At 44.1% G+C, this 72,089-nt stretch overlaps 1 protein-coding gene across 2 annotated transcripts; it reads right to left on the reverse strand.

The window, feature by feature from the left end:
• Positions 1–5,449: 5,449 nt before the first annotated feature.
• LOC111969750 (CTTNBP2 N-terminal-like protein) lies at positions 5,450–30,975 on the reverse strand. Of its 2 annotated transcripts, none has more exons than XM_023995995.2 (5): positions 30,832–30,975; positions 16,711–16,818; positions 8,953–9,186; positions 8,648–8,755; positions 5,450–8,561 (listed from the first exon to the last, which is right to left on the reverse strand). In XM_023995995.2, the coding sequence occupies exons 1-5, from the start codon at positions 30,868–30,870 to the stop codon at positions 7,281–7,283; spliced, it is 1,770 nt and encodes a 589-aa protein (XP_023851763.1). In that variant the 5' UTR covers positions 30,871–30,975; the 3' UTR covers positions 5,450–7,280. The 2 variants fall into 2 exon arrangements, with proteins under 2 accessions (XP_023851763.1, XP_023851764.1); XM_023995996.2 differs by having other exon boundaries at positions 16,711–16,838.
• Between the last annotated feature and the right edge of the window lie 41,114 nt (positions 30,976–72,089).

The following is a 72,089-nucleotide window of genomic DNA, read 5'->3' on the forward strand; positions in this document are numbered from 1 at the left end:
TGTCTGGGGTTTCATTGTGTCAGCCCAGCAAGCGCTGGAGAAAGTTTTGCTTGGGGCACCTTCAACTATGAGAGGTCAAGCGTTCATGCTTTGACACATCATTAACCAGGAACTTGGTATCTCCATAGTGATAGACTCAAAGACCTCATAATCTGTCCCAGAGGTTGGTTGACTGTTTCAGCACATGCTTGGTCTGGCCTGCCATTGGGTCTCAGCTGGATGCCTTTGAGAACAAATGGTTGCCACTATCTGGCCACACTGCAAAGGAGGGAAGTACAAGGTCTTTCAAATATATGATTTTAAACGCATTTATCTCTTACCCTAAACCTTAAATGAACCTCACCTATAAAAAAAACATCTTATGGACGAGCATATCAATTGTGATGCTGTAGTAAATCTTTTCCTTTGAAGCATGGCAATCTTGAATCCCCTTGACAATGGACCTTGGTCAAAACGTTCATGTAGAGGCGTCTATATTTGAAGAGCTATTATTGTTTGACGGTAGGAGATCCTATAGGTTAGGGGGAAGAACAAGAGAAGTTGACCTTAAGGCCAGGTAAAGTTATGTCCTGGGTCTGCATATAGAAGAAGAGCAGAAGCTGTGTTGCTGCTGGCCTGCCTGCTCCACTTTGAGAGGTCTGGTCATGCATAACTCACCCTGACCTTGAGGTCAGATCCATCCACTTCTCCTGACTTATGGCCACTTACCTGTCAAACAAACACCCAGTGGGCGACTTAATACTCAACATCACAGTTCAAGTTCACAGTATCTTTTTATTCAATGAAAGTGTATTGGTATCCTGCCCTCATTACAGACAAGACTCTGGGCAGATAGTGTGCAGCAGCTCATCTGGTTAATGTGGAAACAAAGAGCTATGTTCAAGGACACTCCTGGCCTTGTACTTACCACGGTTCAGTTGTAGTTGCTAGGTGCTGTGTGCCTGGGCTTTGCGCAGCTAGGGAAGAGGCCGCTGGACAATGGGAGCATGTGTGAGTGTGTGGGGTCATATTAATCAGCACAAATCCAGAAGCATTAGTCACACACCTAAGTGAAGGTCAAAAACAATACAGCAGCTGCCTAAAAATACCAGCACACAGACAGTGGAGGTGGAGCTGGTATGTGTGTGTCTCTCCTGGGAGCGAGGGGGCGGGGTGATTCAGAAACCTCATGAAATGATTGTTTGCCTAATTATATGACATGATAGATCTTGGTTGTACTCACAAATCTTTTTATTCTTAAACACAGGGCATATGTGCCTTACTGTACATACAAAGACACACATAGTCTACCCACAGCTACATGCAAAGTCCAAAGTGTGTGTCCTTCCTTCGGTTACATCACAGCCAGACTGAGGCAGCGGTATCCTCATTACATGTGACCCTGTCTTTCTTTACCTCCAGGACAGGCTGTAGATTTTACAGTGACAACTCTATAACAAATTGCTTTACAGGAAGCAGGTGATGGGCCAGAAGGCCCCCACGGGCCCCTTGTCTAGAGCGCTCCAGCTGTGGACCCGGAGGGCTTAGCGCCGTGCCACCATGCCACCCGCCTCCTATTCTGGGCCAGGCTCATGGTCCAGGCTAATTTTGGACAGGGGGATGGGGACAGGGGAAGGGGAGAGACTGTGCCTGTGCCCGCTGGCTACATCAGATGTCTGCCCTGGCCTAGATGACGACATGGTTGAGCCAGCCACCACCGCATGTCACTTCCTTTGGCCTGTTAATATATCTCCTCTTACAGTGCGAACAGTCACTCTGCATATTTTTGGTCTGTGGTTGGAGATCCGCGAAGGGGTTGTAAATTCTCTTTGTAATTCAAGAGAGCTAATGTGTTCACCTTGACCTATCAGGCACCAATTTTGTTCATACCTTGACCGACATACTTACCAGTATAAATGAAGCATGTCCCTACAATCAGAGATGGGGGAGGATTGATAATGCTGTGGGGTTGCTTTTCTGCCTCTGGCACTGGTGGCCTTGAACGTGTGCAAGCGAAATGAAATCAGCAGATTATCAATGTGTTTTGGAGGAGTGCAATATTCAACCCAGTTTCCAAAAATGGGGTCTCCATGAAGGTTGTGGGTCTTCCAGCAGGACAACAACCCCAAACACATATGAAAAAGCACCCAGGACACACATAAAAAGATAATGGACTGTTCTGGAGTTGTCAGCGAGGAGTCCATATCTGAATCACGTCCATAACCTATGGCGAGATCTGAAAACAGCAGTTGGTGAAGGGCACCCCTGAAAAATTTAAGAATTAGAGCGGGCCAAATTGTCAGTAGAAAGGTGCAGCAAGCTCATTGGCTACAAGAAACGTTTGTCTGAAGTTATCTTGGCCAAAGGCTGTGAGCAACTACTAGCTTTGGGGTGTCAATAATTTTGTCCATGTCATTTGTCTTTATTTTCTTAATGAAAATAGTTAACTTAAGTTTACAAAAATAAAATTGGTTCTGCAATGTTGAAAATCCAATAAGAAGGTGTGGGCAACATTTTTTTAAATGTCAACTTATTTGAGAAGAAATACGGAATTATTGAAGAAAAGTGCAAGGGTGCCAATATATTTAACCACAACTGTAGCGCTTTTTTAAAACTCAAAGAACCACTTTCTTTTCTAATAAAAAGTGCTGCATTAGCAATGACAGGCTGCCGGGACGGCGAATAGGGCCTGCCTGAACCCTGCGAGGGCCAAGCCCTAGCCTGTCACAGCAGCTCGGACGTGGCCACTCACAGCTCATCATCCAGGGACTGTGTTTACTGAGAGAGCTTTGCTGGAGGCCAGACATGTCTGTGTTGGCCTCGCAACGCGTCCCTGCTGTCCCACGAAGGAATGTTAATGAGGTGAGTTGAGCAGGGGAGGTGACTCGCTCCGTTCATATGCAGGCAGGCAGGAGAGGAGACGAGCAACCGCCTGTCTGCCGGCAGGCCGGACGGTCCGTCAGCGTGTGCTGATCTGCTCTTACACTCCATAATGTACGGTCACTCTGAAATGATCTGGCTTTGGCTTTAGATACCGGGCCAAAGTAAGTAACATGTTGGGTCATGTAGGAGACATGTTAAATATAAGCAACAGAGTGCTGAGCTTAACGGACTGACTTTTGGATCAGACAGCAATTGCATAGATGTACTGTACTGTTACAGTTCGTACCACAGACCGCAAGAAACAAGTTGGGGAAAGATTTTTATTTTTTATTTTTAATGGCCCACTATTTGAATCTCAATTTTATAACATGTAGTGGCTGCCTTTGCGCTTCTCTAGACTGAATCAACACCCAACAGATGTACACACGCCACAAGAATACCACATGCATGTTTTGGGTTACAGCAACAGCACCACTGGTAATGAGGTGCAGAGTAACGCACATGATTTCACATGCCATTTGTGCAACAATTTCCTAACTCCACATTCCTAATCGGCCACTACTTGCTGTGCTGTGCTGAAGTGACTGGGTAGGAGTTGAGGTCTCCTCTCCCCTCTCCCAGCCCCAGCGGCCCACGTATCCCAGGCCGCACGCACACACACAGCAGGTCATGACCAACGCATAGAGAATGGAATTTGGATCAGCTCCTCAGTGGTTCAAGTGTGACCTTGAATACCACAACATTAAACCCGACTTCCTCATATGCATGTTACTGTTTCGTGTTATTATATAGAACTAATGCAGGAACGTAAGTTGAATGAAAAGCACCACTCTTTCAAAGGGGAAATATGTAGCTAATTATTTGTATTAAAGCATGTATCAAAGTGGAAGAGTTATGTGTTTGATCCTATTGATTCACACGTAGCAGGAGTACCTTATTCATGGCAAAGTCAGAAGTGCGTGCGGTGTGGTAATTGTAACTTTACCACTTCATCCAGAGCTGTTAAGTCCTCCAATCTTTTTCTGCTGGCTGTGATTAGAGCGAGTTCCATTCGTTGTGTATGTAGTAGGTGTGTGTGTACACAGTGATTTACAGTGTTACCTGCTGGCTGGGAGGCTCTACAGCAGACATGAGAGACGGTGATAGTACCTTCGACGGCTAGGTAATGAGACAGTGACACCTGGTGGATAGTACCACAAGAAGTGGGATTCAAAACATAAACCAGAAGAAAGCAATATACAAACAGTAAAAACAGAAAAGCATGGTTGATTTTTTTTAATGTGTATTTAAAACTACCGGGTCAGAGTAATTGATCAATAGATATACATGTATGAATAGATGCAGTGAGGTTGAGGGAGTGAGTGTTCTCCTTTTATATCCATCATGGATAATGCTGTAACAAATCATATGATGAGCAAGGTATAAAACAAATAAACATTCAATCATATGCATGGAAGTCTAAAAGGTTTTGCAATGCAACACAGTACATACTAATCTGTAAAATATATGATTTTGGGAGCACCAAAAAACAGCCTTTTCTCTTTTCACTGTCTTTGGCACACGACTAATTTCTTCGGACTTTTCTCACATTCAATCAAATGAACAACAAACACAAGCAGAAATCATTAAGTGATAATAATAAATATATTAGCATACATTTTTCTAATATATAATACTTTATGATATTTCCCCCCCACAACTACCCCCCCCCCCCCCCCATCATTGCCAAAACAGCTATGGGGTAAATAACACAAGCTATTACAGTAAATTCTCTATAATACTATAACTATAATACTTGATTATCTTACTAAACAATGGGATAATCTCAACTGCATACTCCTTGCGTCCACTCTCCTCGCCTCCTTCTCAAAACCCTTTGGATGAGACAGCCAGAGGTCCCTCCTCTCTGACCTTCGCCTCCAATGGGTTTTGAGAAGGAGGTGAGGAGAGAGGATGCGAGGAGTATGGAATTGAGATTCTCCCCGTTCACCCTGTCTCTTATACACATCTAGATGTGTATAAGAGACAGGTGCAGTATAGTAGCTACAGTTGAAGTTGGAAGTTTACATACACCTTAGCCAAATACATTTAAACTCAGTTTTTTCACAATTCCTGACATTTAATCCGAGTCAAAATTCCCTGTCTTAGGTCAGGTAGGATAACCACTTTATTTTAAGAATGTGAAATGTCAGAATAATAATAGAGAATGATTTATTTCAGCTTTTACTTCTTTCATCACATTCAAAATGGGTCAGAAGTTTACATACACTCAATTAGTATTTGGTAGCGCTGCCTTTAAATTGGTTAACTTGGGTCAAACGTTTCGAGTACCCTTCCACAAACTTCCCACAATAAATTGGGTGAATTTTGGCCCATTCCTCCTGACAGAGATGGTGTAACTGAGTCAGGTTTGTAGGCCTCCTTGCTCGCACACGCTTTTTCCGTTCTGCCCACAAATGTTATGGGATTGAGGTCAGGGCTTTGTGATGGCCACTCCAATACCTTGACTTTGTTGTCCTTAAGCCATTTTTGCCACAACTTTGGAAGTATGCTTGAGGTCATTGTCCATTTGGAAGACGCATTTGCGACCAAGCTTTAACTTTCTGACTGATGTCTTGAGATGTTGCTTTAAAATATCCACATAATTTTCCTCCCTCATGATGCCATCTATTTTGTGAAGTGCACCAGTCCCTCCTGCAGCAAAGCACCCCCACAACATGATGCTGCCACCCTCGTGCTTCACGGTTGGGATGGTGTTCTTCGGCTTGCAAGCCTCCCCCTTTTTCCTCCAAATATAACGATGGTCATTATGGCCAGACAGTTCTATTTTTGTTTCATCAGACCTGAGGACATTTCTCCAGAGTACGATCTTTGTCCCCATGTGCAGTTGCAAACCGTAGTCTGGCTTTTTATGGTGGTTTTGGAGCAGTGGCTTCTTCATTGCTGAGTGTCCTTTCAGGTTATGTCGATATAGGACTCGTTTTACTGTGGATATAGATACTTTTGTACCTGTTTCCTCCAGCATCTTCACAAGGTCCTTTGCTGTTGTTCTGGGATTGATTTGCACTTTTCACACCAAAGTATGTTCATCTCTAGGAGACAGAACGCATCTCCTTCCTGAGCGGTATGACGGCTGCGTAGTCCCATGGTGTTTATACTTGCGTACTATTTTTTGTACTATTTTTTGGTACCTTCAAGCATTTGGAAATTGCTCCCAAGGATGAACCAGACTTGTGGAAGTCTACAATTTTTTTTCTGAGGTTTTGGCTGATTTCTTTTGACATCCCATGATGTCAAGCAAGGCACTGAGTTTGAAGGTAGGCCTTGAAATACATCCACAGGTACACCTCCAATTGATTCAAATTATGTCAATTAGCCTATCAGAAGCTTCTAAAGCCATGACATTTTCTGGAATTTTCCAAGCTGTTTCAAGGCACAGTCAACTTAGTTTATGTAAACTTCTGACCCACTGGAATTGTGATACAGTGAATTATAAGTGAAATAATCTGTCTGTAAACAATTGTTGGAAAAATGACTTGTGTCATGCACAAAGTGGATGTCCTAACCAACTTTCCAAAACTATAGTTTGTTAACAAGAAATTTGTGGAGTGGTTGAAAAACGAGTTTTAATGACTCCAACCTAAGTGTATGTAAGCTTCCGACTTCAACTGTATATGACAAACCAATATGCGGGTGTAAAATAGATATATTGTGCTCATGACGTGTAAAAATATACATTCTAAATGTTTGACCAGACGATTGGTATGAGAGCAAATATAATATATTTTCATAGTAGTTACACTACACATAATACATAATAGTATTAATAATACTGCATATACACAGAATACTGCACATACACAGAATACTGCACATACACAGAATACTGCCAACTTATTACGCCTTGAAGATATGGAATTTTATAATCATGTGCCATTTTAGGAAATACAACATTATAATAATGTGTTTGTAAGCAGCCTAGTTTCAGTATTAAACTCTGCAGTTTAAGATAAGCTCTCTTATTTTGTTCAGTATTAGGCTAAATCCCAATCTTGATTTAGAGATATGCTTATTTCCTAACTCAAATTCAAAAGCTGCATTATAAGTAGAGACATTTGATTGTCCCATGACATAACATGCTTTTCTTAGCAACATTTTGAAAAGTACCCAGCAACTAACATGCATGTTGGCCCATTACTCTTTATTACTGCTTATTCTTCTTATATTATATTATCAACAAACCCAAAATGTATAAATACAAATACATCTATAGTACTACAAGAAAAATGAAGCAGAATGCATGTCAAAAATCAAATAAATACAGTTAACTTGACAGTGTTTTAGAGCGTGCCTCAGCATACAAACGTGTGAGCGGTATAAAAGAACACAGCTCTAGTAGCACTCAGTAGGAGGCTAGGCTAACTGATGGAGGAAACCACCATGTCCAGCTCTTTAACATTCTCCTGGCTGCTGGTGAGACCACAGCTTCCTGACAGCTCAGGAAAGTGGCTGGCTCTGGTACCAGGGATGGATGGCGCTGGAGACTGGGCCAGGCCAGGTTTCTTAGAGGGGATGGGGGGCGGGTTGCCCCTGTCTGCTCGGGGGATGGTTGGGGAGCAGACCCCCAGAGGCAGAGCAGCACCAGAGGCCCTGGGGATGACAGGGGAGGAGGGGGTCAGGGCCAGGTTACGGTAGTCAGTGCCGAAGGGAGAGCTGTTAGGTGGCGGAGGTTTGGCCCCCTGCTGGACTGTGAAGCGGGACAGGACGTGGGTGACGGTGCTGCGGGCCAGCTGCTTGGCCGGGCTGGGGACAGGGACGGGGATGCACTCAGGGGACGGGGACAGGTCTCTAGGGGAGTGGGGCAGGCTGCCACCTCCTCTTCCATCCTGCTGTTGCTGCTCTGGATCAGTGTGGCCCTGGAACTTGTGGCGAGCAGCGTGGAAGCGCTGGTTTATGCCTGCCTGGTAGGAGGACTGGTAGCTGGGACTGGTGGCCAGGTCCAGCCGTTTAGCCAGCTGAGGAGAGGAGCACGGGGAGGAGGTGAGGGAGGAGGACCCCGTGCTGCAGGGGGACAGGCTCTGGTTCAGGAGGGCAGGGGACAGCAGGACAGGGCTGCTGTTCTCACTCCGGTTGTCTAGGCCCAGTCTGTCTGGAAGGGCGTCCTCCCTAAGGCAGTCGTGCCCGTTGACCTTAGGCTCTTCACCCCCCTCTGCCTGGCTGGAGTGTGGTGGTGGTCGTAGTAGTGGTGACCCTCCACTGGTGTCCACAGGAGAGTCTCTCCTCTCATCCTCCTCCTCAGCTCCCCTCTCTCCCTGAAGCTCTCTCCTCAGCGCCTCCACCTGCTCCTGCAGCAGGCAGCACTGGGCCTCCTCCCTCTTGAGCCGAGAGCGGAGCTGCTCCTTCTCCGTGTCAAACTCAGCCAGACGCTCCTCCACCCTGGCCTCCATCTGCAGGGCCCTCCTCCTCTCCTTCTGCAGCTCAGCCCTCAGGGCCAAGATCTCCCCCTGCTCCTTCTCCAGCCTACGGCTTGCGTCAGCCAGGCGGTGGTCCACCTCCAGGGCCCGCTGGCTGGCCCACTTGCACTCCTTGGCCAGGGCAGAGGAGAGCTGCTTGTGCTGCACCCGCTCCTCCTCCAGCTGCTCCAGGACCTTCTTCTGTTCCTTCTCCAGACGACGCACCTGGCCCCGCTCAAACTCCAGCTACAGGCACAATAGAGTACAATAGGTTCAATTGTAAAAACTCAATCCTATAGCAGTTATCGCTCAGATATTGATGTTCAGTCTACCTGTTGCAAGAGGCGTTCCCTCTCCTTTTCCAGGATGCAAGTGACATCGTCGCCCTCGGCGGTGTCCTCTGCATGCCTTCTCCTCTCCTCCTCCAGATCTGCAATGACCTGACACAACCACAGGGGAGAGACAGAGACACAGAAATGATAAGATCCTAGGTCAGGATAATCTGCTAACTAAATACAACTTCCCGGGTGGAAAATGATTAGATATGCTTTGGGTGCAAGCTAGTTTAGTTCATCTTTAATCTAATCAAAAGTGGAGGGGTTGGCATCTAAGGCCCAGCCACAACCCCCAGCCCTACCGTCTTGTGCCTGCTCTCGGCTGCAGCTAGCTGGGCCAGCATCTTCTCCTGCATCCTCCTGCAGTGGGTGACCACCTGCTTGAGCACAGCCAGGGGGCTAGAGCAGGCTGAAGCCTGGTGGACCCCAGGGCTCTGCCCCCCCAACACCTCACTGTCCCTCTGCAGAGCCAGGAACGGGTCGCTCAGGTTGTACTTCCCATAGCGCTTCTCCACATATGTGTCTCTGCACTGGGCCTGAGAGAGGAGAGGAGACGAGGGTTGAGAAACACTGGGGTAGAGAACTGTATGTGTGTCAAAACAGGCTAAATTGTGTAGAATGGTCACTTAGGTTTCTAGCTGAATAAACAGACTCTGTCCCTGAGATATTTTACAGTTTTGTAAGTATATAAGAAAGTCAAATATCATCGTCAGACAGTCACTAGTACTATGCAGCTACATGTACTATAAACAATACATGTACTATGCACAAGTGTAACCTGGTTTCCCAGCAACGTAAAAAAGCCATAATCTGTTTCTTTTTCAGTTTCTGCATGCTGCCCTTTCCCTTCCTTCAGGCCTGCTGCAATAATCTTCCTTCCACTGCCTGCTAAACAGGAAGTCAGCCACAGCGGCAAACATAACATGCCAAGAGAAACATCAACCATATTTTCTATGGGAGTGGGGATTTCCATCCCTACCAGGAAGATTGAGATAGGGAGAGAGCAGGGGAGAGAGAAAGAGAGGGTGAGAGCAGGCAGAGGAGGAAGAAGTAGAGAGAGAGAGAGAGGGGGGAGAAGAGAGCAGGCAGAAGAGGAAAGAGCGGTAGAGAGAGAGAGGAAGAAGCAACAGATGTTGTCTGTCTTCAGTCAGAGCGTTTGTAGGGTGGCTGCTCCTGCTGGTGTCTGGGCCAGGTCTAACTAGACCTTTACTCTGCCAGTGCAGGGGGAACAATGGTGACTTCAGCAACTTGCCTCTGAGGTGACTAGTGGTGGCTATTCAGTAGCCTGATGGTCTGGGGGTAGAAGGTATTGGCCAGACTATCAGTTTTTGCCATGATGCTCCTATACTGCCCGCGTCTGAGTGATGGAAGCGGGGAAAACAGACCGTGGCTCGGGTGGCCCCTGATGATCTTCTTGGCCTTCCTGCGACACCTGGTGTTGTAGGTGTCCTGGATGGCAGGCAGTGTGAGCCCAACGGTGCGTTCGACTGAGCAGTCGGCTAAGCTAGTAGAGTCCGTTGTGTCTCTGCTAGGCAGAAACAAATGCCAATGTCATATATAATATCTATCCATCGGTAAAGATATCGGGATACAGAGGCTGTGAAGTCTTGATCATGCTGTTATTTGATCCGGTCCGTTGGGATATGAGAGAGCAGATCAAAAAGGATGGAAAATAAGGAGAGGCAGGAAAGCACAGGAGTCCTGCAAGACCTGAAACATTTCTCTGAAACACACAGTGGGCACAGTCTGGTGCATGACAGCTAGTCATTAGCCATTACCCAATACCCCGGTCCTGTATCTGACCTGCATGACCCAGGAGAGAGAGGGAACATTCCTTAGCCTCACACATCATAACACAACCGTCTAGCGCAATGGTCCCCACACCAAGCACCAAGCCTGGTCCCAGATCTGTATGTACTGTAGCTTACTCCTCTCTCACTATGTTATAGCCTGGTCCCAGATCTGTATGTACTGTAGCTTACTCCTCTCTCACTATGTTATAGCCTGGTCCCAGATCTGTTTGTGCTACAGCCAACTCCTCTCTCACTATGTTATAGCCTGGTCCCAGATCTGTTTGTGCTACAGCCAACTCCTCTGACAATCGTTGTCATCCATCCAGGCCTTGTACGTTTCCAACACACACACACACACACACACACACACACACACACACACACACACACACACACAACACAACACCCCCCCACAACCAAACACACACCAACAAAACCACACACACACACACACACACACACACACACACACACACACACACACACACACACACACACTGCAGCACAAAGGGAGGCTGTTTTGTGTTCCAGTGGTGTTTTCGAGAAGGGGGGAGTGTGAGGAGGAGGAGGACTGACATTAAACACATTCCTGATGTAGTTAATGTTTAACAGCCAGGTCAACCAAAGCTTATGCACTCATTCCTGCGCTAATGTGGCGCTGATAACAGGCACGAAATGGTCCCAATTCTAAAATGTTGTACTTCCTATTTTCCCACACTGGTGTGTGCCAAATATGGGCATCGCTAGGCTCCAACTTTCTGCAGCATGCCACAGCATAAGGAGAAGCATGAGCCATTAGAGGATACTGGTTAACAGTGAGAATAGCTTCAGACATTATCATCAAACATTGTATAAACATAACACAGGAATATCTGTCATATTAACCCAACTTGATTTCCCAGCAAACCATGCCATTATAAGAAATGAGTAAAAAATTAAATAAATAGGGAATATAACAAACTTAACCCTAACCCTAACCCTTAAGACTCATTGGAAAAAGAAGATCACCCTGTGACTGACAGTGACACACATACAGCACCACGTCAACGGCAGCTTGTGGCTGCTCCGTTCAACCACATACTCAATAGTCCTCATAACATACTGGGGTGATTCAGAATGAGTAAGAGACTCTGAGCGCCTTGAGAAATAAGAATTGTTCACACGATCTGTCGCGCCAAACATTGGGGAGTTCATATGCTAGCTGACACACGGTTCTTTGTTTTGTAAATGGGAAATGAAAACATACACCTATTGAAAACCAAAAGTAGGGAAAAGTTGTTACAGTCCTCTAAGCCTTTCTCAATTTGAGTAACTATGGGATCCATTGTTGTAATGCTGTGCACTTTTCTTTCACCTGAGCGCAAGAAGTGATCCCATATTCCAGTGTATACTGTTTTGAGGTAATCTCAGAACCATTGCTGGCCACAAGAGACTACTGCTTAGGCAACCATGGAATGAGTTAACAGATCAGGGGGATTTAGTGTCAGTGAAGACACAGTCAGCCACACATCCTGACCGCTCCAGTTAAGGCCTTTGTTTATTTGTTCACTCCAAGTCTCCCGGCTCACATAGTCATCTTCCACCCGCTCAGCACGGTGCATTAAATTGCCTTGCCTTAGATGGCCAGCGCCCAGGAGATGTGTAGATTGTGGTCTAGGCACAACACATGAATGATCGAGGGGACCTTGATTTCTGCAGTTTGTTCACCTGGATACAGTTTGTTGTATTACTCAGGTCACTTTGTGTTGTACTTGGTACTAATCAGCAGTCACGGTGATCAATATAAACTCAACGTGACTTGTCGAACATGCAACTAGATCATAACACGTTAGGATGAGCCTGCAGCATTTTTGGCAGATTGGAATTATGCTGCTGTTGTTCTGTTTTTTGTTGTTGTCTGTAAACCACATTGTGTATATGAATGTGATCTTCCGGAGTCTACCTTAAAAAGGACGAATGGAATATGTGGGTTATCAGAGACAATCCTCAGACTGCAGACAGATAGGAGGGTAATCTTCCCACAGCCAGACAGTCTGACATCCCAGGTGCATGGACGAATTGGCATAAGTGGCTAGAGCCGTGGCTGTACACTGTGGCTACTAAAGTCGAGCTTTTTCCCTGGTCGGCTCAAGGACATCCCATCAATTAAAGTCAGGTTAAATCATGGGAGGTCGGGTAATGGGTCGTCTGTCTCGTCTCCAGCTGTCCCGTGTGTACAGTACAGTACCACTAGAAATCATGATAAGGGAGGCTATTAGGATAATGGCTAACTCTGCTCTCAAACCCCTGTCCCAGTTTGTGGACCACTAACCTGGCTATCTTACGTCGGCGACTCCTGTGAAGCATGAGCCGAAGGCGGCGGAGTGGAGAATTAGGAGTCCGACAAGGATGTTGACGGTTCACATCAGTGAGAGGATTTTATTTACAATATTTACAGGTGCAGTATGACTTGGCCAGTAAAAAAAATAAAAAAATACAAACTTGAAGATGACATAAACACTTGGATGAATCAAAGATATTCTCAGCAATAAAAAAAACTGTTCAGGCGTTCAACTACACTACATGGTTAAAAGCATGTGGACACCGGCTCATTCCAAAATCATGGGCATTGATATGGAGTTGGTCCCCCCCTTTGCTGCAGCATCCCCTCTTCTGGGAAGGCTATTGGGAAGGATATTGGAACATTGCAGCAGGGCACTGATGTTGGGCGATTAGGCCTGGCTCGCAGTCTGCGTTTCAATTCATCCCAAAGGTCTTTCTTTGATGGGGTTGAGGTAAGGGCTCTGTGCATGCCAGTCAAGTTCTTCCACACTGATCTCAACAAACCATTTCTGTATGGACCTCGCTTTGTGCATGAGGGCATTGTCATGCTGAAACAGGAAAGGGCCTTCCCCAAACTGTTGCCACAAAGTTGGAAGCACAGAATCATCTAGAATATCATTGTATGCTGTAGCGCTAAGATTTCCCTTCACTGGTACTAAGAGGCCTAGCCCGAACCATGGAAAACAGGCCAGACCATTATTCCTCCTTCAACAAACTTTACAGATGGCACTATGCATTCAGGCAGGTAGCGTTCTCCTGGCATCCGCCAAACCCAACCGATGCTTGGCAATGCGCATGATCTTAGGCGTGTCTGCGGCTGCTCGGCCATGGAAACCCATTTCATGAAGCTCCTGACGAACAGTTCTCATGCTGACGTTGCTTCCAGAGGCCGTTTGGAACTCGGTAGTGAGTGTTGCAACCGAGGACAGACGAGTTTTATGCGTTACGCGCTTCAGCACTTGGCGGTCCCATTCTGTGAGCTTGTGCGGTCTACCACTTGACTGAGCCATTGATGCTCCTAGATGTTTCCACTTCACAATAACAGCACTCGCAGTTGAAATTTGACAAACTGACTTGTTGGAAAGGTGGCATCCTATGATCCTACTTGATCTCTTCAGTACGGGCCATTCTACAGCCAATGTTTTCATTGGTGATTGCATGGCTGTCAGCAACGGGTGTGGCTGAAATTGCCAGATCCAGGGATGTCCACATACTTTTGGCCATGTCATGTATAATGCCTAGCATTGAACACAGGTATAGCTCCACTCTAGACACCTGTTACCTGCCCAACCTGCTATCTCACCGGCAAAGGCCAATCTGGGCATGTAGGCCTACTCTTTCCAGGAACCGTCCTTCGCTAGGAATGTTACAACATGATAGCTCAACAAAAAAAATCTACAATAAATGCATAATTTACCACCATAGACATATCATCATCTCATAAACAACCGTTTTACATGAAGACACACCCATTAGCTTGTGTCATGGTGTCCTAGGTGGGTACAATGCAGAGCCCTGAAAATATTTATCAAACATTTTAAGGGGGTTACTTGTTTTTGAAAATACTGTCACTGACTGCATATCTATAATCGGTAACTTCTTGTCAATCCGTCTGGATTTTATAACGCATAGCCTACCACTGTCTACCACAGGCAAATTATACAGTGCCGATTTGGAGAAAAGTTTGGTTCAGACGGTTTCTATACAGATATCCACATATATACCCCTCTCTCCACTGGGATTCTCTGCCTCTAACCCTATTACAGGGGCTGAGTCACTGGCTTACTGGTGCTCTTCCATGCCGTCCCTAGGAGGGGTGCGTCACTTGAGTGGGTTGAGTCACTGACGTGATCTTCCTGTCTGGGTTGTGCCGTGGCGGAGATCTTTGTGTGCTATACTCGGCCTTGTCTCAGGATGGTAAGTTGGTGGTTGAAGATATCCTTCTAGTGGTGTGGGGGCTGTGCTTTGGCAAAGTGGGTGTGGTTATATCCTGCCTGCTTGGCCCTGTCCGGGGGTATCATCGGATGGGGCCACAGAGTCTCCTGACCCCTCCTGTCTCAGCCTCCAGTATTTATGCTGCAGTTGTTTATGTGTCGGGGGCTAGGGTCAGTTTGTTATATCTGGAGTACTTCTCCTGTCTTATCCGGTGTCCTGTGTGAATTTAAGTATGCTCTCTCTAATTCTCTCTTTCTCTCTTTCTTTCACTCTCTCGGAGGACCTGAGCCCAAGGACCATGCCTCAGGACTACCTGGCATGATGACTCCTTGCTGTCCCCAGTCCACCTGGCCGTGCTGCTGCTCCAGTTTCAACTGTTCTGCCTACGGCTATGGAACCCTGACCTGTTCACCAGACGTGCTACCTGTCCCAGACCTGCTGTTTTCAACTCTCTAGAGACAGCAGGAGCGGTAGAGATACTATGAAAAGCCAACTGACATTTACTCCTGAGGTGCTGACTTGCTGCACCCTCGACAACTACTGTGATTATTATTATTTGACCATGCTGGTCATTTATGAACATTTGAACATCTTGGCCATGTTCTGTTATAATCTCCACCCGGCACAGCCAGAAGAGGACTGGCCACCCCTCATAGCCTGGTTCCTCTCTAGGTTTCCTCCTAGGTTTTGGCCTTTCTAGGGAGTTTTTCCTAGCCACCGTGCTTCTACACCTGCATTTCTTGCTGTTTGGGGTTTTAGGCTGGGTTTCTGTTCAGCACTTTGTGACATCAGCTGATGTAAGAAGGGCTATATAAATACATTTTGTTTGATTTGATATACAATCTGGATGAACGGACAAGGAGTTACGGATTATAGATATGCATTCAGTAACAGGATTTTCGGAAACAACTAACCCCCTAAACATTTTTGCCAAATATTTTCGGGCCCCCGGATTGTAGCACTCTAGGACACCATACGTAGATGCGTGGCCTCCTATATACAGTAGGGCTAGTCAACAGGGAATGTGCTTCAAACAAACACAAGGTAGGTTAAATTTGACAATAACCCATCAATCCTCAATCATTATTCGAATAATATATTTCACATTGCTAAATTATGTACTTCAATGGGCAGCTTTATACAGGATAGAAATACGGTTCCCGAGTTACATTGTTTGATTAATGGCGTGCACAACAAACAACTTGACTGGGTTGGGGTCAATTCTAACATTAGAAATGAATTTGAATTGGCCACATACCACAGGAAGCCGAATTTGAATTTGAATTAAAGGAAGTATAATTTAATTCAATCAAATTCTGATGGCTTATTTATCTACATAGAAATGTTTATTTTGACATCATGTATGGTTACCAATACCATGTAGCATAAGGTTGAAACATTTGAAAACTTATTCTCCTAATAATAATAAAAAAACAATTACAGAGGTCTGGAAATATTATAAGATCATGTTGTGGGTTGTCTATGATAATTCATAATTCCCTTAATGTTTTTAAATATCAGAATACATTTCCCAGAATGCATTACATCAAACACTGCAGTATTGAAGGGAACAATCTAACATTTCATGATAAAGGAAATCTGAGTTGTAATCAAACGAATATTTGAAATGGTATGTGTATTCTTTGCATTAATAAGTGTTATATCCTTTTGATAAAGTATTTGTCAAATGAATAAGACTTTCATGTTTCATGTCTTAGTTGAATGAGTTTGAATTACTTTGAATTCAATTCTACTTCCTTCAATTAAAATGCTGCTTCCTGTGGGGTGTTGCCAGTTCAAATTCAATTCAAATTCATTGTTTAAATTGAATTAAATCCTGAAATTCCAAATTGACCCCAACCCTGGTAACAACTCCTCAGACATAATTATAAATCATAGTTTTATCTTTATGCTTCAGACCTCATATTATGGGTAATGGTGGCATCATTGAGGGGCCTTTGGGTCTTGGCTGTAAATTACACAAGGGGAAAGACGATGGATAGCTCTTACCCTGAGGGCCTCGATGACCAGGTCACGAGCCTCCAGCTCTCCCTCCAGGACGCTGAAGAGCATCAGCAGCTCTGGCTTGCTCAGGCTCTCCATGTTCATCTGGGCCTCCTGTGGGCAGGGGACAGGAGCTGGATCATTACAAGAGGCACAATTCATTCTCTATTCTAATGTTCACTGTAAATACATTGTGCAGGAAGTTGTGTCCTTTACTCATTGTTATAATATACCAACATAGAAGTTATGTGAATACGTTTTTTGCTTTGTGTATTTATACATGATATTTCGATATGATTGGCCTATACTGTACTTAGTTTAAAGTATCGTTGAGTCCTGTGGTTCATTGTGGACCTATGATTTTTAAGACATTTTTTACAGCGCAAAATGTAGTACAAATCTGACAAAGACTTGGATATCAGGTAACATTTGAATCCAATAGCTCCACTAATAAAACACTAGATGCATTTACCAGGCCCTACTGAGCCTGGACGATCATTAATAAAAGCTAAAAGCTTTTGTAAACAGAGAAAATCCCTGGATTTTCCACTCGCTGTCATGGTTCATTTGTCTTTGTGAGGAGCCTGTGAACATCATACATGTGAAGACAAATGCCTCACACACACACAGGCCAACATATGGTGAGCAGATCAACAAAAAAAACAGTCCCAATCTGCATCCACATTGTCACAAAGTTGTCGACAAGATATTAAGTAACTGACAATGAGCTGTTTGCCCTCATTCGTTCCCCCTTGGTTCATATCAAAACTCAACAAGTTGTGCTTTGCGATCCTCTCTCCCTCTAACTTTTGGTTGGGCCTCTTGAGAGTTTGTGGTTTTGTTAAAAGGCAGGGTAGAGAATGTTTAAGATCTGCTGTGGTGTCTTTGTAGGCGCCATGCACTCTTTACTTAGTGCAGCTGCCCTGGGTCTGTTGACAACACTGTGGTATCCACACCTCAAACATACAACCACACTCTGACCAGCCAACACATGCCGGCCAGGCTTTGGAACCGGTGTAGTTCGTACAGCATCCCACTAAGTGATGGGATCCTTAAAAGTGTAGAAAACTCACGGTGTGCTCCATGGGATATTATTAGTAGGTTGGAAAGAGACTGTCATATGAGACAAACTAATACAGTTTGACAAAATAATCAAGAGGGTGCTCTGTTGAACTCGGATGAACCAACAGGGCCAGGAGGGCTTCCTGACCAGGTGACCTGACCAGAAAAAAAATCATAATAAACCTGCATTACACTCTATTATGATGTCGTTGTACCTCCCTCAATCAGCATCCCCATATCGGATTATTCATGGCTATTACAGAAAACCTGAGAAAAAAAATGTAAAAACAAGAAACCCTGCACACTGCTTTTGCTATTATCACTGCTCTTTATTAAGCTTTACGTATCGGCCTCAAGGCCTTCGTCAGAGCTCGAAAGCGCTGGTTAGTTCCCCATCCACCCAGTACAGTCTGTTAGCCATGCTGCGCCAACCGCTAAGCATTCAGCAGGCCTTCTCCAATACGAGCTCTGTGGTCGCCCAGTAGAAGTTGCCACATCATGAAGTCATCAGGAGGGGCCGCAGGAGCTCTGAGCGTTGCATAATGAGATGGGAGCTTTTATTAGAGCTGCTACTGTACAGCATCATGGGGGCTAAGCTCTCCCCGCATCTGTCATACAAATAACAAGACACTTAAAACATCTGAACGGATGTCTAGACTATGGGATATGAATCAATTCAATTCATTTTTCTGAGCTCTGGGACAATAGCAAAGGATACAGCAGCAGAAATAGAAGAGAATAATATTAGGAAGCTAAATATTTGCTTCCTCTCGTCTAAATCTATTATTCCACTAAAGTTATTCCACTAATACATTATGGTTCTTTCTGGCAGTTTCATCCCAGATCCGAGAACACACTGTAGTGTGTAGCAGATCTATGATCTTCAGATGTGTTTTCTTCCATCTCCAGACCCTCATGGTTTGGTTTGTTGGCTGACCACATGGCTAGCATGCTAATTAAACTTCCCACTTCCTTCAGTCTGCTTTTACAGTCTTGCTAATTTCACAGCCGCTTGTATGACTGAATATACGCTCACTAGTAATGTGTTATTCAAATAGAAAGCATGGGTAGTGTTATTAAAAGAGATGGCATGCATGGGAAAATCCAGAATATTCCCACACTCGTTCATTTCCGCTTCCTAAAGAAATGCCTGCGTCTATAATCCTTTTATCCTTGTTTGTTTGAAGCCTAGTCAGCCATGTGCCCCTTATAATGGTACGTTACACAAACATTGCCTCATAACAAACTTCTAACTAAACCTGAGGCTCTCTCTCGCTCTCTCTCTGTGTGTGTCTCTTTCTCTCTCTATCTCTCCGTCTCGCTCTGTGTCTCTCTGTGTATCTCTCGGTCTCTGTCTCTCTCACTCTCTGTGTGTTCAAGCTTATGCAGGTTGCCAGATTTGTAGATTTGTCATGCATTTGTCAGTTTTCTTAACTTGAACCCAGCAAGCACATATTGTTCTGATAACCATATGTTTGTGCTTGGTGAGAGCGTGGTTGTCCTATGGTTATTTTGCATACAACCTTCTCACAACTTTATGGAAATGTTTTTTTAAAGGAACTTGACAAAAAAACATAACTTTCTTGGTATTTCATTACTTTAACAGAGCGTTTCCTAAAGGTTCAAACATGGTTACATTTCATTTCCATTTTGGAAATGTTCTCTGAACGTTCTCCAACTGGTTTGACATTGGGAATGTTCTCAAATAGTTCAGAGAAGGTTAAGAAACAACGTTCATCTGTGGGAATTTCAGTTCTTCAGCGTAACAATTCCTACAGGTTTCCTCGTGGTTCTATTTGAAGTCATGTTCTCAAGTCCGAGAACGGTAGCCCTTTACACTTCTACCCGTATACGGTTTGAAAATGACAGATTTGGGCACTAATAAGCTCTCTGGCTCTGCACTTCACAGCACTGTATGGGTTTTGAGCACCGCGCGTAACATGAAGTTGCCCCCATCCCTCCTGGTAATTTGACAATTTCAGAAAATTTTTGGTCGTCTGAGTGAGTAAAATGCTGTAAATTAAGATGACTTGTATTACGAAAGATGAGACGTTGAAGATTATAATAAATACCGCTTTGATGTCACACAAGCACGCCAAACACCCACGAGTCCAAATGTGCACTTCACATTTCCAAATCATAAACTCATGTCATATTCTGTACAGTGTCAACGTTTATGATCACTATGTTTGATGTACAGTTACAAGATGACAAGGTGTCATACCCTGGGTTGTTCTGAACAGAATGAGCCTATGTTTGTTCATTTGTAAGATAATTCGCCACGGCACATGCACCTGAATGCACTCATGACTTTCTATGTGCACCAAACGTTCTCTGAATTGCCTTGTGAAAGCCTAACACTGTAAGACTGTATTTTATAACTTAGCTAGCCATGTTGGCAATAGAACAAGCTTTCAAATCAGGCCCACCTGACCCAGATTGCGTTTTAAAATGGACCGCTTTTGGATTGCGTAAACAACAGTAATTGTGTGATGGCAGGGATGCAGGGTTGTGTTGCTCTAGTCTAGTTCCTCAACGGCACAGGTAAGAGAGCTCCAAAAAATACTTTATCGTTGAAGACTCTTCTTTGAGTCATAAAAGTGCATTAAAATAGCTTAGGAACTGTGTGCACTTTGGAGAGGTGTGTGGCCACTTGGAGACTCCAGTTAGTCCTCTCACTCAAACCCTTGTAATGTTTTGTCTTATCTTGCATCTATCCAACATTTTCCAGGAATAGATTTATCATGTTACTGAACGTATGCAGAGTACTTTCAGATTTTGTTATCAACAAAGGCTGCGAATAGTACAGTAAATGTAAAATGCACATAAAATCAACAGTGTAATGTTTGGATTCTGTCTTGTGTCAGGTGACCTGTTGTGTACTCACCTTTGGTCTAATCATTTCCCCATCATCTCCAAACTGTTCCCTTTCAATTGCTACCATGGTTATACATATGCTTTTCATTTTCTTCTTTAAGAAACATTTCATTTTATCTACAAGTGTAAAGGGTTAAAGGGAAACGTCCCATGATGGTATTGACTGTCCATTACTGCTTATCAGTGGTGAATTTAGGTATGGGCAACATGGGCAGCCGCCCAGGGCGGCCACACACAACATTTTGGAGTGGTGGCATTTGCGCGATCGGTTTTCTATCGCTCATTTGCACATCATGTCAATGATATCATGTCACCGTGTGGGACTGTGGGTCAATTAATCTTGTCAACCTGGGCGCCCTGATTCTAGTTTGTGAGCTAGGCATGCTACTGCTTGGGAAGGTCTCCCACTCAGAAGTATGAGATGGGGCGGGGGCGAGGGTAAGTTGATCACAGGTCTCCCCACTGGAAGCCCGAGGTAGGGGGAGCGCACCTCTAACTTTGTACAGTACTAATGCAATTAGTAAAATCCTTGTGCTCGTCTCCACCCCCTCCAGGTGTCACCCATCTTCACCAAAATACCTGTGCTTTCTGTCTGTCTGTGCCAGTTTGTCTTGTTTTGTCAAGGCAACTAGCGTGTTACTCTGTGCTCACCCCCCCCCCTCTCTCTGTTTTTTTGCTAGTCCTTCTGTTTTTGACCCTTGCCTGCCTTGACTCTGAACCCGCCTGCCTGACCATACTGCTTGCCCTGACCTCGAGCCTGCCTGCCACTCTGTACCTCCTGGACTCTGACCTTGTTATGATCTTGTGCCTGTCCACGACCATTCTCTTGTCTGCCCCTTGGATACTAATAAATATCAGAGACTCAAACCATCTGCCTCCTGTGTCTGCATCTGGGTCTCGCCCTGTGCCCTTACACTAGCACATTATTGATTTGGTTAACTTTCATTGAGGAGACATCATAAGGGTTTTGTGTGATTGTATTGACTAGGTCCTGAGCTCAGTAATGGGAATTTCCAATGCTGTAGGCTAACTTAAAATACATCTATATTATGCATCTTTTGTGATATGTTGAGTCTTTTGGGGTGTCTTATGCCTAGAATTAGCCAAGGAGGTTGTATGGTTCATTTGGTTTCTATTCTGAAAGTTTGATCAATTGTGCATAATGACATTTAATTGTGCAACAAATGTATTTAGGGTGCCAGACTCATATACTCTATTTTAATGCAAATTCAGGGGGACTTCTGAAATATTTTGGAGCACCCTTTGGTACTGGCCAGGATGAGGAACCATCTACCTCAGCCACACAGGCCTCTTCAGAAATTATCTCGGAGCCCGAGGATGCGGAGCCATCCACCTCAGGCACACAGGTGTCTTCACAAAGTTGTCTGAGCCTGAGGATGAGGATGAAGACCCATTTGCTTCCACTTCTCCCCAGCAGGATTCTTCAGGTGTGTTTATGGGCACACGCACATGTGTGTGTGTGGGTACACGCACATGTCTTTGTGTGCGTGTAAAAACAAAAAAATCCCTTTTGCAAAGTTTTAAGTTTCAGTTCTGACTGACAGAATTCGGACACAAGTAGTTTGCAGAGGACCAAGTGAGGTACCACTTAACTTTGTTTTCCCAAGGAATGAGAGTGATGGAAGAAGTTGCCACCACCAGTATTTCAGGAAGACCTTAGAAGTTGGTTGGTGTATTCTGAAAGAAACAACAGCCTCTTCTGCTTCTGCTGCAAACTCTTTTCTAAGAAGAAAATGTAGCAAACTCAGGACTGACAGACTGGAAACATGCAAGTTCTTTGCTGACATCACACGACAGCCGTCCAGAACACCAAAACTGCATGAAAAGGGGAAACAATTGATAAGCATGAGATGGCACTTATGGAGGCTGAGAGGATAAGATGGAGAGAGAGGTGTTGACACGTCTGACTGCTATCGTGTAGTCTTCGGCAATTAGAAATCTGGCACTAAGGGGACACACAGAAACACTGTACTCTCCCACAAATGGAAATGTCCTCAAAGATGTTGAACTGATGGCACAATTTGATCCAGTCATGAAAGAGCACCTTAACCGTGTCCAAAAACGGACCTCAAGTCCCTTTTTGAACTCATTGATTTGTTGAGCAGCAAGGTCATTTCAATAATGGTGAGTGACATCAAGCGGGCAAAATTCCTCTCTATCATTCTAGATTGCACCTCAGATGTCAGCCACACTGAACAATTGTCAGTTGTAATTAGAATTGTGTCACTGAAGGGACATTGAAGACACATAAAGGAACATTTTATGGGGGTTTTGGAGGCATAGGAGTCCACGGGCCAACCTTTGGCATCCCTGATTCTCAAAAGATTAGAGGAGCTAAAAATTACTTTTGAGGACTGCAGAGGACAGTCGTATGATAATGGGGCCAACATGAGAGGCAAAAACAAAGGTGTCCAAGTCAGACTCCTGGAAATAAATCCAAGAGCTCTATTTATTTTTTATTTTTATTTTACCGTTATTTTACCAGGTAAGTTGACTGAGAACACGTTCTCATTTGCAGCAACGACCTGGGGAATAGTTACAGGGGAGAGGAGGGGGATGAATGAGCCAATTGTAAACTGGGGATTATTAGGTGACCGTGATGGTTGAGGGCCAGATTGGGAATTTAGCCAGGACACCGGGGTTAACACCCCTACTCTTACGATAAGTGCCATGGGATCTTTAATGACCTCAGAGAGTCAGGACACCCGTTTAACGTCCCATCCGAAAGACGGCACCCTACACAGAGCAGTGTCCCCAATCACTGCCCTGGGGCATTGGGATCTTTGTTTAGACCAGAGGAAAGAGTGCCTCCTACTGGCCCTCCAACACCACTTCCAGCAGCACCTGGTCTCCCATCCAGGGATGTGAGATGTGTGCCATGTGGGGCTCACACATTGACCCTGGTTGTGGCTGATGCAGCTAAAAGTTCTGTCGATGCCACAGGTTACTTTGGTATCTTACACAAACTGTATACCTTGTTCTCAGCCTCCACACAGTGATGGGCCATCCTGAAAAAACATGTGGACATCACTTTGAAGATGTGGACTGAGACAAGGTGGGAGAGTAAAGTTAAGGGTGTCGAGCCACTGAGGTATCAGGCAGCAGCGGTGAGAGAGGCACTGATTGAGGTGAGGGATCAAACCAAAGACCCTGTGATAAAGATTGAGGCCCAGTTCTTGTCAGAGGAGGTGGGGTCATACCGCTTCAGCATCTGGTGTGGTATGACATCTTGAGTCAGATCCAACATGTGAGCAAGCTGATGCAGTCTCCCAGTATGCATGTGGATGTTGCAGTCAGTCTTCTCAGAAAGACAGAGAGGTCTCAGTAACTACAGGGCAACAGGCTTTATGACTGCACAAACGTCAGCCAAGGATATTTGCGAGGGTATGAATGTAAAGGCCGTCCTACAACAAAAAAGGCTGAGGTCCACAAAGCGGCACTTTTCATACGAATCATTTGATGAGCCTTTGAGTGATGCCCTGAAGAAGCTGGAGGTGACATTTTTCAATGTCGTTCTTGATTCTGCAACCTCAGCCCATCAGGAAAGATTTTCCACATTGGAAAATGTGGGAGAGAAGTCTGGAGTGCTGCCAACCTTCCAAAGTCTCTCAAATGAGGCGCTGACAGAACAATGTTAAGCCCTTAGTATGACACTGAACTATAAAGAACACTCAAACTTGGTTGGCAGAGAGCTTGCACAGGAACTGAAGAACTTGCCTGACTTGCCATCGAAGACCATGACCCTGCTTGATCTGCTGATATTTATACACGAAAGGGAGCTCTCAGAAATGTATGTCAGCGTATGTGCTACTGGTGTTGAAGTCAGGTGCAGGAGAGCAGAGAGTTGTGATCAGGTGCACTCTTTATTAAGGCAGAAGCACAACAAATGGACGCAACAGCGTCAAACCTCCAGCCAAAATGCAAAAGAGAAATGCGCAAAATACAGTCACAAAAAACAAACGTAATAATTCAACCTCCTATGGGTTACAAGAATACCCAGGGGGGAAATAACCAGCCTGGCGCATCACACTGAACATGTAACAAAACAATTCCACACAAGGACATGGGGGGCGGAACAGAGGAATATTTGTATACAAGGTGATTAGGGAATGTAAACCAGGTGTGTGGGGAACAAGACAAAACAAATGGAACAATGAAAAATGGAGCGGCGGTGGCTAGAAGGCCCGTGACGTTGACCGCCAAACGCCGCCCGAACAAGGAGAGGAGGCGACTTCGGTGGAAGTCATGACAATGTATGAGGGGGGGTTCGCCCAGGGAGCCATACAAGCTAGAACCGCCACTACTGCTTATCAGATACTAACCATAATCTATTCAAAAATGTTTACTTTAACAAAATATTTCAGTTGTTGAGTATATTACATTTGTTTTATTTGATTACTTTATTATTTCATTCCAAGTCATCATCTCATCTCTATAGAGGTGCTCCCTATGCAGTCTGCCAAAATCACTATTTTGTAGTTCTTCAAAGTAAATAAGGCATACTTTTATGACTGCTGAATACCAACTATCAATCACTTTGATCATGTATTTTCAAGTAGAGATACTTTGCGAAGCAACAGCTGCTCTCTCACAATCGCTGCTCTCCCCTCACAATCCGCATTCTTGTTTCTTAAATAGCAGGCATAAAAGAAATACAGACCGGACAAATAAAGATGCGTAATGGATTATAGTCATTGTAGTTAATTACCACATTTTATGCGTTAAATTATGTGGAATATTGGCCTGTTGGAAACTGCAACTCCCTACAACATTGCACAGTTCAGGCTTGATCTGATTTATCTTTAGAGAAACTGTGAAATGTGCGCATTAACCTCACATTAAAAAAATACGAAATGGAATTAAAATAATTCAACCAACGTATGTAATTTAGTTGTTTAAAAAAATGAAAAATAACCAAAATGTTAGTTAATCGCTCAGCACTACTAGCTAGCAACAGCTAATTAGCTAAATGTCCACAAATGTTTCATGTGTGTTTCGACCTGCCCCGAAATTGATTTAGTGATTCACAGTTGATTTTGGTATTTTAAGCGTGTCATGATGGGTTCTGGTGGGGATAGACAAAATCAACATGCGCATAGTGGCGCACTCGCGTGGCTGGCGAAGTCAGGATGTAAGAATGATATTTAAAAACATACATTCTGTTAAGAAAACTTTACATACAAAACACAAGAAAACTTTAGTGGTGTTCAGCATCAACAAAACACTCTCAATCTTGCTAAGTGTTCAGATGTGTTGGCCACGCCCACTAATTATTCCATGCAAAACAATTATTCACATTTATCTCTATCGTCAGAGTTATACAGCAACTAACTGCATGCTTTTCATGATCAGTAAACATCATTTTTTCATGTAATTTCAGATACGTAGGGTAGCCTCACGATATCTCTCAATATTGGCCACCATCAATTGGATATTTGAGTGATATAAAATAAAACTGAACTATACCTGACAAGTATGGGTGCATTTTCCGTGGTACTGTTAGCTGATAATGTTTACTTTGCAAGCTACCAGTAGAAACGTTGTACATTTGGCTAAACATATAATGAATGGTAAGTAGACCTAATGCACTTTTTCCTCCAAACAATGTAGGCCTACCTAGAGAAGCTCGCTAACATGATCCCCTTTTCAACATTGTTTTTAAGAGTGTTTAATTACAATTGCTGCTGACAGACATGATATAGGCTACATTGATTGATAGACTACGTCGAATTGGCTAGCTAGCTAATAACAGAGCACGTCAATATGGCTAGTTAACAAGCGAACCTCCAGGGGATAAACTAGATGACAATATCCAAATATTGTTTGATTTGCTTGCCATCTATAGTGGTGATGACAGTAGTCTGACTGACAAGCCTAATCTCTGATGAAGCAAGTTAAACTTTGTTGTTTGCTTAGCTAGCTAAATGCCAAATGGATTGGTACCTTCATGTATCTGAAATTACATGATCATTGATGTTTTAATGATCATGAAAAGCATGCAGTTACCTGCTGTATAACTCTGATGATAGAAATTAATGTGCGCAATTGTTTTGCATGGACTAATCAGGCTGCAGGTAAATCAGAAATGTGTAGTTCTGACTATGCTCAATCGGTGATGATATTAAAAGCAAATAGTTATAAAATGTATTTAACAATCCCTTGAAAAAGGCACGTAGTTGGCAATGGGTTTAGCGGAGCTGGGGGTCTCCTTGCCTTCCCAGCAGTCAAATCAAACGTATTGTGACATTTTATTGAAAACGACCTATTGGCCACACTCTTAAAAAACCTCCCAGGAAAACTTTCAAGGATCCAGAGTAAAACGTTCTCAGAACCTCACTGCAACCTACAAATAAACATTCCCAGAACAGGCAAAATGTTCACTTCTGTTCTCAGAACGTTTAAAAAACATTCAGTTTTACCAGTCAGGAAACTATTGGCTTCTTTCCTACAAACAATTTGAAACCAAAAACATACGTTCCAACAACTTCCAAGGAACAAAATGTGATAGCTGGGGAAGATGTCTCCCCGAGATGGTGCCGGAGAAGAGAGGGACAGACATAATTATGTCATAATTAATAATTATATTATTTTTGTTACTTATTTTGTACATAATTTTGCCGCTACCGACTCTTATGACCGAAAATAACTTCTGGACATCAGGACTGCAATTACTCACCACGGACTGGCAGAATCCTTTTTTTCCTTTAACAAGTCTGACGAGCCCGACGCGAACGATATACTGCTTTCTCGGGAACAGGCCCAGATATCCGTGATTTGCGTGAAGATGAGGTGGAGAAAAAGGGGCCAAAGTGCGGGCTGACTTCTGAGAATTCGTAGGCAATCGAATAAACCCACACTTCCTTCCATTCTGCTAGCAAACGTGCAATCTTTGGAGAATCCAATTTGTAAGTCGCTCTGGATAAGAGCGTCTGCTAAATGACTTAAATGTAAATGTAAAGAATAAAATAGATGACCTACGCGCAAGATTAAACTACCAACGGGACATTCAAAACTGTAATATCTTATGCTTCATGGAATCATGGCTTCATATTTTTGTAAATAACAGCTGGTGCACAATATCTAAGGAAGTATCAAGCTATTGCTCGCCTGAGGTAGAGTATCTCATGATAAGCTGTAGACCACACTATTTACCTAGAGAGTTTTCATCTGTATTTTTCGTAGCTGTTTACATACCACCACAGTCAGAGGCTGGCACTAAGACAGCCTTGAATGAGCTGTATTCTGCCATAAGCAAACAAGAAAACGCTCACCCAGAGGCAGCGCTCCTAGTAGCCGGGGACTTTAATGCAGGGAAACTTAAATCCGTTTTACCAAATTTCTATCAGCATGTTAAATGGGCAACCAGAGCAAAAAAAACTCTGGACCACCTTTACTCCACACAGAGACGCATACAAAGCTCTCACTCGCCCTCCATTTGACAAATCTGACCATAATTCTATCCTCCTGATTCCTGCTTACAAGCAGAAATTAAAGCAGGAAGCACCAGTGACTAGATCAATAAAAAAGTGGTCAGAAGAAGCAGATGCTAAACTACAGGACTGTTTTGCTAGCACAGACTGGAATATGTTCCGGGATTTCTCCGATGGCATTGAGGAGTACACCACATCCGCCATTGGCTTCATCAATAAGTGCATCGATGACGTCGTCCCCACAGTGACCGTGCGTACATACCCCAACCAGAGGCCATGGATTACAAGCAACATCCGCACTGAGCTAAGGGCTAGAGCTGCCGCTGTCAAGGAGCGGGACTCTAACCCGCAAGCTTATTAGAAATCCTGCTATGCCCTCCGAGGAACCATGAAACAGGCGTTGCGTCAATACAGGACTAAGATCGAATCGTACTACACCGTCTCTGATGCTCGTCGGATGTGGCAAGGCTTGCAAACAATTACAGACTACAAAAGGAAGCACAGCCGAGAGCTACCCAGTAGCTCAAGCCTACCAGACGAGCTAAACTACTTCTATGCTCGCTTCGAGGCAAATGGCACTGAAACATGCATGAGAGCATCAGCTGTTCCGGAAGACTTTGTGATCACACTCTCCGCAGTCGATGTGAGTAAGACCTTTAAACAGGTCAACATTCACAAGGCCGCAGGGCCAGACGGATTACCAGGACGTGTACTGCGAGCATACGCTGACCAACTGGCAAGTGTCTTCACTGACACCAACAGATCCACAGATGATGCAATCTCTATTGCACTCCACACTGCCCTTTCCCACCTGGACAAAAGGAACACCTATGTGAGAATGCTACTCAATTGACTACAGCTCAGCGTTCAACACCATAGTGCCCTCAAAGCTCATCAATAAGCTACGGACCCTGGGACTAAACACCTCCATCTGAAACTGGATCCTGGACTTCCTCACGGGCTGCCCCCAGTTGGTAAGGTTAGGTAACAACACATCTGCCACGCACGACTCCAACACCATCATTAAGTTTACCTATGACACAACAGTGGTAGGCCTGCTACTCTCTATTGTTATCATCTATGCATAGTCACTTTAATAACTCTATCCACATGTACATATTACTTCAACTAACCGGTACCCCTGCAAATTGACTCTGTACTGGTACCCCCCTGTATATAGCCTCGCTATTGTTATTTTACTGCTGCTCTTTAATAACTTGTTTCTTTTACTTCTTATTCATATTTTTATTTTATTTTTAACTACATTGTTGGTTAGGGGCTCGTAAGTAAGCATTTCACGCATGTGACTAACAAAAAACAAAAAAAATTGACCAACATACTTCCCAGCTCTGGCTAAGCCAATCAGTACTGTCCATGAGTCATAGCACAAAAGTAGCAGATGCCTTTGGCCTGCTGCACGATGACTGACTGGCTGGCTCAGTGTCTGCAGGTCATAGCCCAAAGGCCGGCAGATAGCGATATTGAGTTCATTTTACCTCCAAACGCATTGCATGCAGCCGGCAATATACTCGTATCTAAAACATTCTCCTCTATTCAGGCTGCAAAGGCTTCGATTTCCTCCTTAACTTTAACTTTAAGAAGGTGGAAAAAAACAAGGAAAATATGCATTCTTCCTTATGAAACACAATTTTCCACCACAATGCTTGAGTGGCTAAATACTAATCTCAGATGTTGCGTATCGCGTTCAGCCAATCAGATTGCAGCTGTCTGTTGTTTACCCCTGGCTGAACGCACGTTATCACCATTAAATAAAGTTAAGGGGGAAATAGAAGCCTTTGCATCTTGAATTTATAATGTTTTAGATACAAACGGTCCACGAGGGATACGAGTGTATTACCGGCTGCATACAATTCGTTTGTACGGTAAAATGAACTCAATATCGCCACCTGCCAGCCTTTGGGCTAAGCAGGTCACAACAGACAACTCTTTGTGTCAAGAGACTGGATCAGATCAAAGTAATAACTGACATTCCTTTTCAAAGTCAGCAGCATACTGTAGCTACCTAAATGTGTGTTCTCATTCATGTCTGTGTGCAATAATTCGAATTTCAGTATCATGTCAGTGCTATTACAAACAAAAAATCCCTTTTGTAAAGCCATTATAATTCATTGAGGTCCTGGTTCATTTCCATGAAGTCTGATGTAATGTCTGACGTCCCATTAACAGCTTTAGGAAATACTAGCTAACCGTCTCAATGATAAATCAAAACTAGTGGATAAACTACTCATGTAGTCTTGTCTATTTGTTGCAACAATGATACAATGTAAAATGCTATTGTGTGAGGTTATATTTTTCTGACAGAGGTGGAAAATATAACACTAGACAATAAATAGACAATTTATAACGTTTGTCAGTCACATGATATAGTCTTGTTTCACATCACTAAATGAAGGACAGACGTTCATTATAAGCATGTCTTCCAAATCAGGATATATAAAACAGAGAAACAAGCACAACACATAAATAATATATATTTCTATAGTATTAGCCAATCTCTATCTGGACATTGAAGATCCTACAAAACCCCTCTAAATTTACTTGAGTTAATGAGCGACAATGTTTCATGTATGTTTCACTTCTCTAGATTTTCTTGTATAGGCTACTGCGGATAATCCATAGATTTAAGAATAAACAATTGTATTACGACAGCGGTGTGTGATTCGAGTGTCTGGCTATTCATAATTATATAAAAGTTTATCCTCGACAATTAACATACCTTCATATGTCTTTTCAATGCCTTTGTAAACTCCAACATCAACTTTACCAATTGTTAAAGATTGTCTTGTCTTGCGTCTTCAGTTTCCGATACGGAAGAAATTAGTTCAAATGTGACAAGTCCATCAGCCTATAGGCAAGTCCGAATTCAGAGTTTTGACCTATAAGATTAGTCTACCTCAGACGCAGGAGGCAGTGAAAGGAGGCTGTTGCTATTTAGGATAGATTTCTTTGTTTAGAATTTTTCCCCCAAGTCTTTGCCTCTTTCAAAGATCCGGATTTGTTCATTTCTTATACGTTACGTTATTTTGCCTTATCTCTTACAAACTGTGCTTCACTTGAAATGTTCATGTAAACATTTTGTTCTATGCTCAAGGTGGTTATAGTTTTAAAGGAGACGTTTTCAGGTCGCATTGCCAGCTCATAAGATATGAGGAGCACACGAAAAAGATCTTTATGGTATGTTGTGATTTCTATCAGATAGCAAAAAATCTGCCGGGATCATGGAACATTCACGTTTCTAGAGTAGCCACGCTACTGTATCTAACATTTACTCACTTCAAATAGGCTACTCTAATAATGATAACGGCATAACACTTTATTTTTCACTGTTCCAAATTATGCACTTTGGATAGGCTACTTTAATAAATCACAGACATATGGAAATGTAAACAAATGAAATCATCATCATACATTTTATGAAGTGATCTAATTAATTAAATTAAAGGTGGACGAGTTTATATCTCATGACTACCTGACTTTATAAACCAGTTGATCATTAGGGCTATACCCCCACACATTCCTTTGTTTCCCAGACACATTTAACATAAAAATCCCAGGGATTTTTAGCAGGATTAGAGGGGATTACAGTTCTCTCCTCTAAAATAACCCATCTGTTATTACTACACACCACAAGGTGGGTAGAGACAAAACAAATATTGTTTGTAAGACATTGAGAAGGGGAAGCAGTCTCTCTCCTTGTGCTTTCATGTAAGTATCTTTACTGAACCTAAAATGCCTAGCTGTGGTTCAAACTCCAGTCAAAGTCTGCCATCCTGTCTTGTGTTGTGGTTTCTCTCAAATGGTCCATATCCCAGTAGAACAAAGCACAGTCAACATAGCAGTCACCCAAATGCAGGTGTAGACTTGCCTGTGGCTAGAGATGCATTCTTCTCTGTGACTTCAGACAGGAATGTCTCACATCATCCCATGTGTGATGTTTTACTCATCACCACCTGGCTAGTACCCATGCATTCTCTGTTTATTAGAATACCGTTTCCTCAGAAAACTTTTGAGTAGGGATTAGGAATGCTTCTTAACATTAGGAAAACAATACAGTGGTGTAATATATACACAAAAGGGAGTTTATACTGCATAACACAATGAATTGTATTAAAAAAAACTTGAATCCTTGATTTGTTTGCCTCATGAACCCCTGTTGCCTATTGCAAATGCAATACACCCTATTTGCCAGTAGAGAGCAGTGCTAGGTTATTCAAGCCAAGCTAATGAATGGCCTTAATGCCAATGGGGCATTCTCTACACATTTAAGGAACTTGACAAAAATGTTTAACAGAACGTTTCCTAAAAGTTCAAACATGGTTACATTTCATGGAAATGTTGGTATTGTTCTATGAACGTTCTCCAACTGGTTTGACATTGGCAATTTTCGGATGTTAAACAATGTTCTTCTGTGGGAATTTCAGTACTTCAGCATAACGTTTCCTACAGGTTTCCTCATGGTTGTATTTAAAGTCAATTTCTCAAATTGTTCCGAGAACGTTAAGAACCAACCTTCTTCTGTGGGAATTTCAGTGCTTCCACAGAACATTCCACACACGTCTGGGAAAGTAGTTCTCAGAATATTCTGGGAATGTTTCAAAACATTTAATTGTACACAACATCAATTAGCCCTAAATTCCATTCTCAGAACATTAAGAAAACTTTCCATAAACACCAAAGGAAAACATTAGTAATGCTCTAAGAATGTTATTTATTTAAAAACATATACACCGAGTGTACAGAACATTAAGAACACATTCCTAATATTGAGTTTCACACGCTTTTGCCCTCAGAACAGCCTCAATTCATCGGGGCATGGACTCTAGAAGGTGTCGAAAGTCTTCCACAGGGATGCTGGCCCATGTTGACTCCAATTCTTCCCAAAGTTGTGTCAAGTTGGCTGGATGTCCTTTGGGTGGTGGACCATTCTTGAAAAATGGGAAACTGTTGACACAAACCAGTGCGCCTGGCATCTACTATCATACCCCTGTCAAAGGCACTTAAATCTTTTGTCTTGTCCATTCACCCTCTGAATGGCACACATACAGCACATTCGGAAAGTATTCAGACCCCTTCCATTGTTACATTACAGCTTTGTTCTAAAATTGATTAAATTAACTTTTTTCCTCACCAATCTACACACAATATCCCATAATGACAAAGCAAAAACAGGTTTAGACATTTTTGCAAATGTATTAAAAATTAACAGAAATACCTTACTTACATAAGTATTCAGACCCTTTGCTATGAGACCCTAAATTTTACTCAGGTGCATCCTGTTTCCATTGATCATCCTTGAGATGTTTCTACAACTTGATTGGAGTCCACCTGTGGTAAATTGAATTGATTGGGCATGATTTGGAAAGACACACACCTGTCTATATAAGAAGGAATTGTCCGTGGAGCTCCGAGACAGGATTGTGTCAAGGCACAGATCTGGGGAAGGGTACCAAAACGTTTCTGTAGCATTGAAGGTCCCTAAGAACACAGTGGACAACATCATTCTTAAATGGAAGAAGTTTGGAACCACCAAGACTTCCTGGAGCTGGCTGCACGGCCAAACTGAGCAATCGGGGGAGATGGGCCTTGGTCAGGGAGGTGACCAATAACCCAATGGTCACGCTGACAGAGCTCCAGAGTTGGGAGAACCTTCCAGAAGGACAACCATTTCACCAATCAGGCCTTAATCGTAGAGTGGCCAGATGGAAGCCACTCCTCAGTAAAAGGCACATGACAGCCTGCTTGGAGTTTGCTAAAAGGCACCTAAAGGACTCTCAGACCAGGAGAAACAAGAATATGTGGTCTGATGAAACCAAGATTGAACTCTTTGGCCTGAATGCCAAGCGTCACATCTGGAGGAAACCTGGCACCATCCCTATGGTGAAGCATCATGATGTGGGTATGTTTTTCAGCGGCAGGGACTGGGAGACTAGTCAGGATTGAGGGAAAGATGAACGGTGCAAAGTACAGAGAGATCCTTTATGGAAACCTGCTCCAGAGCGCTCATGACCTCAGACTGGTTCTCCTTCCAACAGGACAATGACTATAAGCACACAGCCAAGACAACGCAGCAGTGGCTTCGGGAAAAGTCTCTGAATATCCTTCAGTGGCCTCGCCAGAGCCCGGACTGGAACCCGATAAAACATCTCTGGAGAGACCTGAAAATAGCTGTGCAGGGATGCTCCACATCCAACCTGACAGAGCTTGAGAAGATCTACAGAGAAGAATGGGAGAAACTCCCCAAATGCAGGTGTGTCAAGCTTGTAACATCATACCCAAGAAGACAAGGGGTCTGTAATTGTTGCCAGAAGTGCTTCAACAATGTACTGCGTAAATGGTCTGAATGCTTATTTCGTGATATTTCATACATTTACAAAAATTTCTAAAAACATGTTTTTGCTTTGTCATTGTGGGGTATTGTGTGTAGATTGATGAGGGGGGGAAACGATTTAATACATTTTAGAATAAGGCTGTAACGAAACTAATTGTGGAAAAAGTCAAGGGGTCTGAATACTTTCCAAATGCACTGTACACAATCCATGTCTCAATTGTCTCAAGGCTGAAAAATCCTTTGTTATCCTGTTTCCTCCCCTTCGTCTACACTGATTGAAGTGGATTTAACAAGTGACGTCAATAAGGGAACACAGCTTTCACCTGAATTCACATGGTCAGTCATGTCTAGGTGAATTTCCACAACTTCTAAGGAACCAAATGTGCTAGCTGGGATAGCTTTTTATTTTTGTATTTCTCTTCTTTCATTTGAAATTCTGAAACTTTTCCTGTTCAATAAACATTCTCCTCAAGGTGTGCTGGCTGCCTTCAGTCATACCCGGAAAGCAAACTTTACATAGAAAATTCACTGTCGATTTCAGTCGTCATATTTGGCTGAAAAATACATTTAGGCTCCAACAATGTTTGAGGATCCTTGGATCCAAGCGTAGATGGACAAATGTATTTGGGATGCATGAGCAAAATGTAATGGATGTACAATCGGCTAGACTAAACAAATTAGTTAATGATTCTGATCCTTACAATACCATCATTATGATACAACCTTAAATCAGAATAAGAATAAAATACAGATAGCCCCTTGTTAACGCTATAAATGCATTCTAATATCACACTATGTCATGTGACTCTAAGTTGAAAACCTGCATTCCACACAGGAATGAGCTCCCTCCTCTATTTTCCACCTCTGCCTTGCCCTACTTCTCAAAAGCCTGCATTCTTTCTACCTCTTAAATTAATATTTCATATACACTTCACACTCGGTGCTCCATGTAATGTGGCAAAACCCAATGACCCTCTCACACACAGCACAGGCAGCGATTATATAGGAGGGGAGGCGAAGGGGGTAAATATAGCATTGCCATCTTGGTGGGATCCGTCACCAATCTAAGACCTAATCTGTGGCTGTTATCAGCATCTGTTGCCTGACACCCAGATCTGTAGGGGTTTTAGTTATTCATCAACACTCTATATATGTCACTCTGGCTGTCTGACTCGCCGTAGAGAGGACACAATGGCATAGGAACATTTTACCCCTCAGCAACTCCTCCTGAGTCACAATTAGACAGCCACACCTTCCAACCACACACACACCTGCATGCTGGAAGAAAGGAATGCTGGGTAATTATAATAAGATATTTAGGTGGGTGCTTACATTTGTCCTATTTCACATGTGTGAATTGGACATTTGTTTTTTTGCATATCCCACTCCCCCTGAGAAACCTTCAGAGAGTGGGGTCAGAGCCAGGGATCAGCCATTATTGACAGTGACCCTGGAGCAATTAGGGTTAAGTGCCTTGCTCAAGGGCACATCAACAGATTTTTCACCTAGTCAGCTCAGGAATTTGAACCATCAAACTTTCGGTTACTGGCTACCTGCCGCCCTAATGAATTTGTTTTAGCTGTACAGTCACGTGGCGTGCTAATTGCCTCGCAGGTTGACCTTTGAGAGTGAAAGTGCACTGATGAATATATTTGCATACCTCTTGAGAGCTTATTTGTCACTGTAAACAAAGTATCATTGAAATATACTGTAAAGCATTGTGGAAGTTATTATATGACTGTAATACCAATATATATATTTTTTTCTATTACAAAATGTCACAAAACAAAACAAAACGCAAGTGTCCTCAATACTGTTGTAAAGTACAGTAGTCTGATAAAGAAAAGTTGGTGCTGAAACTACTGTACAATTCCAAAACGCGTATCAAAACCAAATCCATAGCGGCATAGCTGGCATTTCCAACAAAAAGAAACAAACAACAAATCATGAACTAATAAGAAAGCTATGACAAATGGAGCCTTTGATTAGATTTGTAAACACCTTGGGTGACATTTGGGTTGGCATATATGGCCCTGTTCAACCATTTGAAAAAGGTGTTTTCCCTGGCCCAATCAAATAAACCTGCCCTATCAATTGGATGTTGTCTGCTACCTGTAATAATGGCTGGCAAGGAACAAATATGCCAATGTGGAACCAGTAAAATAGAGGGCAGGGAGATTTAAATGAGTTGGATGTGTATTAGATTACTATAGCTTTTGTTTTGCGTATCCAGCTATGCCATGTGCTTTTACCTGAAACCTTTCAAGGCACTAAACGAAGTCAGGGATTTTTGGTCAGCCTCCAGGAATGGAGTAGACTACAGCAGCATGGCTGGTGTGATATACTCAGAGTAGGCTATGTGGATCATAGCTCATGTCTAGGTTTAAGGCAGACAGCCATTAGAGGATGATGGACAAAAGTTACACAGTCAGTGTTGGCAAGATAAAGACCTTTTGGGTGCAATGTTTATCATAGCCGAGATAATAACTGTAGTCTAGGGACATTGTGAACCGCTACAGCAACACCTTACAGTGGTAAAGAAAAATGTCACCGTGGCAAGCTGGTGAACAAATGCACATACAAATGGACACAGAGAATCCTGAAATTGAGGTTGCATTCAACCGAATCCACCATAGCAATGTTTGCTCAATGTTTCTGTTTACAAAGTAGTGCCCAGTCAAACACACTTCTTATTCTAAAATCAGAAAGCAGTTACCTGTGAGGGGAATCTATAGGTTAGTGTCTAGTAGTGTGTTTTTAGACTACCCAAAACCGTCTGATGATTGTATTTGACCATGGAGAAAAAGAGCTACCGGGTAAATACTGCATTGCGGTTCAGATGAAATGGAGGCCTTGAGGCTCAGGTCTTCCCCAGTAAAACTCAAAATACCTATTCAGTAATATTTGGGAAAACAATGCGAGAAAGCCATGTCCACACAGACCAACATTGAGAGACAACCAGGCTAAGTACCATAACGCAATATTATGAATGGAAATTTTATCACTGTCACGTTCTGACCTTAGTTCCTTTGTTATGTCTTTATTTTAGTTTGGTCAGGGCGTGAGTTGGGGTGGGCATTCTATGTTGTTTTTCTATGTTTTGTTCTGTTGGTAGATTTCTATGTGTTGGGCCTAGTATGGTTCTCAATCAGAGGCAGGTGTCAGTCGTTGTCCCTGATTGGGAGCCATATTTAGGTAGCCTGTTTTTCATTGTGTTTTGTGGGTGATTATTTTCTGTTCTGTGTTTTGTTTCACCGTACTGGATTGTTCGTTTGTCGTTTTATTGTTTTTGTTCAGTGTTCATTATTCATATTAAATCAATATGGACACTTACCACGCTGCGCATTGCTCCTCCTCTTCTTCCAATCACGACAAGCATTACAATCACATAATGGCTCTGACTCCTTCCAAATTTCTGGCGGCTGCTCCACTTTATCAAGTATTTGGTGATGCACATGTCAGGGAAGGAAAATATTTCATTCCATTTTATTCATATAGCTCAACTTTGCCTGATAAAAACAATCCTGGACACAGAGGGGTTGATATGTACAGTGAGTTAGTGTGATGAAAACACAGGGTTAAGGTAGAAAGTTGGCTGTCAAAAGTATTACAATGTAAACTTACTTTGATTCCGTCTGTCTGCATTTTTCAAGACATGGCATAATGGGTTGTAATGAGATACACGATGGGTTGGACAATTCGATCTCGCTTTAAATGAAGTGCAGCTTATAAAGGCTTCATAAAGACCTGTTAGTGATAATTACCTGTCACGCCCTAATCTGTTTCACCTGTCTTTGTGCTTGTCTCCGACCCCCTCCAGGTGTTGCCCATCCTCCCCATTATCCCCTGTGTTTTCTGTTTGTCTGTTGCCAGTTCGTCTTGTTTGTCAAGCTAACCAGCGATTGTCCTGTCAGCTCCTGTCTCTTTTCCCAGCCTCTCTTTTTCTGGCCCTCCTGGTTTTTGACCCTTGCCTGTCCTGCCCCTGACCCTGAGCCTGCCTGCTATCCTTTACCTTTGCCTCTGTTGCTGTAATAAACATTGTTACTTCGACATGATCTGCATCTGGGTCTTACCTTATCCTGATAATTACCTAAGTGTTAATACATTTGTGTTTGCATCATTACGCCTTTATGTATGTGTTATGAATGGCCAAAGGTGTCTGACTTTCTAGTAAGTACAGCGTCATATGATACAAGGCATTTGTGTTATAAATATCCAAAGGGGTCTGACTTTAAATTAAGTACAGTGTCATGCGATATAGAGTCTTTATGGATGTGTTATGAATAATCGACGGTGTCTCACTTCAAACTAAGTATAGCAGGATACTACATGAAGTGTCAATAAATAGATTATTAACGTTCTGCTGATTAATGAAGGTTCTCTCATGATCCACAGGTTACTGTAGGGTGTGAGAGCTATTTAAAGGGGTTGATGGACCTGCGAAGCTTGTGTGTGTGTGTCAGAGCCAAGATGATTTGGAGTAGTCCTAGCTGAGACCACCGCACCAGGTATTCCTCTTCTGGTCAAATGCTGGAGACCAAGGCTTGATTACAACCTGTTACAATGGTACCAGCATTTTGTGCATGATCTTTCAGTGGGGGAGTGGGTGAATGTGTCAAAGACCTGATGGGCCTGAAAGCGACTTACAGTCTTGCATGAATAGATTTTGACATGGGTTCCGGGAATCGAATCCACTATCCTGGCTTTGCAATGCTCTACCAAGATGCATGACAGGATTAAAAATGCTTTGTGAAGCCTCAATTTAATATGATTTATAAAGCCAATATTAAGCGGTGCTTATGCCACCCTTTATAAAGCACAGGTTTATGTCCTACTTGACATAGTGGGTTATGTCACATTTGACATTGGTGGTTATGTCACACAGTTATGCCACATTTATGAACCCTTAAGCATGACATACGGTTATAGATGATTTGTAACTAGAGTTGCGCATTTGGAGGAATATTCAGAGGTGGAAACTTTCCTTGGGATATCATGGAAATATATGGGAATTAACGGGAATATATGGGAATTAATGGAAATATATGCAAATTAATATTAATACCATTTAAATGTAGATGTTTTTTGAATTGGATATATTTACCATATCATATGGAGACAGAAACATAAACCTTTAACCTTATCATAAGTAGACATAATTGCACATTATTAAATCCTTCCAATAGAATTTTATTTTTTAATTGTTACAAATTGAACTTTAATTAAATTAGTTGACTCTTCGCATGGGATGATTTCACTGAACAACAAAAGAAAGGCAATATTGAATGATCCTCAATGATCCATTGCATCTCCCAAAAACGTTTTCAACATATAGTATCTGTAAAATGATATTCTAGAAACTAAGCTTTGGTTGTCTTCCTCTCAGGCTTCCATGTCTTCTCCCTGGACCTCCTCAATGTCCACCTCTTAAATGTCAGACTCTGAGGCCTCATCTTCACTGTCACTTTCCAACCTTGTTGAGGATAGCTCGTTCTCAGGCTCAAAAAGCCTCAAACTTGCCAGGATACCCAACCCTTATGTTGGTCAGCCTGTTGCGTGCTCTGGTTTGTGTGTTCCCAAACAAGGACAAGTTGCGCTCTGAGGCGACTGATGTTGGTGGGATTTTGAGGATGATGGAGGCAACAGGGGAAAGAGCCTCAGATCCACAAAGTCCCTTCCACCAGGTGGCTGATGAGATATGTTGGCACGACTACCATGTTGCATCTCCATCCCAAAGCCCTTGCTTGGAAGTGTACTTCTCCAGACTGCCAAGAACCTTGCCCTAATCCAGGCCAAGGTGACGAGACACGGTAGTGATGACACCATAGGCCTTGTTGATCTCTGCACCAGACAGGATGCTCTTGCCATCATACTTGGGGTCCAACATGTACGCTGCGGGGTGTATGGGCTTCAGGCAGAAGTCTTCACGCTTTTTGATGTATTTCAGAACTGCAGTTTCCTCTGCTTGGAGCAACACTGAAGTGGGCAGGGCAGTACGGATTTCTTCTCTTACATCTGTTAGCAGAGTCTGAACATCAGACAGGATGACATTGTCCCCCTCAATCCGTGCAATGGCTACTGCTATAGGTTTCAGGAGTTTCAGGCTGCTTACCACTCTCTCCCAAAATACGTCATCCAGGAGGATCCTCTTGACGGGGCTGTCCATATCGGAAGACTGTGATATAGCCATTTCTTGGAGAGACTCCTTCCCCTCCAGGAGACTGTCAAACATGATGACAACACCACCCCAAGGCGTGTTGCTGGGCAGCTTCAATGTGGTGCTCTTATTCTTCTCACTTTGCTTGGTGAGGTAGATTGCTGCTATAACTTGATAACCCTTCACAAACCTAACCATTTCCTTGGCTCTCTTGTATTGTATCCATTGTTTTCAGTGCCATGATGTCCTTGAGGAGCAGATTTAATGCATGAGCAGCACAGCCAATGGGTGTGATGTGAGGGTAGGACCTCCACTTTAGACCAAGCAGCCTCATGTTCGCAGCAGTGTCTGTGTCACGGCCGTTTAAAGAAGAGGACCAAGGTGCAGCGTGGTGAACGTACATTTTCCTTTTATTTATAAAAATGACGCCGAACAAAACAATAAACACTAAACAAACAAACCGTGAAGCTAAAGGCTATGTGCCCTAAACAAAGTCAACTTCCCACAAAGACAGATGGAAAAAAGGGCTACCTAAGTATGGTTCTCAATCAGAGACAACGATAGACAGCTGCCTCTGATTGAGAACCATACCCTAGCCTAACCAAAATATAGAATAATAGCCTCTCTATGGCCAGGGCATGACAGTCTGTCACCAGTGCAAATACGTTCTGTGGTCCAAGGTCAATGCAGAGACTGGTTTGTCTGTTGTCCCTTGTGTCTGTGCTCTTGTAGAATACTGATTGAGGGATGGAGATGATGTAGTTAACCTCTCTGGTATCATTGGGACGCTAACGTCCCACCTCGACAACAGCCAGTGAAATTGCAGGGCGCCAAATTCAAACAACAGAAATCCCGAAATTAAAATTCCTCAAACATACAAGTATTATACACCATTTTAAATATAAACTTCTACTTAATCCAACCACAGTGTCCGATTTCAAAAAGGCTTTACGGCGAAAGCACACCATGCGATTATGTTAGGACAGCGCCTAGCCACAAAACACCATACAGACATTTTCCAGCCAAAGAGTACTCACAAAAGTCAGAAATAGCGATTAAATTAATCACTTACCTTTGATGATCTTCATCTGGTGGCACTCCCAGGACTCCATGTTACACAATAAATGTTTGTTTTGTTCAATAAAGTCCCTCTCTATGTCCAAAAACCTCAGTTTAAATTGGTGCGTTATGTTCAGTAATGCATTGACTCAAATAACATCCGGTGAAATTGCAGAGAGCCAAATCAAATTACAGAAATACTCATCATAAACATTGATGAAAGATACAAGTGTTACACATAGAATTAAAGATAAACGTCTTGTTAATCCAGCCGCTGTGTCAGATTTCCAAAAGGCTTTACGGCGAAAGCACACCATGCGATTATGTTAGGACAGCGCCTAGCCACAAAACACCATACAGACATTTTCCAGCCAAAGAGTACTCACAAAAGTCAGAAATAGCGATTAAATTAATCACTTACCTTTGATGATCTTCATCTGGTGGCACTCCCAGGACTCCATGTTACACAATAAATGTTCGTTTTGTTCGATAATGTCCCTCTCTATGTCCAAAAACCTCAGTTTTGTTGGTGCGTTTAGTTCAGTAATCCAAAGGCACAAAGCGCGCTCTCAACATCCTGACAAAGTCAAAAAAGTATAATAAAGGTTCGTAGAAACATGTCAAACGATGTTTAAAATCAATCCTCAGGTTGTTTTTGTCATAAATAATCAATAATATTTCAACCGGACAAAATCTTCGTCAATAGAAAAGGAGAAACAAGAAAGGCGCGCTCCCGATCACGCGCTGGGCTCATGTCTGGAAATTTCCACTGTCCACTCATTGAAAGTGCTGTATCTCCCTCATTCTTCAGAGTAAAAGCCTGAAACAATGCCTAAAGACTGGCCACATGTAGAAGAAGCCATAGAGATCGTGAACTGGGTCCTAAGTCTTTGTATGGTGGATAGGCTTTCAATGGAAAAACAGCCTTTCAAAATAATAGTACTTCCTGGATGGATTTTCCTCAGGTTGTCGCCTGCCATATCAGTTTTGTTATACTCATAGACGTTATTTTAACATTTTTGGAAACTGTAGAGTGTTTTCTATCCAAATCTACCAATTATATGCATATCCTATCTTCTGGGCCTGAGTAGCAGGCAGATTAATTTGGGCATGCTTTTCATCCAAAATTCCGAATGCTGCCCCTACCCTGGTGAAGTTAATTATTCCTTGCGCACGAACATTCGACCACCCATCAGAGATGATTGCAATACAGTCTGCTTTCTGTATAATTTGCTTGACCTTCACTTGAACTCTGATGAACTCTGAATCCAGCAAATTAGTAGATAAAGCATGTCTGGTTGGATGCTGGGCAAAGAACATTCAGAAATATTTTCCAATACACATTGCCTGTGAGCATCAGAGGTGAACCAGTTGCATACACAGATCGAGCAAGACATTCATCATCATTTCTCTGACTACGTTCCTCAATTGAGTAAAAAAAAACTTCTGATTCCAGGAGGACCATGAGCTGTTGCTATCGATAAGGTCTGATTCATAATTTTCACCTCGACTAGAGGTAGAGGGACTTTTGTCAGAGGTTGCTTGTTATGAGCGCTGAGGGAACTTTATGCACTTGGCCAGATGATTCTGCATCTTTGTTGCATTCTTCACATATGATATGGCACAGTATTTGCAAATGTAGACAGCTTTTCCATCTACATTAGCTGCAGTGAAATGTCTCCTCACATCAGATAGCATCCGTGGCATTTTCCTGTAAAGATTACAACAATTTTTGGTTAAGAAAAACAAATTACAATTCACTGTACAGATAAATAGTTAAGCAGTTAGACTAAACAACTCCTTTGTAAGATATTTGTTTTAAAATGAAACATGTATGGAAACAGGTGAATTAACACTCCTCAGTTAGCAGGGTCAAGCAAGCTAAAACCAACATGGTAGCAAAAACTAACTATCAGAAATTGTTAACAAGTTAGAAATTAAGTAAACACACTTTGCTGTAGGCTACTATTTACTAGTTAACAAAAAATCATGTATGTCATATAAAATATATTCACCCCACCCAGTACTGTAATCAAACCTTACGAGAAAGCATGCAGTCCTTGGCTCAGACAGTGTAGTAGTATGGGTTCAATAACATCTCGTTAGTGTGCAAGATCGTGAGAATCAGCTGTACAGTACATGTGATGGAAGAGTGCACTGCACATGTTCATGAAGATCGAATCGTACTACACCAAATCGTACTACACCGGCTCCGACGCTCGTCAGATGTGGCAGGGCTTGCAAACTATTACAGACTACAAAGGGAAGCACAGCCGAGAGCTGACCAGTGACACGAGCCTACCAGACGAGCTAAATAACTTCTATGTTCGCTTCGAGGCAAGTAACACTGAAATATGCATGAGAGCATCAGCTGTTCCGGATGACTGTGTGATCACGCTCTCTGCAGCCGATGTGAGTAAGACCTTTAAACAATTTAACATTCACAAGGCCGCTGGGCCAGACGGATTACCAGGACGTGTACTCCGAGCATGCGCTGACCAACTGGCAAGTGTCTTCACTGACATTTTCACCATAGTCTCTGTGCCCAAGAACACTAAGGTAACCTGCATAAATGACTACCGACCAGTAGCACTTATGTCTGTAGCCATGAAATGCTTTGAAAGGCTGGTCATGGCTCACATCAACACCATTATCCCAGAAACCCTAGACCACAAGTCACTACAAAGGGTAGTGCGTACGGCCCAGTACATCACCGGGACCAAGCCTCCTGCCATCCAGGACCTCTATACCAGGCGGTGTCAGAGGAAGGCCCTAAAAATTGTCAAAGACTCCAGCCACCCTAGTCATAGACTGTTCTCTCTGCTACCGCACGGCAAGCGGTACCGGAGCGCCAAGTCTAGGTCCAAGAGGCTTCTAAACAACTTCTACCCCCAAGCCATGAGACTCCTTAACAGCTAATCAAATGGCTACCCAGACTATTTGCACCCACCCTACTCTGCTGCTACACTCTGTTATCATCTATGCATAGCCACTTTAATAACCCTAACTGCATGTACATAATTACCTCAACTACCTCGACACCGGTGCCCCCGCACATTGACTCTGAACCGGTATCCCTGTATATAGCCCTGCTGTTGTTATTTACTTCTGCTCTTTAATTATTTGTTTTTCTTATCTCTTACTTTTTGGGGGGGTATTTTCTTAAAACTGCATTGTTGGTTAAGGGCTTGTAAGTAAGCATTTCACTGTAAGGTCTGTTGTATTCGGCGCATGTGACAAATACAATTTGATGTGGTGGAAGAATGCACTGTGCATGCAGAGGGTTGCAATTCCATTGAATTGGGAATAGTTTAACCAAAATATGCCACAAGACCTAGAATTGCTTTAAGTGTATCCCACAAAAAAAGGTTCACTGTTATAAGCAATTTTTTTTAAATGAATTTAAGCAAAATTCCCCAAATTCCCGGACTTAACTTTACATTTAAGTCATTTAGCAGACGCTCTTATCCAGAGCGACTTACAAATTGGTGCATTCACCTTATGATATCCAGTGGAACAACCACTTTACAATAGTGCATCTAACTCTTTTAAGGGGGGGGGTTAGAAGGATTACTTTATCCTATCCTAGGTATTCCTTAAAGAGGTGGGGTTTCAGGTGTCTCCGGAAGGTGGTGATTGACTCCGCTGACCGGCCGTCCGGAGGGAGTTTGTTCCACCATTGGGTGCCAGAGCAGCGAACAGTTTTGACTGGGCTGAGCGGGAACTGTACTTCCTCAGAGGTAGGGAGGCGAGCAGGCCAGAGGTGGATGAACGCAGTGCCCTTGTTTGGGTGTAGGGCCTGATCAGAGCCTGAAGGTACGGAGGTGCCGTTCCCCTCACAGCTCCGTAGGCAAGCACCATGGTCTTGTAGCGGATGCGAGCTTCAACTGGAAGCCAGTGGAGAGAGCGGGAGGAGCGGGGTACGTGAGAGAACGTGGGAAAGTTGAACACCAGACGGGCTGCGGCGTTCTGGATGAGTTGTAGGGGTTTAATGGCACAGGCAGGGACCCAGCCAACAGCGAGTTGCAGTAATCCAGACGGGAGATGACAAGTGCCTGGATTAGGCCTGCGCCGCTTCCTGCGTGAGGCAGGGTCGTACTCTGCGATGTTGTAGAGCATGAACCTACAGGAACGGGTCACCGCCTTGATGTTAGTTGAGAAGACAGGGTGTTGTCCAGGATCACGCCAAGGTTCTTAGCACTCTGGGAGGAGGACACAAGGAGTTGTCAACCGTGATGGCGAATCATGGAACGGGCAGTCCTTCCCGGGAGGAAGAGCAGCTCCGTCTTGCCGAGGTTCAGCTTGAGGTGGTGATCCGTCATCCACACTGATATGTCTGCCAGACATGCAGAGATGCGATTCACCACCTGGTTATCAGAGGGGGGAAAGGAGAAGATTAATTGTGTGTCGTCTGCATAGCAATGATAGGAGAGACCATGTGAGGATATGACAGAGCCAAGTGACTTGGTGTATAGCGAGAATAGGAGAGGGCCTAGAACAGAGCCCTGGGGGACACCAGTGGTGAGAGCACGTGGTGCGGAGACAGATTCTCGCCACGCACCTGGTAGGAGCGCACTGTCAGGTAGGACGCAATCCAAGCGTGGGCCGCGCCGGAGATGCCCAGCTCGGAGAGGGTGGAGAGGAGGATCTGATGGTTCACAGTATCAAAGGCAGCGATAGGTCTAGAAGAATGAGAGAGAGGAGAGAGAGTTAGCTTTAGCAGTGCGGAGCGCCTCCGTGACACAGAGAAGAGCAGTCTCAGTTGAATGACTAGTCTTGAAACCTGACTGATTTGGATCAAAAAGGTCATTCTGAGAGAGATAGCAGGAGAGCTGGCCAAGGACGGCACGTTCAAGAGTTTTGGAGAGAAAAGAAAGAAGGATACTGGTCGTAGTTGTTGACATCGGAGGGATCGAGTGTAGGTTTTTCAGAAGGGGTGCAACTCTCGCTCTCTTGAAGACGGAAGGGACGTAGCCAGCGGTCAAGGATGAGTTGATGAGCGAGGTGAGTAAGGGAGAAGGTCTCCGGAAATTGTCTGGAGAAGAGAGGAGGGGATAGGGTCAAGCGGGCAGGTTGTTGGGCGGCCGGCCGTCACAAGACGCGAGATTTCATCTGGAGAGAGAGGGGAGAAAGAGGTCAAAGCACAGGGTAGGGCAGTGTGAGCAGAACAGCGTGTCGTTTGACTTAGCAAACGAGGATCGGATGTCGTCGACCTTCTTTTCAAAATGGTTGACGAAGTCATCAGCAGAGAGGGAGGAGGGGGGAGGAGGGGGAGGAGGATTCAGGGGGAGGAGAAGGTGGCAAAGAGCTTCCTAGGGTTGAGGCAGATGCTTGGAATTTAGAGTGGTAGAAATTGGCTTTAGCAGCAGAGACAGAAGAGGAGAATGTAGAGAGGAGGGAGTGAAAGGATGCCAGGTCCGCAGGGAGGCGAGTTTTCCTCCATTTCCGCTCGGCTGCCCGGAGCCCTGTTCTGTGAGCTCGCAATGAGTCGTCGAGCCACGGAGCAGGAGGGGAGGACCGAGCCGGCCTGGAGGATAGGGGACATAGAGAGTCAAAGGATGCAAGAAGGGAGGAGAGGAGGGTGAGAGGCAGAATCAGGAGATAGGTTGGAGAAGGTTTGAGCAGAAGAGGAATAGATGATAGCGATGGACAGAGAGAAGAGCTTAGCGGGGTTCGGAGACGAAGGCGTAGTTGTGACGGCCATACCAGTCCCCGCTGCGCACTACGCCTCTTCTTCCCCACCTTGCCGAGTTATGCCCGAAGCAAGCATAAAGAATGCGGACAGACTGCCTTTGTGATTCCTGACCGCCACGCCCCCTCTTTTTTCCCGAAACCCCTAAAGCTGCGTCACCACCTAGAAATATCCGCGCATGGGGGACCCCCCTTCCCCTCAAACCCACCCTCTCCCCACAGCCGTTACCTCCCCCTTTTGTGAGTCGTGCTGGAGACCCATATCCCCCCTTTTGTTTGGAAAGAAAACATGTTCCGTTGAAGATTGTCCCCGCTTAAATCATGCCCCCCAATGAGCACTTCCACAGGTGGCGATAATATCAAGCATTTCTCACGGTGTTCCCATATCCGCATCGTACGGCCTCGACACCCGTTCTTCGTCACTCGTGGGCTCTCCCCCCGACTGCCTATGTGCTGACGTACGGGGGGATGAAGGTTGATGGGGGCGAAGCCGCGGTGCCCCCGCACGAAAGTTCAAAAGAGAGAAGAAACAGGAGGGTGGCAAACCCCGCACCCCCAGGCCCAGGCACGCAGTATGCCGGGGTCGCAGTCAGACCACGCGCTCCGAAGCACGTGGAGACGTGTGAGAAAAGGGCACACACAAGAATGCCTGGGTGAGAGGCTGCAGTCCCATCCCGTGTCGAGCGAAAGGGAAGGCCTATACATCCGGCGCCCAATCGCAGGGGGATGAACCTCCTCCCAAAGTGTGACCACGCGCACCTTGGTCTTGATTTTAAAGCTTACCTACCACCCGCATCCCCTGTTAGCCCTTGAAAGCCCTTGGTTAACCATGCCCTTCTCGCACCCGTCTCATCGGTTATGGATTTTTTCCTCCATAGGACCTGGTCTTGTATAGAGCCTTCAAGTAGGGAAAAAGGGTCAGGCCCGAATGGAGAAAGAGATGAATGTCTTCTACCTTATCGCTGGAATAGAGATGCAGCTGCAATACACAGTAGCCCCTATCTCCCAACGGCTAGACCAGAGCTCTCAGGGTGTGTCTGAGCAAACACGTGGGCACGACCGAGGCAGAGAGCCAGTAGGCTAGTCAGCAAATAGCTTATCCTAGGGTGGTGAATCCATGTTTCCGTCAGTGCCAAGAAGTCGAGGGACTGGAGGGAAGCATAGGCTGAGATGAACTCTGCCTTGTTGGCCGCAGATCGGCAGTTCCAGAGGCTGCCTGAGACCTGGAACTCCACGTGGGTCGTGCGCGCTGGGACCACCAGGTTAGAGTAGCAGCGGCCACGCGGTGTGAAGCGTTTGTATGGTCTGTGCAGAGAGGAGAGAACAGGGATAGACAGACACATAGTTGACAGGCTACAGAAGAGGCTACGCTAATGCAAAASTTCCCATGGAAAATTTCTGAAAAGTTTCCGACCCTTTGCAACCCTTTTTGTAACACATTTATGTAGTGTTTATGAAGGCTTTATGAAGGCTTTATAAAGCCTTTATAAGCTGCACATAATTTAAAGCGGGACTGACCATGTTGAAAAAAAGTACATACAAATTTTGGAAATCAATCAATCCGCTATCATTAACACAATGTATTATTTAAATATTGAAAGTGTGTGGGCTACGGAAAGAAACAAAATGGTGAGGTTTCAAGCCATGTGGTGGGAAGTGATGCAGGCGCTGGAGATGGGGGTGTGTGTGCTAGTGGGTCTGGGAAGGTGTGATGTAGTTGATGTTTATATGACGTTGTCGTTTTGTATGTGTATGTTTTGTATTGTTTATAAAATATAAAATGAAATCTTACAATAAAGCAAACACAGGCTCAAGGCTTGACAAGCCAGACTCCATACATTGAAATATCAAAGTAAACAATATATAACCATCATAACCATCATAACCATAGGCCTATCAGACACATTACTTACTATTACTGGCAGGTTGTAGCCTTACTGTAAGTTATACATCAGATCTTTTACCACATTGTTCCATGTCATTTCAATGAAAATATGTTGAACTGATGTGGAATAGATGTTGAATTGACGTCTGTGCCCGGTGGATTATATCAGCACGTGTACATAGATTATAGTAAATACATAAACCTAGTACAAAGTTTTTCATTATTTCATCTGTTGTTTCAAGGGTCTGAGAGGACCAATGCTTCAATCAACTAATCAATCAATCACATTTCTTTATAAAACCCTTTTTACATCAGCAGATGTCACAAAGTGCTTACACAGAAACCCAGCCTAAAACCCCAAACAGCAAGCAATGCAGATGTAGAAGCACGGTGTCTAGGGAAAAACTCCCTAGAAAGGCAGGAACCTAGGAAGAAACCTGGAGAGGAACCAGGCTCTGAGTGGTGGCCAGTCTTCTTCTGGCTGTGCCAAATGGAGATTATAAGAGTACATGGCCAGATCGTTCTTCAAGATCGTTTTTCCTAGTGACTAAAAGCACATTTGGATTCTGTGTCTCAGTAAGTCAGACTATTTTGTCTGAGAAGCCAATTTTATACCTTTATCTTTTAATGCTATTCAGTCAATAGAATAGGTTTTTTATATTGTTGATTCATTCGTGTCACTAGACCGAGAAGCAGCAGTGTTCTTTGTCATGATGGTAATTGGAGGAGATGTTGGAGACAGTTGTTTAAACTTTCCTCATAAGGAATGAAAAGAGAGGCTGTTTGAGTTAAATGCTGAACGCTTCGTTATTCAGACAGAACATTTCCCAACATTTGCCATTAAACTCTCCCCCTGCATGTCATCTGCAAGATCGATACACAAGGCAGAGGCTGGGGAAACGTTTGTAAGCTGCTGCTGTCGCTGCTGCTTTAATATGGAAGTCAACAAGTCTTTCCAAAATGAATGAGTCTCTTCACACATAATGGGTGACAGTTCACTGAACCAAATGATGACTGCATCTCTTTGGTAATTGAGGCTCTGGCATTCATATATTACATTGACAACAATGGTGGTTAATATAAACAGGGACTGCATCCCTCATTCTAATACATGCACATACTGTACAGTAGACTAACGTATGTCAAAATGAATGTGCCTATTAATAGTATACGTAGGACAGTATAGACTAACATTACAATTCTGTATCCAAACATTCTGTATCCAAACATACCGGTACTAAATAATAGGGTTGTCACATGTAGACAAATACAATTCCCCTTTCTTAATCAGTCCATATATCCAGTAGGTTGTACAGACATATGGAAATTCCTTTTCTCCATGAGTCGATATTGTCCGTAATTTGAAAACCATTCGACCATTCGACAACCATTTTCTACCAGAGTACAGAATGTGGATCCAGATAGATATGTAAATGGGAACGAGACAATAGTGCTATCTATTGTAATTATAATATTTCACTACAACTTCAGCTGCAGATGGTCTTTGCTCTTCAAATCAACATGCTTCCGGCTTTTTTTCCGATCTAATTTCATGCTAAAACATATGGATGCTAGCAGCTCCACATCTCAACAATCATTTCAGTCGTCAGAATGTTCAAGTAAACATTTTGCCAAAGCATGGGGCAATATCTTTTCAAGTAATTCCGTCTATAAATTACATGGACCGCTAATAAGATGAAATGCATTGCCTCAACATTACTGGCCTTGCCGCTCCTCTCACTCCTATAAATCATTCATAAGTACCCCTGGCAGCTTCAGGAATATCATACAGAGATTCCCATCTTATCTCCCTTGCCCAGATTTGGCGAATGTCAACTGCAGTAATCCTAAAGTTGAAAAAATGAAAGAACATGCAGATGTCGCTGAGGTAAAGATAAAATAGGCTTTTATTAATATTACCATATGATAATATACTGTACACATGAGATTGTAGGATCAGATAACTTTACGGCATAAAATGAATGGCCATTTGGTCTATTTACTAAAAGCATGTCACTTTTTAAGTTGTACATTGTGTCATTGTTTCAGTGTCATTGTCATTGTCATTGTTTCAGTTGTAGCCTACATTTGTTTTTGTTTAGTTTTTACCTGTGGCATCTAATTTTAGTATTTTTAAACTAGCTAGAATTTTTCAAACTAATTTCACTCTAGCTGTCTGTGTCAAGCCTGTTAAAGAGATTACATATTTTATCAACTGTATTGCCTATTTTCGCAGAAATGTGATTTGTATCTACAAACTGCTCCTTTACCACAGGGATGCTTCATGTTGGGTTGCTGGCCAGGCTTTAGGCTACTGTATACTACCTGGCATTTTGTTTTAGCATTACATTTTATCAAACTACTTTCACTTAAGCTGACATGTATGTCTGTGGCTGTGTGAAGCCTGTTCTTTGCAGGTCTGCCGGGTGACCACACTGTATGTAAAGGCTATAGCTTCAGGCTAACGGTAGGCTCTCTCTCCTGTCTCTGATTAAATCAGTGCTCTGTGATTGCCCACATAACCTTTACCATAATCCCATTAAACACGGTGGCACAAAAACCTGAGTGGCTCCTTTCTTATTTATTACATGTTGAGGTCCATGTATGGTCTGACTGGCTGGCTGGCTGCTGAAGGCCTTGGCCACTGTCTGTCTAGATCTGAAAACCATTATTCTCACCTTTTTCACTGGTCGTCATCAATCCTCTCACCTGTGACCTATTCTTCCACCTCTTATCATTTCACACCAGCTCAGATTTAGACATAAAGAACAGTGGATGAATAGTAAAAAATCTATCCATTAACATTGTATGTAAAGCAATGGGACCACAAAAGTCATGGCATGCTATAATTTCCATTAATGTAACTTAAAGCTGCAATGTGTAACTTTTTGGGCGACTCAGCCAAATGTTATAGATCTGTAATTCTCGTTGAAAGCAAGTCTAAGAAGCTGTAGGTCTGTTCTATGTGCGTTAATGCTATGCTTCTTGTTCTTAAGTTTTGTTTTTGCGTCTTTTACTTTCGGTTTTGCACATCAACTTCAAACAGCTGAACAGCGGGTGGCGCAGTGGTCTAGGGCACTGCATCGCAGTGCTAGCTGCGCCACCAGAGTCTCTGGGTTTGCGCCCAGGCTGGGCTGGGTTCGCGCCCAGGCTCTGTCGCAGCCGGCCGAAACCGGGAGATCCGTGGTGCGACGCACAATTGGCATAGCGTCGTCCGGGTTAGGGAGGGTTTGGCCGGTAGGGAGGGTTTGGCCGGTAGGGATATCCTTGTCTCAGTATGTAATTTTTTTTTAAATAAAATGTATGCACTCTACTGTAAGTCGCTCTGGATAAGAGCGTCTGCTCTTGGCCGGTAGGGATATCCTTGTCTCAGTATGTAAAAATGTAATAAAATGTATGCACTCTACTGTAAGTCGCTCTGGATAAGAGCGTCTGCTAAATGACTAAAATGTAAAATGTAAATGTAAAATACAATATTTTGGGTTATTGAAAAGATATTTCACAGCTGTTTAGATGGTACAATAAATCTCTACACTAATTATGCACATAAACTGAAATTAGGCGAACTATTAGAATTTTAGCAACCATGAAATGGCGGAGCGATTTCTGCATATTGCATCTTTAAGCTTAGTTGCTTAACCCCGGTTCTCTGATACTAGGAGTGAGCTCTCTCGCCATGGGGAAAGCCCTTTGTGTCACGAACTTCCGCTGAAGTCGATCCCTCTCCTTGTTCGTTCGGCGGTCGACGTCACCGGCTTTCTAGCCACCGCCGATCCACTTTTCATTTTCCATTTGTTCTGTCTTTGTCTTACACACCTGGCTTCACTCAACCAATTACTTGTTTATTATTTAACCCTCTGTTCCCCATGTTGTGTTTGTGAGTGTTTGTTATTGTAATTCAGTCCGTCTTTGTGTGCTCGTGATGTTACTTTGTAAATTTGTCTTTTTGAGTAAAAATACGTTGATTACTCATATCTGGTGTCCCTCGCCTGACTCTCTACACCAGCTACACACAGGACCCTTACAGAATCACTCACCCGAAGAATGGAGTCAGCAGGAGCAGACGCCCTCCCTGTTGCAGTGGAGGAGTGCGTTCGTCTGGGCACCGCCATGGATCGCGTGCTGCAGACGATGGATCGTTGGGAGAGAGAAGGAGGTTTCCCAGCACCTCCACCAGCCCCACTACAGCCGGTCCCACTGTCCACCCCTCCTTCACCCGGTCCCAGCGGGATTCGACTCGCGCTCCTGAGGAAGTATGATGGGACGGCTGCCGGATGCCAGGGGTTTCCACTCCAGCTGGAGCTCTACCTGGCGACCGTCCACCCTGCTCCTTTGGGGCGTGAGAGCGTGTCCGCCCTCGTCTCCTGCCTCTCAGGCAAAGCCCTGGAGTGGGCCAACGCCATATGGAGTGAGGGAGACCATTACGCAGAGTTCACCCGACGCTTTCGGGCAGTGTTCGACCACCCGCCTGAGGGTCGAGCGGCGGGTTAACGACTGTTCCACCTGAGGCAGGGGACGAGGAACGCGCAGGATTTCGCATTGGACTTCTGGACCCTGGCCGCCAGCGCGGGATGGAACGACAGGGCCCTGATCGATCACTACCGGTGCAGTCTGCACGAGGACGTCCGTCGGGAGTTGGCCTGCCGAGACACCACCCTCACATTGGACCAGCTGGTGAACCTGTCCATCCGGCTGGACAACCTGCTGACTGCCCGCGTACGTCAGGATCGGGGCCTGTCAGTTCCAGCACCTCCGCTCCGACGCCCATGGAGCTGGGAGGCGCTGCACTTAGGGCGACCGGAGGGGAGGCCATTCCCTGCACCATCTGTGGCTGCAGAGGGCACACTGCTGGTAGATGCAGCACTTCCCAGGAGTCACGTATATCCTCTGTCATAGGAGGAGACGGTGGCTATGGAAACATATGTCTCCGAATCCCTGGGGCAGGGATACATTCGGCCCTCCACTTCACCTGCCTCCTCGAGTTTATTTTTTGTGAAGAAGAAGGATGGGGGTCTGCGCCCGTGTATTGACTAACGAGGTATCAATCAGATCACTGTGAGGTACAGCTACCCGCTGCCTCTCATCGCCAGTGCGATCGAGTCTATGCACGGGGCGCGCTTCTTCACAAAATTGGATCTCAGGAGCGCTTACAACCTGGTGCGTATCCGGGAGGGAGACGAGTGGAAGTCCGCATTTAGTACCACCTCAGGGCACTATGAGTACCTCGTCATGCCATACGGGTTGATGAATGCTCCATCAGTCTTCCAGGCCTTTGTTGACGAGATTTTCCGGGACCTGCACGGGCAGGGTGTAGTGGTGTATATCGACCACATTCTGATATACTCCGCTACACGCGCCGAGCATGTGTCCCTGGTGCGCAGGGTGTTTGGTTGACTGTTGGAGCATGACCTGTACGTCAAGGCTGAGAAATGTCTGTTCTTCCAACAGTCCGTCTCCTTCCTAGGGTACCACATTTCCATGTCAGGGGTGGAGATGGAGAGTGACCGCATTTCAGCCGTGCGTAATTGGCCGACGCCCACCACGGTAAAGGAAGTGCAGCGGTTTCTAGGGTTTGCCAACCACTACCGGAGGTTTATCCGGGGTTTTGGTCAAGTAGCTCGGTCAGCTTGGTCAGGTAGCTCCCATTACCTCACTGCTGAAGGGGGGACCGGTGCGGCTGCAGTGGTCGGCTGAGGCGGACAGGGCTTTTGGTCACCTGAAGGCTCTGTTTACCTCGGCTCCCGTGCTGGCTCATCCGGATCCCTCTTTGGCGTTCATAGTGGAGGTGGACGCATCCGGGGCTGGGATAGGAGCCGTGCTCTCTCAGCGCTCGGGCACGCCACCAAAGCTCCGCCCCTGTGCTTTCTTTTCGAAGAAGCTCAGCCCGGCGGAGCGAAACTATGATGTGGGGGACCGGGAGCTGTTGGCTGTTGGCAAGGCTCTGATGGCATGGAGACATTGGCTTGAGGGGGCTAAACACCCTTTTCTCATCTGGACTGACCACTGCAATCTGGAGTACATCCGGGCGGCGAGGAGACTGAACCCTGCGTCTGACTCTCTACACCAGCTACACACAGGACCCTTACACTTTGGGGGCTCAAACAATGTATATCGTAGAGAAAGGGAGCGTGGCGAATAGTGGGGAATCTCACTCCTTATAAGGCACCATGGTCCCTCCCTCTAACTTCATTATCAAGTGTAAGTTTTCTTCCTTACGTAAAGCGTGAAGGGAAACACGGTGAGATACCTCACTCCTATTATCAGAGAACTGGGATTGCGCAAGTAATCTTTCAAATACTAGTTTCGATCTCTCACTATGAGGATATAGTCAACTCCTGTAGCGCTCATATACTCTCCGAAGGTAGGTAGTCTAGACAGAATCACCCCTCAGAGGCCCCAACACTGAGGACTGTATACACCAACAAGGGTACAGTGACATCCAGTCAGTAAAACCTCATGATCTCTTGAACGGAGTTGCCCTTGAACAATACCCATGATGTAGCCATCCCTCTGGTGGAGTGGGTAAAACCTTGCTATTATATGCCAGTATAATAGCCTCCACTATCATGGGTGTTTTCCCACTGTATTATTGTCAAAGCTTATATGACAAGCAGAGGTGGCAGCCATGCAAAAAACATAGCACCTATGAAACTGAGCCTTTGAATGGAATGATCTGTTTTCTGATCGCACCATCGCTCGAACACACGCCACTTATTGACACTCTAAATAGTCTTAACAACTCTGAGCAGTAGGCCTGTTGCATTAAGATTCATCCGGAGGAGGATGAAAAATCTCTCAGTTTGCTTCGGTCAACAGGTCCCTGCATAACAGCAGCTGCCAGGGCTGGTCATAGAGGAGTGAAATAATCTCTGCCAGCCATAGCTGTCCTGGCCATCAAGGGGTTATACGAATGAGGGATAAGCCCCACTCTGGATAGAGTGGGAAGGATCAGACTGGGAGGAGAAAATGCGTAGAGCTTGACCATTGGCTATGGGTGTGCCAGTACCACCCCTTGTGGTGCGTCGCCGCTTGCTAGTGCAAAGAACAGCGGACAGTGTGTGTCATTGCGAAATGCGAAGAGATGTCCATATTTCTCCCACACTTGGGCCACGACTTGGGGATCGAGTCTCCAATCCCTGTATTCCCTCTGGACAACAAGTTCGCTCTTGTGATAGCTGTGTCTCTCAATGGCTGCTTCTGCGAGTCGGAGCAGAGCAAATAGTTGTCTATGTAGTCAGAGATTATGAGTCTCCTGCACCTCACGTGCCTTAATGCCGCCTCCACACACTTGCTAAAAGTCAGAGGGGCTTGTGCTAGTCTGAAAGGGACAGCTAGACACTTTTAGGCCATGCCCTGATAGGCGAACCTGAAATCTCTTGTGTGCTGGCAGAATGCTTATGTGAAAATAAACGTCCTGCAGATCAACGTTAATGAACCAATCGCATTGACGAATGGAGCGAGACAACACGTTGTGTGTAAGCATCTGGAAATCAAAATTTTTTCAGATAGCCGTTAAGGACCTGTAGGTCGAAGATGGGGCATTGCCCCCAACCCCTTCTTTGGAACCAGGAAGTATAGAAAGTAGAAGCCGAGTTGGCTTTCTGCTGCTGGTACTGCTCTGATCGCCCCTTTGCTCAACACAGAGGAGATTTTCTGCTCTAGTATTTGACTGTTCACTACTGAAACCGTTGAATATAGGTGGTTTCATTACGAACTAAAGCCTGTAACCCCTTATTGCTGTGGACAGGACCCAGAGATGGACTGTGTATGCATGCCAGTTGTCCGCTTTTGTGGCAAGTTACCCACAGTACTGATGACTCTCTTATCAGTGGTGCCTTAGCGCCCTCTGGTGGTGTTATAGGGCGTCTGCCTTTGGTTATACTGCAACAAAGGTATATTTATTTGAGTAGGCACTGATTGCACACAAAACGGGGGCAGTGCTTTGTGGCAACTGTACTTTGTCTTTCGGCCTCAACTAACAAGGGTGCCAAGGGGAGAGCTACAGTATGGAGGACACTCGGGAGGAGAGTGGACTCCTTCCATCTTCCCTGTGCGCGGACACAAACTGATGGGTCGGTGCAAAGGGGATAGGGCTTTTGAAAAGCAGATGCGGCCGGACACTGTTGGAACTGTGCCCTGCTCCCCTCTGCCGCTGGGTACAGACACCTAGTACTGCCTCCCCTTTCCCTCCAGGGGAATCGGCAGAGCTTTGAAATGGCTGTGATGAAAGACAGCTTGCCCCAGGCCCTGCCTCTGCATTGAGACCTTAACTGCGGGTTCACAGTCTGCTGCGATGGCGGGGGCCTGGAGCCCCTGGCATTAGAGTACTGCTCCCTTCCTGCAGTGAAGCTATGCTGGCTCATTGCAGGGGCAGGCAGAAATTGAAAGAATTGCGTTCTGTTCTGCAAAATTCCACCCTCTGCCTCTGGACAAGTTCAGCCACAGGGCCCTCCTTACCACTGCAAGGCTCATGGCGCACCCATAGCCTTGGATAGTGCCCCTGGAGGCGCAGAGGGTGAGGTCCGAGATGACCCAGATCTCTTCCCAGAGAGCTGGGTTGGGCAATCCCGAATCCACGAGATTGCCCATCTCAGCCTGCAGCTCTCCCTGATATGCCTGCAGTAGAGCAGTGACATTCAGTGCTCTGACAGAGCGTGCTGCGGACACATACACCTTATGGAAATAGAAGAAGAGAAAAGTTCCATCCTGCCAGAGAGAGACACACTGGAGTAGGAGGAGGCACATCGTTCGGGATGCAGGTGGTTAGCCAGAGAGGGTTCCACTGCTGGGTCACAGAACTCCAGGTCCTCCATACCCTGCATACCCTTGGCAGCAAAGTCCTCGACTGAGACCTTGCCGGACAAGGGCTTGTCCCAGTTGCGTTTGGCCTCCGCCAAGTATGCTGGTATCAAGGGGACACACTGTTTCCCATGGTCGGTACAGGATGGAAGTCTCTTCCTATTGAAGCAGTTTCTTTCTGTGTTTTTGTCCTCCGCGGGGCAGGCCACTCAATCTTCAGCTTGGCTGCAGCCTGTTTGTACACATGGAGTAGCCCATATTCTTCCTCCCCTTCCTCATCCTCATTGTGGAAAAGGCACAGAATACTGTCCTCCTCTTCCTCGTCCATCCCCATGTCTCCCTCCAATGCTAGTTCGACAAACAGCAAATTCGGGCAGAAACCATACATAACCTCAGCCCAGCTGGTCTCAGTTGGGGGTTGTTGGGTTGCCTCTTCGCCCAAATGCTAAGAGGAAGATAAGCCTTGTGGGTGGGTTGCCTGGCGCACCCTACGCTTGTGACTTGGCTTCAGAAACTCGTTGCAGTGCTTGCAGGACTTGGAGTTAGCAAGTGCTGCCTGGGCATGCTCCAGTCCCAAGCATTCAACACAAATGGAATGGGAGTCCCTCCCTGACATCTAGGACCCACACGGCACATGTGTGGGTGAATAGAGGGTCTGCTGGGTTCACCCTGTGAAGGGGTAGTAGTAGCCATAGCTCCGGCAAGTAAAAATCCGGGCTATGCATGTGCTGGCCAACACTTAGCTATGTAGCTAGCTAGTCCTGGTCTTAGCTAGCTAGGTTTCACCTCATGGGCTAATAGCCTAGCTATTGATAGCACACTGCTAGCTGAAGAGAAAACACTTTCTTCGTGAGCTAGGTAGGTTAGCTTTGTATTTGTATTTATTATGGATCTCCATTAGCTGCTACCAAGACAGTAGCTAATCTTCTTGGGGTCAATTTAAATTAAGGCAGTCTTATACATTACAATACATTTCACAACATACCACATATCTACAACACAAAATTGATGTGTACGTGTGTGTATAGTGTGTATGTATATAGTGTGTGTGTGTATGAATGTGTTTGTGCCTGTGTGTGTCTCTTACCAGTCCACGCTGTTCCGTACTGCTTGCATGTGGAATAGAGTTCCATGCTTTGTCTTGCAGAGTGGGCTAACCGAATCTCAAAAGTCTATTTTCTGTCATCCACCTTGGTGGAAACAGCAGCATGAAGCAGGTAGCTTTGACCAGAGACTGAGAAGTAAACTTTTCCTTTCGGTAAAAGTACTCAAACCTCTTGACAAGGAGGCTGATATCCTACGCTCAGCGGCGAGTCCTAGCGGGTCAAATTTGAACAGTTAAGCAGGAAATCCGTGGTTTACGTTGTGCTAAGGAGAGTTTAGGTAGAGCTTGCGATTCTCCATAAGGAACAAAACTATAATGAAGTTAGAGGGAAGGACCATGGGGCCTTATAAGGAGTGAGGTTCCCCACAAATTGCCACACTCCCTGTCCGTCTATGACAAACATTGTGTGATTGGAGCTTCGGTCCGCCCCTGAAGGGGGTTCCCCATATTGAGAGTTCGAAATGAGTATTTGAAAGAGAACTACAATCTGTCATCTGTGTTATCTTTGCTTAGGCGTTACCTATGCTTACCTATGCTTATATCTATGCCCAAGTGTTTGATTATTTCCAGTGGTTAAATTGAACCGGAACTATCCGGAACCGGGCAACTGCACCTTGGTTCAAAGAGAGAGCCAGGCTGATTCAAGCTCTAGCACCTTACGGGTCCAAAGAGGAGTAGGATAGAAAGTAGGATTAAAGTACTAACCCTAACCCTATAACCCTACACGTAGAATGGTAATGCATCGTAATTACAGCAGTAGCCCTAACCCTGGCTTCAACACTAACCCTTAGCCTTGTGTTCATCCCTGGCTCAACCCTTGGCCTAACCTCTCCAACCCTCCAACTCTCCAACCCTTGGCCTAACCTCTCCAACCCTTGGCCTAACCTCTCCAACCCTCCAACTCTCCAACCCTTGGCCTAACCTCTCCAAATAGGGCTCCCCCGCCTTCAAATTTCCAATTTAACTTTTGATCGTTTCCGTCTTGTCACGGTGAAGAGTTGTCAACTTCCATAGAGTTGGCCACTTCCATTCCACCGCCACCATATAAGATCAGTAAGGGCGTTTTCACTTCACCAGAGTTTTCACCGAGAAAATATTACTCTATACTGCAGGCTTGTGTCGTCAGAAGTAAATGTTGCGTTTGAGTTATACCGCTAATACTGTGCAACAGGCTAGCACTTAGGTACTTGTCCTCATAAGTGAGTGCCATAATACACTGTGTTTCAACTCATTTCAGGATCTTTGCTGTGAATAGCTAAGTGTTCTGTCAGTGGTGTACAGACTTTCCCCCCTGATATTCTCCATCTCAGGCCATAACTAATCTATATTCTGAGGATGAATTGCTGAGGTATCCCACAGGACAATACATGACAGGATATTCTTCAGCTGGTGTGTTTGTGGAAGCCTGCACACTATATTCTGAGTTGAAACGGCTACAGTATCGATCCAGTGCCTCAAATGGTGAGGCCTTTAAAAGCATCTCTCCCCTTCCACACATCAAGGCTTTCTTTGAAAGGATTAGCAGATGTATTCTTGTCAGAAAACCACTATTATAAGCTCCATAAACAGTCCATTCAGACAGATCAATGCACACAGCATGAGTAGGAGAGATACTTTAACAGTAAGTAAGTGGTATTGAATTGAGGGAGGCAAGACATTCTATTCTTCCCATAGTATTTCATTCCTGAGATGCAAAACAAAATCATTGAAGAGCTGTTTGTGTTGAAGAACACAAACATTCAACACAATCGATCTAAAAGATCTGTCAAGGCTCGACAAAAAGGGGATTTGTAAACTGCATTTAACTTACTAAGCAATCAGCAATGTCCAGGGCAGTGATTCCTCCTGTGTTGTCTGAGAAGCAGGCTATGACTGCTCATGAAATGCCCTGTTCACAGCGCAGGTTGACGTTTATTGTAGTGAATCTTGCCCTGAAGGCAGAACTGAGCGATTTCCACTAGATGGGCCAGCTGCAAAGTCAAAATTGGCTAAATTGCTTTTTTGTCTTAATTTAAGGTTATGGTTCAGCATTTGGATTAGCAGTGTGGTTAAGGTTGGGGTTAGGGTTAGGTTTAAAATGAGATTTTATGACATTGTTGCTGTGCCAGCTAGTGACGACTCTGCAGACCTGCCTCCAGGGCAAGATTCATGACAATTAATGCCCACCTGCATTTACAGCTGACTTTTTCATTATCCCCATCCAGACAGATTGATCCAAACAACCACTTGGTCCATTTAAAGTGAATTGCCTGTTGTTCATTTATTTGTTTCACTACTGCCTTGGATTGTAGCTTTTGTGAGGATTTCCATTTTCCTTGCAAATGGATGGATACCAACAATTATCCACAATGGTTAGAATGGCTGAACAGGGGGCCTCCTGAGTGGCGCAGCGGTCTAAGGCACTGCATCGCTGTGCTAGAGGCGTCACTACAGATCTGGGATCAATCCCGGGCTGTGTCGCAGCCGGCCGCGACCGGGAGACCCATGAGGCGGCGCACAATTGGCCCAGCGTCGCCCGGGTTAGAAGAGGGTTTGGCCAGGATTTCCTTATCCCATTGCCATCTAGCGACTCCTGTGGCGGGCCAGGCGCATGCACACTGACACGGTCGCCAGTTGGACGGTGTTTCCTCCAACACATTGGTGCGACTGGCTTCCGGGTTAAGCAAGCAGTGTGGCTTGGCAGGGTCGTGTTTCGGAGAAAGCATGGATCTCGACCTTTGCCTCTCCCGAGTCCGTATGGAAGTTGCAGCGATGGGACAAGACTGTAGCTACCAATTGGGGAGAACAGGGGGTCAAAATTTGTAAAAATAAACAATCAAATAAAAAAAAGGATGGCTGAACAGCATGCTCGACAGATTACAAACAGTATTAATTGGAGAAGAGGGATGTTGAATACATCGGGGGAAAAATCGTAATCAAGAGAGTGCGTAGACACATTCAGTACCCGCTGTCGAGAAAAAAAATGAACATTTGAAAATATACATGCCAAGTGGAGTGGTTCACAACTCTCAAATCAAGATGTTCTTGTTTAAAGTGGTTTGATGAAGTTTGTATCCTTCATCCAAATATGTGAAAGCACTTAGTCATGTTTCATTTAATCTAATTAGATTCAAAATTACATTTCTACAATCCAGAACAAGGCAACGGAACAGATGGAGGTTTATACATGATCTAGTATAATAATAGCCCAGGAGAATCAGGTGTAATGATATTGCGTCAAATTATACAGATACGAAGTCCATTATTATTCCATGAAATACCACATATCCTGAGATGGGTACATGTTGTATATGCATACAAGCAGGCAGACCAATGAAAAAAGTGATGTAGTGTACTATATGTAGTGAACTATAAGTTTAGGACCATGTTATTATGGAGCTAATACTAACATGGGCGATAGAAAGAGGTAAGAAAGATCCTCCCCGTTCAATGTTCATGAAAATACCATCTAAATGTCATCATGATTTTACACCATTTTCTTTCCCGTGGCTACGTACAGCCATTGACCTACAACTGATTGGACACAGTTTGCACAAAGCACTCGTCTCTCTTTTGCAAACTGTTTAGGGTCATAGGCCTTCTACAGCCCAGACAACAAAGTAAAGGGCATTTCAGTTCCCCAACATTTCCTCTTCATTGATAAGAATGTTTCCTAGAACCCTGACTTTTTTTTATCAGGAGATTACAGAGCATGTTGTGGTAATGATGAAAAATGTAAAAATGTAAAATGTAAAACCCCACTGCACTAACTGTTTTATAAAAAATATAAATAGACAAGATCTGGTCATTTTGCTGCTTATTTTGTTGATAACGTGTCGCCAAGCTCGAGACAAGTGGGAAATCTATTTAGGAGAATTTAGACCATTTTCATTGAGTTTTTCCCCCCTCAGGATACTCTCCTGGCTGTCTTGTGTCTCGAACTCTTTGATGGCTTTGCATAACTGAGGAGTGTTGAGGATAATGACGAGGACCAGTAGAACTAGGTCGCGAGAGGAGACAGAGTTTGGTTGCCTGCTCGTCACAATCCCATCAGCTGTGTGTGTGTGTGTGTGTGTGTGTGTGTGTGTGTGTGTGTGTGTGTGTGTGTGTGTGTGTGTGTGCGTGCGCACTCGTGCATGGACGTTCATGCAGACACTGATAAAACACATTTGGACTCCAATAGTGTATGAGGGAAAAGGTACACAGCAAAGTGTAACTAGAAACATATCGGATCGATTTTCATCAACACTATTAGAGAAAAGTATTTCTCTTTTGAGGCTTTGGGTGCATTGGTCAGGGCAGAATTGTATAACTGAGGATATTCCTTATATCCTTTTATGCAATTCATTACCCTAACATGAATCAGCTTGATTCTGTAGACCACACTTGTGTGCTCATTTGAATTTAAAAAAAAAAAGGTGATAATATAGCACATTTTCAGGTGACAAGACAATACTAGGGAGGGATAAACTGTACCTCTTCTTGTCATGTGGTATGACTTCTACCACATGGTATACCTCCTCAGATAAAATTCGCACCATAATGGATAAAATACATACTGTATTTAGTTAACAGAACGTCACTGCTGCCTCTCCACGGTCATTAACTAGTGTACACCTGTGATGTTTGCAAGCTACTCTAAATCACCCTCGCAGCATGAGGTGCCCTAAAGCCATTATCATTCAGCTGTGATGTGAGGCAGGCAGATAGCAGCGTTTACACAGCTTTGAGCAATAGCAAGAAAGTCATGTTGGAGTTCCAGTTGCCAATATGCCATCTTAACCTATATTTGACGATGACATATGGTAAGGGAGGACATATACAGTACCAGTCAAACGTTTGGACAACATATTCATTCAAGGGTTTTTCTTTATTTTTACTATTTTCTACATTGAGATCATGCCAAGAGCGTGCAAAGCTGTCATCAAGGCAAAGGGTGTCAACTTTGAAGAATCTCAAATATAAAATATATTTTGATTTGTTTAACACTTTTTTGGTTACTACATAATTCCATATGTGTTATTTCATACTTTTGATGTATTCACTACAATGTAGAAAATAATAAAAAATAAAGAAAAACCCTTGAATGAGTAGGTGTGTCCAAACTTTTGACTGGTACTGTATATAATTATACAAGGAGTGGGTCTAATCCTGAATGCTGATTGGTTAAAACCAACCATGATGACTGTTTATTTTGTTTGCCGAGATTCTCAGATGTCTAACCTCCTCCTGAGCAGCCTCAACCTTTCCCCTCTCTCTGTATGCTTTGTTAATGTCTCACTGACGACCTCACTCCACCCCACTCGTCCTCTTGCTCTTGCGCTCACTTTGTTGGAGGACTTAACTCTGTCCTCCTCAATTCCCTTTCTCTCCTTCAAGGGCCTATTCATCCTTTTGCCCCTGCACTCTGCTTACCATACGTTACTCGAATCCCTCTTTATCTTGCTGTCCCCTGCTCTCCTTTGATGCAAGTCGCATCCCCCCCAAGAATAAGAAGTTGCCTTCGATTTCTCCTGCAGTAACAACACATGTCCATGCATAAGTCAAGTTAATGTGGTAGCCTTCTGAGAGTGGGAGAGAGAGAGTCTAAGAGAGATACTTGTGTGAATTACTCAGAGGTGGCACCACAGGTTCAAAAGTAGAGTGGCAAAATTCGTTCAAATATTTTGGGGGGCCTGGAGTTTTTCCTGATCTCATGACATGGTCAAGTAGAACTCTGGGACCGAAACGTAGGCAAAGACAAAAGATGAATGAAAGATGAATGATGCGCCTTGCCACAGAGATCCGGCATTTACAAAATTACACTGATTGGCCCAAGGCGGGAGCTATAGTAATTAACTGAAATGTGTTTGTCACACGCAATATCTCAATTTTCTTAAGGGTGGGCACGGCATAATTTGTGTGGGACGACATGTTTACTGTTGCATTGTTATAGATAATCTCATTTCATCTGTGCTATGACTATAGGGCTGGGGGTTTTCTTGTGAATTGGAAACACTCCTGGCCTAAGGTGGATCAAACATTTTCAATTCACCACAAACCTTGTTAATAAAAAAGACGGACAGGTTTAAATGTAGAAAAATATTTTAATTCTTTGTCATAAAGCCTACTGTTTGTTTATCTGATTACAGTGCTCTGTAAGTTTTATGTAAGGTAGGGTTACGTTTAACACTATACAGTATACACGGTAGATTTGTAATGAAGTTTTTTTATGTGTAAGCCATAAAACCACTAACCTTATGTTGTTGTCCTGGTCCACCAGAGGTTGGTTTCCTGGTGCAGGCTGATGGTTTTTGTCATGAGTCTTGTCCTGGAGGCAAAACTGAACGATTTCCCCTTAGATAGGCCAGCTGCAAAGTCAAAACTGGCAATATTGTACAAAAAAAGTTGAAAACAATCTAGGGTCTGACGTCCATATCCGTCTGGTGTGAATGGCACTAAACATCCCTACTCTTCCTCACCTGTAGCTAGAACTTGAGAGCCGTGTTGACATAGAATCCCCCCTGGATTATCATTCAGTTATGTTGGTGAAGTCACGTGAGCCACTGACACAGGTAAACCTCATGGTCTTAGCCATGAATGAGGCCTGTGAGGGTGGATTCTATGTCAACACCAGATGGATATGGACATCAGACTACAGACTCATTTGCACAGCAAAGTCCTCCAGATTACATCTATGGCATCAAGACAAATGGATGATGGCATCCAGTCAAGATAATGAAACATCTACAGTACATTCGGAAACTATTCAGACCCCTTCCCCTTTTCAACATTTTGCTATGTTACAGCCTTATTCTAAAATTGATTAAATTAATTGTTTTCCTCATCAATCCACACACAATACCCCATATCGACAAAGAAAAAACAGATTTAAAAAAATAGTAGCAAATGTATAACAAAAAATAAAACAGAAATAACTGATTTACATAAGTATTCAAACCTTTTGCTATGAGATTCGAAATGGAGCTCAGGTGCATCCTTTTTCCACTGATCACCCTTGAGATGTTTCTACAACTTGAGTGGAGTCCACCCGTGGTAAATCCTATTAATTGGACATGATTTGGAAATGCACACACCTGTCTATATAAAAGGTCCCACAGAAGACAGTGCATGTCAGAGCAAAAACCAAGCAACGAGGTCGAAGGAATTGTCCGTAGAGCTCATGACACAGGATTGACCTGGGAAAGGGTACCAAAATATTTCTGCAGCATTGAGGGTCCCCAAGAACACAGTGGCCTCCATCATTCTTAAAAGGAAGAAGTTTGGAACCACAAAGACTCTTCCTAGAGCTGGTCACCTGGCCAAACTGAGCAATCGGGGGAGAAGGACCTTCGTCAGGGAGGTGACCAAGAACCCGATGGTCACTCTGACAGAGCTCTAGAGTTCTTCTGTGGAGATGGGAGAACCTTCCAGAAGGACAACCACCTCTGCAGCACTCCACCAATCAAGCCTTTATGGTAGAGTGGCCAGACCGAAGCCACTTCTCAGTAAAAGGCACATGAAAGCTTGCTTGGAGTTTGCCAAAAGGCACCTAAAGGACCATGAGAAACAAGATGCTCTGGTCTGACGAAACCAAGATTGAACTCTTTGGCCTGAATGCCAAGTGTCATGTCTGGAGGAAACCTGGCACCATCCCTACGGTGAAGAATTTTGGTGCCAGCATCATGCTGTGGGGATGTTTTCAGCGGCAGGGACTGGGAAACTAGTCAGGATGTCACCTCACATTTTTCACTTGACCTGTGTGCACCTACATTGTGTGAGGATCGATGCTGGAGAGAGGAAGCAGGTACAAGCAGAACATTTAATAAATAACGGACATGAAACAGGACAGGAACAGCGTCTGGACAGGGGACAAAATAACGACACCAATGCTGACACAGGGATGGAACAGAGGAAACGGACAGATAAAGGGGAGGCAATCAAATAATTATGGAGTTCAGGTGGGTCCAATGAGGTGCAGGTGTGCATAACGAAGGGGACAGGTGTGCGTAATGATAGGCAGTCTGGCACCAGAGAGGGAGAGAAGGAGCAGGCGTGACAGGACCCCCCCCCTCTAGGGGCGCCACCCGGCGTCCCACCTGAACGAGCCTGACGGGCCGGCCGAGGCATGGGCGCTGGACAAGCCGGCTAGGGTGTAGAAGCCCGACGAAATGGCTGAGGCGTGGGAGCCTGACAATCTGGTTGAGGCGTGATAGCCTGATGATCACGCTGAGACGTGGGAGCCTGGTGAACCAGCTGAGGCATGGGAGCCTAATGGACGTCTGAAGCATTACGTGGGGTGGGAGCATGCCGAGCGCATTGGGGCAAGAAAAACCTCTCGAGCCAGCTAGGGCGTGGAAGCCCGGCGAGCTAGCTGAGGCACCCCTGGTTCCATCGACGATGGCACCCGGACCAGACGTCACCAACAAAACCCAAGGCCTTCCTGATGCTTCCAATTTTGGTTTCAACATTCTGTGAGGATCAACGCTGGAGACAGGAAGAAGGTGCAGGGAGAAAGTGTAATAAATAATGAACATGAAAGAGGATAGGAACAGCGTCTGGACAGGGGACAAAATAACAACAGGGACACAGGGATGGAACAGAGGAAACAAACAGATAAAGGGGAGGAATTCAAATAATTATGGAGTTCAGGTGGATCCAATGAGGCACAGGTGCACGTAACGAAGGGGACAGGTGTGTGTAATGATAGGCAGTCTGGCGCCCTTGAGCGCCAGAGAGGGAGAGCGGGAGCAGGCGTGACACATTGTAAACTTTCATTCATAGGCTAGGTTGTAGCAACCTCATGATGGGTATAGGGAAAATTCTAGTATCATGTAGTAGCCTAAACCTATTGATGTTACAGTGAACTGGGTGAATGGCGTATGAATGACAGTCATCCAGTATGGTGTAACAGAAACAAGGCCATGGTGATGAAGATTTAAAAAATGTCCTCCCTCATCTTAAAAGGCACTGTTGAAAGCACAGTGATAGACATTTGGGTGACATCAAAACCAAAAAAACAGACATTGTTTTTTCATTGGAATTTGGTTGTGCTTTTAAGATGGTTGAAAGCGTAGTGATGACATTGGAAATTCAACTAACTTTTGGCTGTCTTTTTGAGTGGGTGAATATAGGTTGTAATCTCATTGATCAACGTCTCAACCAAATATTACCCAATTATCCATGTTGAAATGACGTGGTGTGCCCAGTGGGAAGTGCCAACCTCTGCAAATCTTCTTCTTATTGGATTTAAATCCCTGAGATTTATTAGGATACACACAGTATATCCATCTACTGTGGATGTGTCAACATCACAGATATTTCCAAGGATTGTATGAATTGTTGATTTACTTTCACACTTTATTATGTTATTCAGCTCTTTCCCCCCAAAGCCTTTCCTTATTGCACCCATTGACCGTGTGCTAATTGCTTTTAGCAAAATGTAAAAACGCATTTTCTTTCCGAGATCCACACATGTTGCTGCAGTTAGGAGAGAAAAATGTTGCCCCTTTTTTTCTGTCACAGCCATGCTCTCGGTCCTTGATTGACACTCTACATGCATCACTCAGTTTCTCTCCTATACAATCACAATGATAGACAGTGCCCACTGACTATGCCAGAGAAGAGTCCTTCACTTTGAAATGGTAATAGCTATTATCATTACCCAGTGAAAATCCAAGCCTACTATAAGTGCATGAACTGCATGCATGAACTGCATTATAACAGCACCTCAATTATTTTGTTTACCCTTGTACAGTGGCTCGGCATAAAGCGTCAATATTTGCCACAGTTTTTTTCTGTTCTGGAAGTATTCTATCCTCTCATAGAAAACCAATTTGAGAGTTCTTGACAAAAGGGCTTCGCTTCTAATGGATGTCACCATATTGAGCTTAAACCGATACAAACAAACAAGTAACTTTTCGGTTGGCCTGTATGCATCTCCTTTTCAAAGTCAAACGGTATTGAGGATTATAGTTAGATACAGTGCTCGTCAAAAAACAAACAAAAAAAGACGACAAAAAGTACACTTAAGGAATCAACGCAACTGTCCAGAATTCAAAGAGTCCATTAATTCTCCCAAGGAATGCAAATCAAATCATGGAACTAGACTTCTCCAAACCTACTGAATAAGTCTTCTGTTTCACTGTCTATAAGCCTCCTTTTACAGTGAGACTATTTTGAGGGTGATGAATGGCAAACATTTCTATGCAACATTTTGAGAGTGGCTGAGGAGAAAAGGTTGTATCTAGAGAAAATTGTAAAGTTTGAATAGGCCTATAAAATATTTCATACAAGCTGCACAAATGCAACACAAAGCCTGACACTTTAATGATGTCCTTATCTTCTGCCCTGGTCTGTTCACAGTGACAGGACCAGATTCAGATGTCAACAATTCATTCGCTGTGTGCCAGCCAACATGCTTTCATAAACTCAGGAGCAGCTGCAAATGCCCAGAACAGGTAAGCAGGCTTTGATTCATGAAAAAATCAGTTTGATCCCAGTGAATGTGGCTGTAATTTCATTCAAACAAGGGTGCTTGGATGATGTCATATTACAGCTCTATCGCCACAATATTGTCACTGTTACTTAGCCTGAAATCCTGTATTTTGGCTTGTGTGTGGAATTTCAAATCACTGAAGATTGATAGCCACATTAATAGCCCCAGGCTATCTAGCTATTCATCTTGTAGTTGACCTGACAATGCTCAGTCAAAGGAATCTGGCAATGATCAAAGGGCGAGAGTAAATCCAAATAAAATAAAACTTTATTTAATTGGTCGCATACACATATTTTGCAGATGTTTTGAAGGTGCAGCAAAGTGCTAATGTTTCTAGCTCCAGCAGTGCAGTAATACCAAACAACACACATAAATCCCCCAAATAAATAAATAAATATCAGAACGAGCAATGTCAGAGTCTGGAATATAAATATATATGTGTAACGGCTCTTTTCCCCCTCTTCGTCTGAAGAGGAGGTGTAGGGATCGGACCAAAACGCAGCGTGTTGTGAAGACATGATGAATTTATTTAGACCAGACGAACACGAAGTACACTTGAGAAATTACAAATAAACAATAAACGACGTAGACCGACCTGAACATGAGAACTTACATATAAACGAAGAACGCACGAACAGGAACAGACTAGACAAACGAAACAGTCCCGTGTGGTAACAAACACTGACACGGAAGACAATCACCCACAAACAAACAGTGAGAACAGCCTACCTTAATATGGTTCTCAATCAGAGGAAACGTCAAACACCTGCCCCTAATTGAGAACCATATCAGGCAACACATTGAACCCAACCTAGAAACACATAATATAGACTACCCACCCAGCTCACGCCCTGACCATACTAAACAAATACAAAAACAACGGAAAACAGGTCAGGAACGTGACAATATGTATATGATGGTGTGTATAAACAATATGGACAGTATATGATTAGAAAATGTGTATAATATGACCTATACAGTCCCGCTTTCAATGGCGTTCAGCTTATAAAGGCTTCATAAAGCCTTTAACACTTTTCTTAATAGAAAAACAACACATTTGGATTTTCTTGGATTTTCTGTGTTCACAACCATGCTTAAACCACATCAGGCACCACTTTTGACGTCTGGGAAAAATCAAATAAACTTTTAAATACCCAGTTGTGGTGCCAATGGACAGCGAAAAAAGTGTGAGTTAGCCTTTATTTATTGTAATTTAAATTAGTTTGTTGTAGTTATATACAGTAAGTGTTGAGTTAGATTACATAGCTACCTCAATATTTATTTCAAATCATTTTGGTGACTTCACAGCAATTGCTAGCTAGCTAACAGACCTGCTAACTTTCTTTGTTGTTACTTTTACTTTTAAGGTTGGAACCAACATGCAGTACCTCCAGCAGGCAGAGAGGCATGAAACATTTGTCTGCTCAGGGACAAGCTACACATATCACAGCCCTGTGTAATGTTTAATGTAACTGCATTGATGACTTTTTAAATCTTAATGTATTTGTATTGTTTTAAATGTATTAATAAAATAAAATGTATGGTTTAAACTTGTTTATTTGTTTTATCTGTTAGGGATAATTCCTTTAGAGTTAATACATTTGTGTTTTCATCATTAAGGCTTTATGTATGTGTTATGAATGACCAAAGGTGTCTGACTTTATCGTAAGTACAGCGTCATATGTAGTGATTCATTTGTAAATCAGGAGATGCCGGAACAAAAACTGAGCACAAGAGGGAGGTGACCTCTGAGGTACCGGAAAGCATGAGAAAATTCACCTTTATAATAAAGCATTGCATGCATATCATCGCATTGGCGTAGTGGCTTAGAGCAATATAGTACAGGCGCTTACAGAAGTTGAACACATGGGGAACATTTTGAGAAGCCTAGGGTCCAGAAAATGTTTTGCCTTTCATACACTAAACTCTGAATTTTGTGCACAAATTTGTTTACATCCCTGTTAGTGAGCATTTCTCCTTTGCCAAGATAATCCATCCACCTGACAGGTGTGGCATATCAAAGAGCATGATAATTACACAGGCGCACCTTGTGCTGGGGACAATAAAAGGCCACAGATGTCTCAAGTTTGATGTAGCAATTGCCATGTTAACTGCAGGAATGTCCACCAGAGCTGTTACCAGAGAATTTAATATTAATTTCTTTACCGTAAGCCGCCTCCAACGTAGTTTTCGAGAATTTGGCAGTTCAACCGGCCTCAAAACCGCAGACCACGTGTATGGCATTGTGTATGGCATCGTGTGGGTGAGCGGTTTGTTGACATCAACATTGTGAACAGAGTCCCCCATGGTGGCAGTGGGGTTGTGGTATGGGCAGGCATAAGCAACGGACAATGAAGACAATTGCATTTTATCGATGGCAATTGTAGCAGGTTATGTGTTGTTATTGGGTTACACACAATCCACAGCTGCAATTTTTTAAATACGCTATTTATCCTCTGTGGCTAAATTATAGGCATTCTCATGGTGTAGTAGT

This window comes from Salvelinus sp. IW2-2015, linkage group LG11, assembly GCF_002910315.2.
Source record: "Salvelinus sp. IW2-2015 linkage group LG11, ASM291031v2, whole genome shotgun sequence".
In the NCBI taxonomy this organism is placed as follows: Eukaryota; Metazoa; Chordata; class Actinopteri; order Salmoniformes; family Salmonidae; genus Salvelinus; species Salvelinus sp. IW2-2015.

Excerpts from the sequence above, each read along its gene's own strand:
- LOC111969750 (XM_023995995.2), bottom strand. The coding sequence starts at position 30,870 with ATGTTGGAGTTTACAAAGGCATTGAAAAGACATATGAAG. Across the intron at positions 16,819-30,831 it reads CATTGAAAAGACATATGAAG|GAGGCCCAGATGAACATGGA; the intron begins GTATGTTAATTG and ends CCCTGCCCACAG. Across the intron at positions 9,187-16,710 it reads TGGTCATCGAGGCCCTCAGG|GCCCAGTGCAGAGACACATA; the intron begins GTAAGAGCTATC and ends CTCCTCTCTCAG.